This window comes from Scardinius erythrophthalmus, assembly GCF_964197995.2.
Source record: "Scardinius erythrophthalmus genome assembly, chromosome: 14".
NCBI classification, from domain to species: domain Eukaryota; kingdom Metazoa; phylum Chordata; class Actinopteri; order Cypriniformes; family Leuciscidae; genus Scardinius; species Scardinius erythrophthalmus.
The window spans coordinates 15,982,924-16,046,623 of NC_138234.1; the positions used below are offsets into that span (position 1 = coordinate 15,982,924).

General features: G+C 38.2%; 3 protein-coding genes and 1 pseudogene across 5 annotated transcripts in view; all 4 read left to right on the forward strand.

Annotated features, from left to right (window-relative positions):
* LOC308702570 overlaps positions 1-6,638 on the forward strand; it is a 9,161-nt pseudogene extending 2,523 nt beyond the window's left edge. Inside the window, exons 2-5 of the transcript in view lie at positions 1,585-1,911; positions 2,102-2,404; positions 3,619-3,740; positions 4,935-6,638. The product of the transcript in view is annotated as an uncharacterized misc_RNA (transcript). The remainder of the gene's footprint in view (positions 1-1,584; positions 1,912-2,101; positions 2,405-3,618; positions 3,741-4,934) is intronic.
* Positions 6,639-12,243: 5,605 nt separating this feature from the next.
* LOC308702574 (T-lymphocyte surface antigen Ly-9-like) lies at positions 12,244-17,847 on the forward strand. The gene is made up of 9 exons (XM_081385533.1): positions 12,244-12,482; positions 12,601-12,721; positions 13,192-13,768; positions 13,853-14,362; positions 15,154-15,272; positions 15,443-15,496; positions 16,626-16,964; positions 17,051-17,347; positions 17,428-17,847. The coding sequence occupies exons 7-9, from the start codon at positions 16,658-16,660 to the stop codon at positions 17,562-17,564; spliced, it is 741 nt and encodes a 246-aa protein (XP_081241659.1). The 5' UTR covers positions 12,244-12,482; positions 12,601-12,721; positions 13,192-13,768; positions 13,853-14,362; positions 15,154-15,272; positions 15,443-15,496; positions 16,626-16,657; the 3' UTR covers positions 17,565-17,847.
* A 12,736-nt stretch (positions 17,848-30,583) lies between these two features.
* On the forward strand, positions 30,584-40,457 carry LOC308702567 (uncharacterized protein). The gene is made up of 6 exons (XM_081385526.1): positions 30,584-30,724; positions 35,460-35,789; positions 36,099-36,404; positions 37,535-37,657; positions 37,807-37,853; positions 38,269-40,457. The coding sequence occupies exons 1-6, from the start codon at positions 30,652-30,654 to the stop codon at positions 38,290-38,292; spliced, it is 903 nt and encodes a 300-aa protein (XP_081241652.1). The 5' UTR covers positions 30,584-30,651; the 3' UTR covers positions 38,293-40,457.
* A 4,296-nt stretch (positions 40,458-44,753) lies between these two features.
* On the forward strand, positions 44,754-56,316 carry LOC308702541 (uncharacterized protein). 2 transcript variants are annotated; one of them, XM_081385466.1, is made up of 18 exons: positions 44,754-47,926; positions 48,286-48,403; positions 48,675-48,767; positions 48,899-49,109; positions 49,444-49,613; positions 49,709-49,807; positions 50,179-50,411; positions 50,499-50,677; positions 50,765-50,858; positions 51,004-51,348; positions 51,562-51,679; positions 51,755-51,846; positions 51,949-52,066; positions 52,344-52,460; positions 53,073-53,264; positions 53,490-53,642; positions 54,317-54,519; positions 54,668-56,316. In XM_081385466.1, exons 1-17 carry the CDS (start codon positions 47,825-47,827, stop codon positions 54,517-54,519), a joined length of 2,637 nt encoding a protein of 878 aa, XP_081241592.1. In that variant the 5' UTR covers positions 44,754-47,824; the 3' UTR covers positions 54,668-56,316. The 2 variants fall into 2 exon arrangements, with proteins under 2 accessions (XP_081241592.1, XP_081241593.1); XM_081385467.1 differs by having other exon boundaries at positions 44,755-47,926; positions 54,323-54,519.
* The last annotated feature ends 7,384 nt before the right edge of the window (positions 56,317-63,700 follow it).

Here is a 63,700-nt window from a genome sequence, read left to right on the forward strand (position 1 = left end):
AAATCACACTTCGTTACTGAGTACAATTTGAATTGATATTCAAATCTTTGACCGGCATTTCGGTAGCCAATAAAAATATTCGATCGTAAACGGACCAATAAAACCCCTGATATTTGGACTGAATTAAAGCCGCCGCAGTCGCAGCAGGTTTTGAAGAGCTGTTCATAATAGTGACGGAGGCGATCGGGAGCTCAGAGTGATTAATGGCTGGACTGAAAGTTTGGAGAAACAACAATCTACATAGAAGTATTGTCAAAATATCTATACTTTATACATATCAATACTGTAATATCTGTCAATACTCATTTTGGCCTATACACCGATACGATACCAGCTGCTCGTTCTCATTCTCTCATCTCAACTGCAGCGAGTTTGACACACCCGCCTCCTCTCAGCGCGGGATTGCAGGTAGACCTATTACGCATAATTTTATTAATACCTGCAAGTTTCTATGGCATATTGTAATGGCAAATGTCACGAGTGCAATATTATAACGCGAGGGCACATTCATGTAATCGCAGAAAACTGGACGCGAGCTCTCAAATACGAATGAACTGGACTTGGATATTGAGTGTGCGCTCTCGGATTGTGTCATATCATGTGCAATCGCGAATCTCTCCAAGTGGTGCTCACTGCAGACTCAAATGACGTCCAGCTCCAATCTTTCCATGCTCTTGAATTAAACGTTGTCAAAAGTTATGAAAAATCTAGCCTTTTTTGCAAATTAAATTCAGTTTGAAATCAAGCCTCCTTGTGCTGTGTGTGAGCTATTGCAACAGTTAACGTTACCCTTTGTAAAGACAAATACACTGAGTGAGTAAATATTTAAGTTAGATTATCAATGTTTAAATATGTAACAAAAGCCTAAATATATCTATATCTAAAAATATCACCGTATAATGTGTATGTGTCTCTTCAGAAGACTTGAATTAAAATTTTCCATTCAAATAGATTACTGTTACAATGAGTGTTGTTTTCGATGCTTGAAAATAATGATTGCCTTGACAAAATGGATGGACAAAAATGTAGATATTAAAATATTTAGTATGTGGTAGTTTTCCCGATGGTTTTAAAAATTATAGGCTAGGCCTACTGAATTCTGACATATTTCATGGTGTCAAATTCCAGTAACATGACCACTAATTAATGTCCTTCGACAATAAGGTAAAAACGTGTTAAAAGTAGCTATTTTCTAAATGATTTGGTTTGCATTTTATTGGTAATACATTAACTATCACCAGCTAAAAAGTAACTAGTAACTAGTACTCCGAGTAGTTTTTGAGTTTACTTAAGTACTTTTTTGACACCAATACTTTTACTTGTAATTGAGTATTATTTCAGCAATGTAACGGTACTTGTACTTGAGTACAAATTTTCAGTACTCTTTCCACCTCTGGTTATATCTATATCGTTAAACTAACAAAGCTAACAAAAGTGGATTGGGACACGTCATAAGTGCACTTGCGCCCTGCGCTTTAGACCATGCGCTTGAATCGTTAAAAAAGGGCCCAAAAGGTTCCTTCCTACTTTATTTATTTGTTTGTTTGTTTGTTATGACAAAGAATAATAATTTATTTATTTCAGGTGTGTTTAGTGATTCTGATGAAGTGAAGTCAGTGTCAGTGACTGAGGGAGATTCTGTCTCTCTAAACACTGATATTCAAGTACAGAGAGATGATCAGATACTGTGGATGTTTGGACCTCAAGACACTCGAATAGCTGAAATCTTTAAAAGAGACCAAATAAACTCTGTATTTATCAGTAATGATGGAAGATTCAGAGACAAACTCCAGATAGACAGTCAAACTGGATCTCTGACCATCAGAAACATCAGAACTGAACACACTGGACTTTATGAACTGACCGTCAGTAGTAGAAAAACACTGAAGAGATTCAATGTTACTGTGTATGGTGAGTAAACGGTATGAATCACATCACAAATGCAAAAATTGCTGATATGATATATGATAATTAAAATGCCCCAAAATGCATGCATTTCTTTTTTTCAGCCTTTCATTCATATTTTTTGTTTCTTTTCTGTTATCTTGATTTTTAATTATAATACTGAGATAAAACCTACATGTTCTTTCATGTTTTCCAGCTCCTCTACCCATTCTTGTCATTTCCAGTTACTCTTCAAACTGATCATCATCATCATCCTCATCATCAGTGTCCAGATGTTCACTGGTGTGTTCAGTGTTGAATGTGAGTGATGTGACTCTCTCCTGGTACAAAGGAACCAGTGTATTGTCCAGCATCAGTGTGTCTGATCTCAGCATCAGTCTCTCTCTACCTCTGGAGGTGGAATATCAGGATAACAACACTTACAGCTGTGTGATCAACAATCCCATCAGAAACCAGACCACACATCTGGACAACACTCAACTCTGTCAGACATGTGCAGGTGCGGCAGAGCTGAGATTACTGTCTTCCCCTTTCGAAAAGAAAATCAGTCACCTTCATTTATATAGCGCTTTAACAATATAGATTGTTTCAAAGCAGCTTTACAGTGAAAACAGGAAATTAAAGTAACAGAGATTGTTTTGGCTTTACAGCAGCTCTAGGATAAAGTTATTGTCCAGCTAAAGTTAGTTTTGATTGATTCACTTCCGTCGCAACGATCATTAGTTATAAACTTAGAAGCCGCTAACACGACACCTTTCTAACAGAAAAACTTTAAGTTCTCTCTACACAAACTTTAAAACCCCAAACCTGTGAGAACGCTGACGGCGTGCACATGCGTATTACGAGTTCAGTCTATAGGTATGTGCTTTTGAATATATATGCACAGGTGTGTAGTCCTTCGCTACAAACCAACCCTCAACAAACTACTTGTCTGGCCTTAAAATTTATAATACATAATTTGTATCGCTTCCTTTAAATTCCAAAATAATAGAACATCAAACACTAACAGATCTCTCCCTATATTAATATTGAGCAAAACACATTAAATAACATTTAATTTGAACATTTGCTCTCCTTTAACAGTTACAAGCAAAGTATGCTGGGAACTAGAAATATGTTGTAACTCATTCCATGAATGTATGTAGATATGAATGTGGGAACATACATTCACATTTATATGGGAACATGTATGTGCAATATACTTGCACATTAAAGTATAAAACTTTGTAAATATTAAATGTAATGCTATTTTTGTCTTCATTTATAAATATTTGGTTACACTTTATTTTAAGGTTATTACTATGGTAAGTAACATTTGTAACAAGGACACTGTAAAATAAAATGTTACCAAATATTTTATATATATTAATATATAGCCATACAATCGCATTATATTTTTCAGTATATTCCCATATATTTTTGTTCCGTAAGGGTCTGACCTTTATTGATTGGAATATGTTTTAGGTTTATCTTTGTGAGCTATAACCCCAACACAATGTCAGTATATTTGAGTATTTTCCTAAACTTGTTTAAGACTATTAGGGCCAACATTACATTACATTTTTAAGAGTATCTCCAGTTGTAATTTTAACTTTTAAACTGTATTCGATTCGATTCAATTATCTCTGTGATCTGCTGTTTTGTGTCTCAGGTTGAAGTCAGACTTGCAGGACTAATGTAAAATACATACTGTTTTCTGTTTGTTCATTACAGAACAGAGTCACCGTTCATATTATATCCTAGTGCTAGTTTTATCATTATTGCTGGTCATAATTGCAGTTTCTGGAGGGATTTTGTTCTGGCACATCAAGAACCCTAAACAAGCAACATCAAGTGTAAGTATTACTGCAGTTGAAATGAGTCTTTTGTGTTTCACCATTTCAGTTTCATGTACAATTTTTATAGTTAAAATGTGATTATTATCAAAACAGTTGAAACTGAAGAAATACATTATGCTACAACAACATTCTGTGCACGTCATGTACAGAATACAGTAAGATACAGTGTTGCTGTGTGCGTTGTGTCTCGCTGCCTGTAAAGCTCCGCACCAGTGCATTGATGGATCATTCATGATCATTCACACATGAAATCTCAATGCCTGTCTGTGCTTGCTCTCTTATCATAGCCTAAGCAAAGATTCTGCTCTATGTTAAGATGAATTAAAGATGATTTTTGATTTAATGCTAGTGATTCATTTAAAGACGTCGTCTGTATTATAAGCATGTGGAGTCGGACACCCCTTTCTACTTCTGCTCAGCTGTTACAGGTGCGCACATCTTTACAAATCTGACTGGAAAGAAATAGATAAAAATGACAATCTAGTAGCAACGTCAGAAAAGACTGCAGTTTGTCAGCTGACAGTAAAACCTGTTCAGCCTGTGATTTAAAAATCAGTCAAAGAAAGAAAAGACACCATTCAGACACATTATGTTAATTTCATTAGCCTAATTAAAAATGTAACAAGTTGGATCAGGGAACATTTAATTATGTGAAAAGAGCATTATACAACATGGAAACATGTGCGGCACATTGAAATAGACACTGAATTATATTTAATTAATATGTCAAATGTTTGTAAAGTCATTTAGCCTACAGCCATGAACCTTTCATACTTAAAGATTTTCCTGATTGAATTATGGTTTTAATGTTCATTTTTAGTTGCTGACTATCACATTCTTTTTTTTTTTTTTTTTTTTTTTTGTCTGTGGGATACCATGAAAATGAGTATTAGCTCAATAACTTACCTTTCTGTCAGTTTTCACCTGATAATATAACAGTGATTACGAATTCATGGTCTATGACACTATTTTCTTCTAAAAACAAACTTTATTGCATTATTTACTGTAAAGAAACAATCTGTATTGTAAAAAGCACTATACAGTTTATCAACTTGACTTTCAACTTTATAATCATGAGAAACGCCATGGATTTTCTGTAATTTGTTATTCTCTGAAAGATTAACCTCTTTCTCCAGTTCTGCATCTGTTCATCAACACTGTTCCTGATTTTACTTTTGTGTTTTCTTACAGAAACGCAAGGAAGATGATGAAGTACTGTACTCAAGTGTTATGATGAGCCAAGGAGCAAAATTACTTTGAATATTTTGTCAACAATAATATAACAACTGTCTCATTGCAGTATAGAGAAGTGTTTCTCAACTACTGGATTATGACCCAAATATTAATGAACCAATGCTACATGCATTAAAATACTTCTAACCTTTCTGTAATCATAGATACTGTAAGTTAAATAATTTGGGAGAAAACCTACTTAGGACTGGTAGTGGTTAAGATAATGGATGAATTTTAGAAACTAAAAATAATTTCATATTCAGCTAATTTAATGTTAATAAAAACCTGTCTAACAATGAAACATTACTTGAGCTTGTGCTACAGCTGTCTTAAAAACAACTGTCACTGTTTGTGTATTTTCCCATATTTCAGCATTATTTCATGAACGTTGAATGTAATGCAACAGAATTAACAATTTAATTTCACTTCATGAAGCTTTTATTATTAAATCACTTTTCTTATACTATTTTCTCAAACCTAAAACAATCTAGTCCCTGATAGGTTTTAACATAACACACACTAAATTACACAAAAAAATAATGAATTTAGTTATTTCATCCAGTTAACATATTAGTTTTTCTAGATTGCTTTAACACTATAACCAGGCTTTCAAAATTTCAAAACCATAATGCCATTTATCAAAAAGCACACCCATTTCCATAAACTATAAACACTATTCCCTGTTTTGACACATGAGCCAGATTTGTTGAATTTTACTGCAAAACTCTACACACAAAATCGCTTCATTTATCATTGCCTACACCATGTTGTCATTTAGAAAGCACTAGCATTCAATATTGTTCACTCAAGTCAGCACAGCTTCAGCTCAGTTAGCACACAATTACCCAGGTGGAAACACTAAGAGTCAAAATTTAACACACATCAATCAGAACTTCAATAGACAGATAAAGGGCCCAAATCAGTTTATTGAGTTTTGGAACAATGGATCTAGAAAGACATGAAGGAAGAGATCGAGGAGGGATAAGGAGGAGGAGGACGATGAAGGGCAAGGGAAAGAGGCAAGCAGTCTCAGATGAAATTCAAGCCACTCTAGTTGCCCATGTGTTTATCAATGGTATGACTATGAGGGAGGCTGGGCTACGAGTAAGGCCAAATTTGAGTCGCTTTACCGTCGCCTCGAGAACCTTCAGGGAGGTGTGGTGGCAAACAAAATTCTATCACTGACTAAAAGACAAACGTTTCCAATAGTCTTTGATGAGGTTTATTTTCTTGCAAGAAAAGGCCAGCAGTCGTACAGTCACACAGAGAGGCTGCAGAGTGTGACAGTGAAGGGAGGGCATCCTTTCTCCTTTATATTCTTCACTCCCAGAATGTCGTCTTTCTAGGCAAATGATGGTATTTCAGCCACATGTGGAACATTCTTAGACTTGTTCATCATATTGTCTCCTTGAGTGGAGGCCCTCCTGTCACGCCCAACACTCTTTACCATTCCAATACAATTCCATATTAGAATATGGTTTGTGTGTGCTCTTTTACTGTCATATGATGGTCACACACATCTTACTGTAAGTAAATATATAAAAAAAAGAAGTGGAGGAGAGAATACAGTAAAAAAAAAAAAGTAAAACGGGGAAAATAAATTGTTTTGTTGTGTGTGTGTTGTACTGTGTAGTACATGAATGAATAAAAATGTGCCAATGTATCCATTGGTTGTTTCTTTTGTGTTTATCATGTGAAAAGGTTTGTGAGGGGGGGAACCACAAGCAACTTAACTTACTAGTTTTGGAAATGTTGTTTTGAATTTATTGCGCCAGTGTGTTAGACTATGTTGTAGTGTGTGTGATTTTGAGGGCTTGTGTGTCCTGTCTGAGGGCAAAGTTTGGTTTTTCAGCAAGAGTGAATGGTTTTGAGTGTAGAGCTTCATTTTGACCTGAAAATAGGATGTTTGGGGAATTGGGTGAGACGTTATGGATTTGTGTTTACAGTTTTGAGAATATGAGGCATAGTTTCAAGAAATGTGTTTAAGCAATCGAGAAAAACTGTAAAACCAGCTCGCTTTATTCTAACTATCACCTCAGCAGTTACTGAAGATTTCCTGCGTGATAGGACATGTTTCCACAGGTTTGGCTCTTCTCCAAGGCACGCTGGATTGTTTTCCGCCCTCATTATACAGGCATCACTGCTGCACATAGCCATGTGTGGAGCGTAAAGTCCAGCTCCCCCTCTCTGGATGTACCAGAAATATGGGCATAATAGGTGGAGTGACGGTGGAGTGAACTCGGGAGCATAAGCAGCTGCTCATCTTGCTCTGGCATCCGCTGTTTTAGCGTCCCTCCTCCTCCCTCACTGACATAATATAGGCATCTTGCTGCCATACTCCTCATCCCAGCATAAGTAGTCCCATTGAGAGGTTTATCTGAGCTGGAGTTGAAGCTGGTTCCTCGAGCCCCTCCACTGCAGACAGCAAGCCAAATACGCTTAACCCTATAGAATGTTCTTATCACATTATTAATATTTGATATGCATTCTAATGGTGTTGATAGAAACACTCTTAGAACAATGTTCTTGGAACTTCTTAATGACGTTGTTTTTACTTGATGAATGTTTTCATAATGTTGAGAGAACTTGTTCTTAGAACAACATTCTTGGTGTAGGCTACTTGGTGAATGTTATTGTTGACATTCTTGGAATATTACAAATACGGGTAGGAGAATGCTGTACTAACATTGTGTAACATTTTAAATAGCATTCTAATTACAAAAAGAAACCAGAAATCATTGTATAATCCAGCCAAACTCTGCAGCTGCTTCTGATCACAATTTTAATCGTGTTAATCTTCTGTTGCCGGAAATACGCACAAGCAAAAAAAAAAAAAAAAGACGGCAAGTATTACAATAGAAAAAATACATATTTATGTGCAAAAGTACTCAGAAATGCCAACAAATCCTGTAACCATTTGAGTTTTATAAATGCTTTCTTTTTTTCTTTTCTTTTTTAAATATCATTGAACCTCAAAGTTAAAGCACAAATGCACTGATTGTAGTCGTTTACTACAGATTACTGAATTTCAGCATTTCATTTTTAAGCAATTTCTAGAAGAATCTTTTTTTAAGACAGACCACATGTCTGTAGAACACACAACCAGTAAAATTATATGAAACTTTTTTTCAGGGATTTTCAGAGACTCTTATACATGTAAAATGAGATGAAATGTGTTCAGTCCTGTGTGTGTGTTAATGGCTCCCTCTGCTGACTGTTTGAAAGACTTACAGGAATCAAAATGTTGGCCGGTTAGCTTGGTGAAGTTAGCCTCTGCTAGCATAACTACACTGTCTGTGGGACAAAAAGCATCACAGGGCATTTTTAATATATTTCTGCCTGCCAGCAGTATTAGCTACCAGTATTATTATTAAATATCTGTTAAAGAATATCATCTTAGATTTATTAGATGTGGTGTAGCTAAACTGTGTAGGATTTTACACATTAAACAATGTAATGAAATTGGCAAGCAATAAGTTTGAACTAGTGAAGCAGTGAACTCTTCAGTCCAGGTATTGCCAATATGTGATGTGACGCATTTAGTCATATGAAGTTGTTATTTTCCGGAAAAAAGGTGTCGTAATGTAAAACAGTAAATAGTGCACTGTTTAACAAAACGTTTTTGCAACTGCTGTCAATATTATTTATGTCTGTATAATGTGGTCATTTATGGACACCAGATGAATGTGAGTTTTAGCAAGTGTTGTCAGCAGATTTGTTCTTTTGTACTTGATATTTTAGGCTGTGGGTGTGGCAATTGTCTATTTTATGGGGAAAAAAAACATGATTGAATATTGATAATGTTTGTTTCTTTATGCCAAAGTAAGCCTCAGATGTAGATGTTGAGCAGGTGAACACAGTGAAATTAAATACATATAAACTGATTAATATAAACTTGATTGTTTTCGGACATATTGGATTCTGTTGAATATTAATTGACATTGAGGTTTCGCAGGATGTGGACTGTGTGTCAAGGACTTTATGAAGCCTACTACCAATTTTTTCTATATATTGTAATCATTATGGATCACAACTTAATTGCTTCAATGAGCTCAAATTAATACATGATGTTAGCTAAACACATGATCTCCATTGTTTTAGAAGTGTTCATTTCTGATATATGGACATTACTTGGACACAGTCACGTCTGATAACAGATCACTCACTCTATAACAGATCACGAAACATGCACTATATTGTGAAAAGCGCTATACAAATAAATGTGGATTTTTTTTTATTTGTAAGTGAGAAATGGAGAAGAACATTAGAAAAATTCAGATATATACTGCAGTGTTGGAATGGTTGATTTTTCTGGTTATCATGACCAATTAGTCCTGTCATTGATTTAAATTTGCATTCAATACTGAATGCTTCATTCCAAGAAGGATATGTGAATGTGACACATTTATTCATGTTAAGTTATTATTTTTCTGAAGAATTATGTTTATTTTATTGTATGCGAGTATAATGACAATAAAGGCTTTCTATTCTATTCTATTCTATTCTATTCTATTCTATTCTATTCTATTCTATTCTATTCTAACAGGAGTAATCTGTGGGTTGGACATGTCCCCACCACTTTTTGAAACATCTCATGGCATGGATGGTAATTTTTTTTCTCCAATTGTTATTGTACATATCATTGTATTAATTTACAGGGGGGTTACCGTTTATGAATTTTAAGGAACATATACTCTTATTCTAAAATATTCTCTCTGATTATGTCATTATGATTTACCATACCTTATGCAACACTAACAACCAGATGGAGATGATTGCAGGTTGAACATTGTTATGTAATTGGACATAATGTGGTAGGATATAATATTCCACAAACAGGTATAAATAAAAAAAATTCTGACGTTCAAGTTGAAGTTAATAAGCATGTAAACCTATTCATGGAAAGTGGGTAATAGTTGTAAAAACAAAAATCTTGTTAAATCTCATGGATTAGACCGTAATATTGTACTACAATGAATTAGACAAAACAGGAAGAGTAATAATGAGCTGCAAATTAATTAGTGAATATTATTAGCTTCCGTTAAGGCCACTATAGAATTCAATGTTGAAATCTATTGCGAACTTGTCACATCCAATAACTCATTTCCACCAGCAGAGGTCAGAGTCACATCAGTAATGACCATCAGTCTTCAAACGTCTTCGGACGTCCAGACTTGCGGGGCACAACCTAACACTTTTTGACTTTCTCAGTTTGAGTAAATCCACTTAGGTTCATAGTATTTATTTTTTACCACATTAATTTCCCACATGTCTAGTACAATTTTGTTTTTGTTTCATTAATACAGTGTATACTTTTTTCTTGATTCACCCCAAAAGAATGAAAGTGAAATGTGACAACATGCCCAATAGGTGGAGCACATTATCATGACCATATGACAGCTTAAAATTCTGATCTAATAAAAAATATATATAGCCAACAAGACAAACTAAAATATTTTTTCAATAAAATACAATTATTAACATTTTCATATAAAATAATGTCATTTTTTAATAATTAAAAATACTATGTTTTTTGAGTTTGACAATGAACACACTGGAAAACACAGCTATACAACATTCAAAACATAATAATAATTATACATTTCTGAACATTGACTCTCAGTTCAGTCTATATGCACCTTTTCTCATGGTTTCTAAATATAATTCATAAAAGTATAGAATAGAATATCATATTTCTAATAGGGGTTCATTGTAACGCAGTGTGACAACATGCCCCACCTGCACAACTGGGATATAAACCCTGCTAGTGTCTTCTGCTGGTTAGATCAGCATTAAAGAACTGTTAGATAAGATTAAAATTATATCAGATTTGTCTCATTGTATATAAAGACTAAAAACTCAGATGAAAAATGAACTTCAGTAAGAAATTTATTTTTGTTATGGTTAAATGATGAGTGAAGTTATGTAAGTTACCGACTAACATCTTTTGATGTAGGCAAGGTTTTCTTTGCATGGTTTTCTGTTGTGTTTTTATATATTTTAATGACTTCCTCACAATTATTTGGAATATCTCGCTCGATGAAGAGCAGCAGTGGGTCAGAGAGCCTCTCTTCATTAGAGAGGCTTGACACATACCCCCCCCCCCCCACACACACACACACACACACACACCCTGCGCACGCCACTGCTGTAGTGTCTTATTCATCCGCACACCTCAACATCACTGATCTCTGTCACACGTGTCCAGGTATGTCAGCAGCAACATTTTACAACTTTCTTCTTTTTTTCTTTATAAATGTGCAGTTCATACTGTCTATGAAATCTGACTGAAAGTATTGACCATTTCTCTTTATTTATTACAGAAATGTTTGGGGATAGGCATACATTTCCTTTATTCATTATAATAGAAGTTTGTGTGATTCTGCTGTTCATTTCTACATGTGTGTTTTACTGTTGCTGCAAGAAATGCAACCGAGAAAAACCAGAGGGCAAGTATTACTATATTACTATCTGATAAGACAACAACACTCTTTAATGCAAATTAGTTTTACAACTAAGAGCCTAAATTACATTATTAACATTTTTAATAGTTTTAACATGAAAACTTTGTGTATATTGGTAATATAATCTAAAATATATGATATCAGTGTGAAATGTCAGAAAGCAGCACTTGATTTTAAATACACTGAAAATCTCTCTCTCTCTGTGTGTGTGTGTGTGTGTTTTAGATCAGAAAAGCATGTCAGATTACACAGAGATCATCTACCGTCTTTAGATCTGACACCAGTCACTGATCATCACTCCTCATTCAACACACCAAAACCATCAGTTTAACAAGGTCTTTAGGTTGCAAGATTTATGCATTAACATAAAAGTGTAAAATGCATTTGAGTTGATATAATGGAATGTGCTCAACTTGTAATTTAGGAACATTTGATGAATCTGCCTATAAAATATGAATTAAACTGAAACAGACAATTAAATCAATAAACATTTGATCCACTTATTCAAATAGTTTGAAAGACATTCATCATTATATTGTGTAGTATACTCGTATATTTGAAACATTATACATGTTTTAGAGTCAGCTCTTGTGTTATTAGCTCAGTAAATGTGTTGAACTGAAGGCTTGTGGTTTAATGAGCTGGCCGGATGTTCAGTTAATAATGTCTATTTGTGTTCGTGAGAGAGTGAGACGAGCATTATTCTCACAACCACAAACAAACCTTCTGAGAACCTGAAATGAGAGTTTTCAAATAAAGAGAAATCCAGAAAGATATGCTGTGATGAAACATGTTCATGAGACACACATGTGAGGGTTTCTGAAATGTTAAGAAGAAGATAAAGAATACATTGAACTTTATCTGGAGAGCGAGACAGAGAACAGAGACTACTAAAACCAGCTTGCTTTTGATTTAGCAGTTTAGACTTTGAAAATACCTTAGCTTTTTAATCCGGAAGTCATTCTTCTGACTCTTGGCTGGACGTTTGTTTCTGTCATGATGTCTTCTCATCTTTGTGTTCTGATTCTGTTTGTTCTGAGCGGTGAGAAACTCTTAACACTTTTAATCAACAAATGTGGAGTATTTATTCACTACACTAGTCAGTGTCAGTGATGAAGGGAGATTATGTCACTCTAAAACCTGATTTTACTGAAATACAGAGTAAAAAGATCAGATTCTGTGTATGTTTGAACCTCAAGATGACACTGATACAAATGACATCTCTGACCATCATCAGCAACAGAGGAATTTCATACAAGAGATTCAATGTTACTGTCTATGGTGAGTAAAGTGAATAAAATGATACTTTTTCCTCAGTAAAATATAACCAATGATCACTTTTATTTATTGGTTACAGGGAACTGCAAAATGCATGATGTTATTTCATGTCATATTGTAATTTTTCAATGTGGTACTGTTTATAAAGAAAGAAACTCCTTGTGTTACTATTTGATTTATTTATTTTTTTTTTTTTGGTAGTCAGAAACATTCATCAATTGTAAATCAATTAATTATAACTTTTAAAATGCTTCAGATTATCTTCTTTACTAACTTGTTGAAATTATCTGTTCATATTTTTCCATTTGTTGATATAAAAGTCTTCAGATATTTCATGTACTTCAAGTATTTTATTTTAGTTAACTAAACTTAATTTACTCTGTTAATGCAGTTGATTTGCCCAATATATTTGAATTGACAAAAAAAAAAAAAATTGGAAGTAAGTAAAGCTAAAAAGAAAGCATGTTTTCCAGCTCCTCTGCCGGTTCCTGTCACCACCAGAGACTCTTTACAATGTTCATCATCATCAAGATCATCAGACTCCAGATGTTCACTGCTGTGTTCAGTGTTGAATGTGAATGAATCTGATCTCAGCATCAGTCTCTCTCTACCTCTGGAGATTCAGTGTCTGGATGATTCATACAGATGTTTGAATATTTATGATTAGTGAAATTAATATGATTCAATATGTTAAGAAAAATAAATGTTTTAAAATTTAAATGTGTTTGTATTTCAGTTGTTAGAAGTGGTCGAACTGATCTTGATGGAAATCCTTGGTGATAAGTGTTGAGTCAATAGATCAGGGTTCTTTCACGTGTTTATTCTGCTGAGTAAATGAAGAAAGCATAAGAGAGAGGATGTGATAAATGGTTTTGTCGCATCCACAAATGAACGTTATAATGAGAACAGTAGTGTGTGAACGAACAGCAGGAAGCTCAGATGAGTTTGTGATTTTCTGATTAAGTTTCCAGCAGGATGAACTTCTCTCATCTGTGTCTGTTCCTGTGTGTCTTGAGTGAATTGTAAAAAAAAAAAAAAAAAAAAAAAAAGGTATGGTATGGTTTCTTGAGCATTCATGTTAGTGCTTTTTACACAACTAAAAATGAGTTAAAGTTCTTCTGTTTCTTTCCTCAGACTCTGCAGTGTTGTGGTTTCACTGAAGCTGTGATCTGATTGGTGGTTTTTGTTCTGGTGGGCGTGCCTACTCTCGGCTGATGGTTTGACATCATATCTGGAGGAGTTCAGCAGGACATCAACCAGGGGGCGATGTTCTCAAATCCACACATGCATAAAAACAAACATGTGACTGGTTTGATGGAAGGGTGCACAACACATTTCAGTACCAACTTTTTTAGGATAGCCTACATAACAACGTTGAACATAAGTATTGTGAAAAGATTACCTGATTATTGTACAATTTAAAAAATATAAATGGTTCTTTACACGTAGTAAAAGTTCTATTTATACCGTATCGTCCTGAAGAACCCTTTATATGCTGAAATGGTTCTTTGTGTTAGAGTTTAGGGTTCTTTATTCCCGCCTTTTTGTTTTTCAAATCTGTAACTGTCAAAGCCTCATTACTGATTTTCTGGAGCTCGGCTACAACTACAGTTACTACACGGACTGTCAACATACTCTCAACAGGTACATGATTTTTTTCTTAAAATGTCTATAAATTATAACTTTGAAAATTGTAACAATAATTTCCTATCAATCATGTATTTTTCTCTTTTAGTTTAACTGAACATGTAAGTGTGAGAAGCTCTGTTCAGTTAAGGGTACTCCTCTTCTCCACAAAGTAGCCTAAGTAGGCTAACAGACTTTATGCCTAACATACCCAGTCAAAAAAAAAAAAAAAAAATTAAACAAAATTAAAGCTATACCATGACTTTATATAACTTTTTCCTTTTAAATGGTCATTCTGTCCATTTTTGATAATTGTGGCCAATGTAATTTTGGCCAGTGTAACTATAAACTCAATCAGATGCTGTCCCGTATCATAACCTCATCATCTGCAGAGAGAAACTGCTACTCAGAATACACATAATGAAGGACGTAAAGACATTATAGGGGATAGTGAAAATATTTCACTGGAACTTGGTCTTCACATCTGTGTTCAATGTCAGTTGTTATTTATGAATGTATTCAGCTAACAACTGGTATAGCACTGTCATTTTTTGCCACAATCTTCCATGTCAATGAAAAATAAAAGTACACGAACAAGAACATGTTTTTTTTTTCTAAATGTAAAACCCAAATAGAGGCAACAAGATATAAGACCAGGCAGATTATTATTATTATTATTATTATTGTAGAGTTGAATAAGATGTTTTAAATAGGGAAATTATGAATGTACATCACAAATTTAACTGAAAATGTAATTCTACATGAATACATTGGCTTTAAGGGGTTCCTTTTTCTTTTCCTTTTTGCAGAAAGCATCTTCATGCACCTTGACACACTTTCCAGCTGGGTTTCTGAGCCAAAGCGAGATGTGGTCTATGCAGGCTATTGGTTAAAGGCTATTGATTGTATATGTGGAAAGTGTGTGTGGGTAGGTTGGTGGGTTTAGTTGACTGACAGTTTGTCCCTTAACTTCAGAGTAAACAGCCTTAGCAAATGAATGCTTTGAGTAACAATACAGCAATCTTTGCCATCTTGAGCCAAATCCACTTTGAAAGTCCCAATGTAAAGAAGAGTTTCTTGTTTCTCCCTTCTCTGTAGACTAGGAAGTAGGGGCTTACCGTCAACTGCCATCTCTACAAGTGTGAAACAAATGTGAGGAATGCTTATGTTGTTTGTGAAATATAAGTATATGAGCTGAATGATTTCCTGTTGCAGGTCTGATTGTAGTTTCAAATGCAATTGAATTAATTATGAAATATATTTTTAGTAACATACTGACATAATTTCATGTTATAAAAAGGGTTTTTTGTGTTTTTTTTTTTTTTTTGTTTCTTTTGTGTGTACTAACAATGTCCAACAGTGTATATACAGTACATTAACACATCACAGGACAATTCTGCATGTCTTTCTTTTTTTCTCTCCTGTTATTCATGAACATTTTCACCACATAAATATTATGTAAATACATACATGCAATTAAAACAATTTAAAACAATACTTAGGCCAAAATAATCTCAGTATTCTGTTCTATATTCCATAGTGCAATTTCCTTGATTTATTTTGCTCATTGATTGAAGCATGTGGAGCTGCATAGAGCTGCTTTCTATAGGTCAAGTGAACATCACACGCATCTGTGTGTAACGAAACATTGCACCATAGCATAGTATCACCTTGACTGTTGACTGATATCTCGCATAATCTTATAATCTTAGAGAATATGGTTTACACATTCATTTGTTTCTGCTTATGGTTTTTAGCTGGTAAGTTCCACATTTTTTATGTCTTCAGTTCTTTTGCATGTATAGTCAGTAATGATCTGTCATCCTACCGAGTTTACATTGTTATATTTTCTACATTAAAGTGGTAGTTCACTCAAAGATGAAAATTCTGTCATAATTTACTCATGTTGTTCCAGACCTGTATGAGTTTATTTCTTTTGTTGAACACAGATCAAACAGTTGAAGGTATAGCCATTGATATCCATAGTATTTTTTTCTTCCATATCATGAAAATCAATGGCTATACCTTCAACTGTTTGATTACCAACATTCTTCAAAATATCTTTTTTTGTGTGAAACTCATACAGGTTTGGATCATCATGAGAGTGAATAATTGATGACAGAATTTTCATCAACTATCCCTTTAACTATTCAAGTATGTCTTCTTAATAGTTTGGATCTGTTAGATTAAATAGTGTAAAATGGCAACAAAATGGCAATTCGCAACTGTTTTACAATATCTGAGATGGAAAATCTTTGACTTGTTCACTGTTTTATTCCAGGTGTGTCTGGTGTTTATGCAGGTGAAACTGAGATGATATCAGTGATGGAGGGAGATTCTGTCACTTTACACACTGATGTTACTGAAATACAGAGAGATGAACAGATACTGTGGACATTTAGACCTCGAAATTCAGAGACTCGTATCGCTGAAATCTTTAAACAGATCATCTCTATATATGATAGTGGTAAGAAGGAGAGATTCAGAGGCAGATTAAAGATAGATGAGAAGACAGGATCTCTGACCATCACAAACATCAACACATTACACTCTGGACTTTATAAACTACAGGTCATCAATGAAAGGGTCAAACACAAGACTTTCAACATTGCTGTCTATGGTGAGTTAACTAAATAAATCATTATATATATATATATATATATATATATATATATATTTTTTTTTTTTTTCTTTTTTTTTTTTTAGGTCGTCTAACTGTTCCTGTCATCAGTGATTTATTGCAAAAGCCTTCAGTGTCAGAAAGATCATCAAAGCAGAAATGTTCACTGGTGTGTTCAGTGTTGAATGTGAGTGATGTGACTCTCTCCTGGTACAAAGGAATCAGTGTATTGTCCAGCATCAGTGTGTCTGATCTCAGCATCAGTCTCTCTCTACCTCTGGAGATTCAGTGTCTGGATGATTCATACAGCTGTGTCGTGTCTTATTCATTCACCAACCAAACTACACATCTCAACAACACTGATCTCTGTCACACATGTCCAGGCAAGTCAGCATTAATGTTAGTACTCTTAAACATCTGAAAGAGTTAAAGTGCACTATTGTTCTTATGTTTCCTCCCTCAGACTCTGTCCACTGTTGTGGTTTCCCTGAAGCTGTGATCCGATTGGTCATCTCTGCTCTGGTGGGCGTGGCTACTGTTGCAGTGCTGGTTTATGACATCAAATCTGGAAGCATTCAATATGACAGAACCAGGGGGTGATGCTTTTAAATCTTACCACATATTAAGGGGAACTATTATGCTTTTTCTTTTTTTTTCTTTTTTTTTTTTTTAGTGTGTAATAGCTGTTTGTGCATCTAAACAATCTGTTACAAGTTACAAAGCACAAAGTCCATGACAAAGGGATTTAACAAACCTAATATTTCAACAACAGGCTACAGTTTATCTTGTTTTTGCATTTTGTTTTTGTGGTCCATAATTGCTCTTATTTTATATCAGCTTGTGGTAGACTGTCGTATTCGACGTTTCAAATAAATTAAACTTTAAAAAATGTAAAATTAAAAAATAAATTAAGCCTTGCATGGTTATTCATTCCACTCCACTGCACTGCATCTCATGTTAAGAGCAAAAAAGCATTCTGTGTGAACTGCATTTATTCAGATCACTGCGATTCATTATGTGTGAACAACTGACCTATAAACACTAAATGATTAGAATTGACATTACAGAATCTATATGTGACCCTGGACCACAAAAACATGGTCACATGGGTAAAAAAAATTCAATTGAGATTTTGCTGCATTCACTCACAAAAATAAATGTTTTATATATTTACGCTAGGAAATTTACAAAATATCTTCATGGAACATGATCTTTACTTAATATCCTAATGATTTTTGGCATAAAAGAAAAATCTATCATTTTGACCCATTCAATGTTGGTTATTGCCACAAATACAGGGCTTAAAGTATTCCGGCACCGTGCCGGATCTCCGGCGTGCGGCCGTGAGGGAGAAAAAAAATTAAAAAATTTTGAAACTTGCATGCGGTTCAATATTTTCGAGTCAATTGATTTCACCTATCAATCATATGAAAGGAACGCAGCTCTTGCTAACGTTGCAAGCCTATCAGAAGCAGAGCAGGGCGGGGCCTGGCAACACAGTGTGGTTGAGATTTATACGTCACGTTAGCGTTGTCGGGGAAAGGAGCGCTAGTTCATGAAGCTTGGGGATGATGTCCTACCCACGGGCGTAATTTCCTATGGGGACACTTTCCAAAATCCCATTGTCCCCCCCACCCCCACTCAAATTAGTTTGTTATGATGTTTAACCGCACGCCGTCATTGCCACAGAGGAGCAGGACCGAGCCTGTGTAAAATAGCTCACTGAATGTTCTAATGAGCAAGTAGCGGTTGCAGCACAGACAGCGATGAAACGGCAGAAACTACAACAGGTGACTTTAATGTCATCATGGATGAAAAGAAAGAAAGGAGATGTGAGTTGGTTCAGTAAATTAGTTCAGGTCAGGATAATCATATTTTCTGTACACCTGTTGATAACTGAGCTAACGTTAACATACACTGCTGCTTGGTAACTTCAGACTTGGCTAAATTTTTAATTTTAATATTTAATTAAATATTCTGTGTAGCTTACAAAAAAAAAAAAAAAAAACATTCTGTGTAGGCCTACCATGAAAACGATACTTGGTTACTCACGTAACCTCGGTTCTCTCTAGAGAGGGAACGAGTATTGCGTAAGCTCTGCTTACGCAGCGGGAAAAGCCTTCTTTTCTCGAGATACTGAAACCAAAAATTATCCTTAATTTCATATATTGTCAACGCAGTGCGGCTGCAGGCAGCTGAGCTAGAGCGGCATACTGCGCGCTCATTGGCTGCCGCGCGGCAACTGCTTAAGCCTACCAGTGAGCCTGGCGTGACGTCACGCCCAATGAGGGCGCGCGCGACCTTGCGCGTCATAGCCCGCCAGAATGGGCGGCGTCAGAGCGTATATAAGGAAGGCTCGTAGGCTATATTCTCTGTTTTCTGTCGACTGAAGCGACGCGAGCGATAGGCTCAGCACGGTCAGGGAACGCAATACTCGTTCCCTCTCTAGAGAGAACCGAGGTTACGTGAGTAACCAAGTATCGTTCTCTTACGAGAGGTTCTCTCGTATTGCGTAAGCTCTGCTTACGCAGCGGGAACCCTTTGTCCACGCCGTGCGAGCCTAACAATCACATATGACTCATAGAAAAACATAGAGGTGATTAACAGGTGGCCAGCGGTGCGGGCCAACACATGTTCATAAGCACACATAGGGAAAAAACACAGAACGGCACTGCCGGTTCATGTTAACTGATACCCTGAGCGTGCAGCTCAACAGACAAGCTAATCGGAAATACAGCCTGACCCTTGGGCAGGACACGAATCACGACTAGACTGACAGAAGTTTAGCCTGCATAGCGGGAACTTCCAGGTTATAAAACCTAACAAATGTGGAGGGGGACGCCCAGCCCGCCGCCTTACAAATGTCATCAATGGAAATCCCACTGGACCATGCCCACGATGAGGCCATGCCTCTGGTGGAATGAGCCCGTATGCCTAACGGACATTGCAGGTCTTTTGACGCATAAGCTGCTGCAATAGCGTCTACTATCCATCTGGACAGTGTCTGTTTCGAAGCGGCGCGACCCTTGGTGCGCCCGCCAAACGAAACGAAAAGCTGCTCTGAGAACCTGAAGGCTGCAGAGCGCGTCACATAACACCTTAACGCCCTGACCGGGCAAAGGCAGTTGACCCCTTCCTCACTGCTGGAGGACGGCAGAGCCGATAGGGTAACGACCTGAGTCCTGAAGGGAGTGCCTAACACTTTGGGGACATAGCCGTGCTTCGGTTTGAGAATGGCTAACGAGTCGTTAGGTCCAAACTCGAGGCACGACGCGCTGATGGACAGCGCGTGTAAATCTCCCACACGTTTAACTGAAGCCAGAGCTAGCAGAAAAACGGTCTTAAGCGTCAAGTATTTCAACTCCACTGAGTCCAAAGGCTCAAAGGGATGCGCTTTTAAGGACTCCAGGACCAGGGACAGGTCCCAAATAGGAACCGTCGGGGGCCGTGGAGGGTTCATTCTCCTGGCCCCGCGTAGAAAGCGGGTAATGAGTTCATTTCTGCCCAGTGCACGGCCGCGCGCCGACTCAGCGAACGCTGCTATGGCCGCGACATAAACCTTGAGCGTGGAGGGGGACCTGCCCGCGTCCAACATCTCTTGGAGAAATTTCAGTACCTGTGGAACTCCACAGGTTCGAGCATTAGAACCCTTATTCACACACCACTTGTTAAACACTGACCATTTAGACGCATAGAGCCGCCTCGTCGAGGGGGCTCTGGACTGCGTGATCGTGTTAATTACCCCTTCTGGCAAGCCAACGAGTAATCGTTGATTATCCACGCATGCAGAGACCAGTGCTCTGGATGGGGATGCAGAATCGAGCCTCGGGCTTGAGAGAGGAGATCTCTCCTCACCGGAATCGGCCATGGGGCTGTGTCTGCCAGTCTCATTAGCTCGGGGAACCATGGTTGGTTTTCCCAACGCGGGGCTATGAGGAGCACTGCGCAGTTCAAACTCCTGATCCTCGCTAGCACTTGAGTTAGCATCGAGATCGGTGGGAACGCGTACAGCGGGGCGCTGGGCCAGGTCTGGGCCAGCGCGTCTTCCCGTTTCGAGAAGAACCTCTGGCACTGAGCGTTCTCGCTCGTGGCGAAGAGGTCGATCTTCGCTTCGCCGAAACGACGCCAAAGCGTCTGTATCGTCTGGCGGTGTAGAGACCATTCCCCTGGGGGAACGTTGTCCCTGGACAGTCTGTCCGGGCCGTCGTTCAAACGACCGGGTACATGAGCTGCCCTTAGGGAGCGCAACGGGCCCTGAGCCCAGGATAGGAGGCGCTCTGCGAGCGCGCACAGGGTTCTGGATTTGATTCCACCCTGGCGGTTCACGTACGACACCACTGACATGTTGTCCGAGCGAACTAGCACATGGTGTCCCCGTATAAGCGGTAGAAAGTGCTTCAACGCTCTCTCGACCGCCAGCATCTCTAGACAGTTTATGTGAAGGTCTTTCTCCGTATTCGACCACGGGCCGCAAATCGGACTGCCTTCGTGAGTCGCTCCCCAACCCATGTTGGACGCGTCTGTCGAGATCACTTTGCGGTGTGCGATGGTTCCCATCGACACTCCCCGCTGATACCATTCGGCCGTCAGCCAGGGCTGCAGGGCTGTAACACAGCGCTGAGTCACTCTGATTGGAGTACGGCCTGAAATCCATGCTTTGCGGGGCGTTTCCGTTTTTAGCCAGCGTTGAAGCGGACGCATTCGGAGTAAACCCAGCTGCAGGACAGCTGCTGCTGATGCCATGTGGCCCAGCAACCTCTGAAAAGTTTTCAATGGAAAAACTTTTCCCTCCTGAAAGGAGGCGGCGAGGTGTCGAACACAGCGCGCGCGCTGTGCGGACAGTCTGGCTGTCATTGCCGCCGAGTCCAGGTCTATACCCAGAAAAGTGATAGACTGGCTGGGGGCTAAAGAGCTCTTGTCCCAGTTCACGGAAAGACCCAAGCTTTGCAGGTGACCGAGAAGCGCTTCTCTGTCGGGAACTAGTTCCTCCGCCGAGTGCGCTATAATCAGCCAATCGTCCAGATAGTTCAGGATTCGCATTCCCCTCGATCTCAGGGGTGCGAGAGCCGCATCCATGCACTTCGTAAATGTACGGGGTGCCAGGGATAGGCCGAACGGCAGGACAGTGTACTGATATACCTGGCCGTCGAAGGCGAATCTCAAGAATGGCCTGTGACGGGGTATAATCTGAATCTGAAAGTACGCGTCTTTCAGGTCGAGAGATATGAACCAGTCCCCCGGGCGAATCTGCGCGAGGATTTGACTGGTTGTGAGCATTTTGAACGGCCGTTTCATAAGCGTTTTGTTCAAATATCTCAGATCCAATATAGGTCTGAGTGCTCCGCCCTTCTTGGGTACGAGGAAATAGCGGCTGTATACGCCTGCCTCGGAACCCGGAGGGAGAACCCGTTCTATCGCCCCTTTGCGCAGCAAATTCGCTATTTCTGTGTGAAGCAGATGCGCTGCATCCGCTTTCACTGTAGTCTCGGCCCGAGCGCGATAGCGCGGAGGGCGGCGAGCGAATTGAAGCGAATAGCCCTTTATCACTGTGTTCAGTACCCACTTCGACACACCCTGGATAGCTTTCCATGCATTCGCACTCATAGCTAGGGGTCGAATCGCCTCTGACTCTCGCTCGTCGCGCAGCGCGGGACGGGGAATCTGTGGCGGTGTAAGCGCGAATCGCGCAGTGGCAGTGAGGGGGAACGGGGGTTCGCAGATGGCGGCAGCCGGCTGAACAGCGCTGTGAGAGAGCGCTTTGTGAGACGGCTCGCGGCGCAGAAGCGGGGCGGGCTCGTGGATGTTTATCGGAGAGTGTGCGTGCTGTAAAGCGGGCACAGAGCTCTTTATTATTACACAGCCGGTGGCTGACTTGTGCGTGTTTACATGAGGGTGCGCGCGCTGTGTAGCGGGCACAGGGCTCTTTATTAGCACACCGTCGGTGGCTGGCTCGTGCATGTTTAGTTGAGAGTGTGCGTGCTGTGTAGCGGGCACAGGGCTCTTTATTAACACACAGCCGGTGGCTGGCTCGTACATGTTTAGCTGAGAGTGTGCGTGCTGTGTAGCGGGCACAGGGCTCTGTATTAACACGCGGCCAGTGGCAGAATGTTCCGTTACCCAAGCGTGTGGGACAGAGCGAGCACTGTGTAGGTGTGAGCACTGAAGTGTGGGCACGTGACCTACAGTTATCACTCGAGCGGCCGTAGCGCGCCTTATGTGAGTGCACTCTGTGGGGTACACAGGGGAATTTGTGCTTGTGTGTAGTGATGAGCACTGGGAAGTGGGCATGTTTACTACACTCATAACACTGACGGCGTGAGCCGTCTGACCAGACATTACGCTCTTTATTCGATTTATCTGGGTCGCCGTAAAAACGGCGTTTGTGTGCAGGCGAGAGAGTTGCGAAACTGGCTCGTTGGCTGCTGTGGGCACTACTGCAGTAGCCTTTGACAAGGGGACTGGCAGAGGGATACATCTTAGTTTCGACGGTGGTCCGGCCGCGGCGGGAGCCGCCCGTCTTTTCCTCCCGACGGGTGCTAGGAGGACTTAGCAGGCTCGGGCTTCAGCGTTACCTTAGGCCGAGGCCCACGCGGGGGCGGCGGCCTGTGCTGGCTGGTGGAGCGGGACCTGGGGCGGCCGCGCTGGCGCTGCTTAGAGTCTGGGGGTCGAGACGGCCGCTGTGCGGAGCTGCGTGCAGGAGGCTGGCTAGAGCGGCCTGCAGCGGAGCTCGAGCGGCGGGGCAGGAAGAGGTTCATGGCCTGTGACGCTTTCTGTACCTCAGAAAAACGGTCCACGAGGCCGCTCACTGCCGGGCCGAAGAGACCAGTAGGCGAGAGCGGGGCGTTCAGGAAGACGGATCGCTCTTGTTCCCCCATATCGGCGAGAGTTAACCAAAGGTGGCGCTCGATGACGGTCAGCGAAGCCATGGATCGTCCGATCGCTTGGGCTGCTGTCTTGGTCGTGCGAAGAGAAAGGTCCGTCGCACTGCGCAGGTTGGTTAGGGCCGATCTGTCCAGTTCTCCCTCGTCAAGCTGGCGGAGGAGGTCCGCCTGGAGAACTTGAAGGACCGCCATAGTGTGCAGGGCTGAGGCGGCTTGCCCAGCGGCGGAGAAAGCGCGGCTGGCGAACGCCGAAGTAGTCCTGCAGGCTTTGGACGGGAGGGCAACCTTTGAGCGCCATCTCGCGGATGGGGGGCAAAGATGCGCTGCAACCGCCTGTTCGACCGGTGGAATCCGGTCATACCCCTTCTCCGTAGCTCCGTCCACGCGGGAGAGAGTCGATGAGGCCGGAGAGCGGAGTCTGGCCGAAACTGGAGCGTTCCAGGATTTAGAAAGCTCGTCGTGGAGCTCAGGCAGAAACGGCGCCGGTCTAGACGCTGGAGCCTGGCGACCGGTGGTCAGGAAGCATCCATCAAGCCTGTTAGGCGGGGGTACCTCCGGTGCAGACCACTCGAGGCCCAAACGCTCGACCGCCATAGTGAGGAGGTGGAGAAGCTCGGCCTCCACTCCGGCGGGAGCCCTGCTGGAAGCTCTGGTGGAGGAGGTGGATCGGGCGGAGCCGGACCACGCCTCGCTGTCCGACGCTAACAAGGAGCATGTGTCCAGCCGATCGTTGTCGTCCGCTTCATCCGCTGTGTCGACGGCATCGAGGGCGAGAGCCGTCGGCTGCGCGTCGGGGAGCGGGGGCGGAGAGGGAGAGAGCGAGGCTCGCGGGAGAGGCTCCGGCGAGGCCTTGGCTCGTGTCTCAGGCTCCGGTGGGCGTTGTGAGCGGCGTTTTTTCTTACGCGGCCCAGCAACGGCAGGAGCGGCGTCTGAAAAGAGGGCGAGTCGAGCCCGCAGGGTCGACATCTGCAGCTCTTCACAGCATTCGCAGCCGCCCGAGGAAAACGCGACGGCTGCATGATCCCGTCCCAGGCAGAGAGCGCAGAGAAGATGGCGGTCTCCGTCGCTGAGCGGTGAGCGGCATGAGCCGCACGTGGTGCGAGGCATTTGAAACAACGCCTCGTGCTCTTTTAGAGTGCTGCGGAGAAAAGCAATACACACAAAGAGCTTAACACGGAAGGATATGTATCGCCGGATAGCTGAGCTGGCACGGCAGGCTGAAGGCGGCGAAGAGATCGTCCGGCTTCCTCAGGCTGTCCTAAGCTGGCTCGTTAGCTTGATCCAAGAAGGCCACGGCGACGGCTTCCTCTCAGAGACCAGCGATGCGAGTGCTTCGCTGAAAAGACAGAAATCAGAGAATATAGCCTACGAGCCTTCCTTATATACGCTCTGACGCCGCCCATTCTGGCGGGCTATGACGCGCAAGGTCGCGCGCGCCCTCATTGGGCGTGACGTCACGCCAGGCTCACTGGTAGGCTTAAGCAGTTGCCGCGCGGCAGCCAATGAGCGCGCAGTATGCCGCTCTAGCTCAGCTGCCTGCAGCCGCACTGCGTTGACAATATATGAAATTAAGGATAATTTTTGGTTTCAGTATCTCGAGAAAAGAAGGCTTTTCCCGCTGCGTAAGCAGAGCTTACGCAATACGAGAGAACCTCTCGTAAGAGAACGAGTCCACTTTAAACCGCAGCATTTTCTGTCAGCAATGTATGACAAGTAGCCTAGTGCTGTCATAAACGCATGCGATTCATTTGTCCAGCTTTAATGTTAAAATATTTATCGCAGCGTCCGTCTTTCTGTCATCCTTTGGATTATATGATCATGCTCCTTCACGCAAATGTTTTAAACTATCAATGCGCGAGAAGACAAAAGAGAACGCGCTGTCAGTGAATGAATGTCCTCCTGAAACACACACACACACACACACACACACACACAGAGAAAGACGCGCGCCAGTATCGCAGTCGACAGTGCGCCATTGAGTTCTCTTTCGCGCTTGTACGAACCATAACACACATTTATGCCAAAATGACAGTTTTGTCGAGTATCTTCACAAGAACAGTCAAATGATTTAAATACAATCTTAAATAGTTCGTAAAGAGTAGAGAATGAGATGCCTGAGATCCTGCCAGCAGCGGCGGGTATTAAAGTGACAGCAATTCTCTCTGTTAGTAAAGTTGCTATCCAAAGAACAATGGGAAAATTACTAACTGCTCAACGCTTAAGGATTAATCTATTTTTCATTATATATATATATACATATATAATTTATGCAGTGCGGACTGTTTTATAAACGTATTCAATTTCTATATAATTCACATCGGTTAGACAGGTAAGGTACAGGTAAATATGACATTTATTATGGGTTTAAGTGATGATTGTTTTAAGTTTAGGCTACTTAAATTAAAAGTTATTATTTTTTAAGCCTAATTTCAAATTTTGGAAAAATAAATTTTCATCGAGACATAAGTAGCTATATCAGTGATACTGGTCTTCATTCATAAAAATATGCCATTAACATGCTTGAAAATAAATGGTGCTAATGAAGCCCAAGCCACCCCCCCCCCCGGCCCCCGCCCTCCGCCTCCCAAAAAAATGTCAGGCTCAGGATTTTTTTTCACTTTAACCCCTGCAAATACCCGTGCGACTTGTGACTGGTTTTGTGATGCAGGTCACATATAGTACACATGATATGAACGCGTGTCCCTACTATGTCCACCACGTGGAGCTATAAATGGTGCTCCCTTGAAAGTGTGTGTCTGCGTTCGTTGCTGAGTGAACAACATGAGGCTTGTGGAAGTTTGACTGGGGTCAATCTCGCTGCTGCACTGCTGCGACAGTGACTTTCAGAAATGACTCCTGCGGGAGTATCTTGGGACTGGAGGTTGGAGTATGAGGCTGGAGAATGCCCTGCCAGAGCGTCCATGACATGGAGCCCCAGCTGTAAAAAGTCAAGGAACAAGGGGCCCCCAGATGTCACGGACGGGGAAGGAGGTCCTCGTCACTAAAGGCAAACGGGCCACTGATATCCAAAGCGATTCTCCCTAAGGAAAAAGCAGAACTACCGTCCTTCTGACGCGGGGGGCTTAGATCACGTAAAGACATGAGGCCCCGCTGCACCCAAGGGACATACGAAAAGGGAGAGCTCTCACTGCATCCAGATGAATACATGCCCTGCGGGGCTAGGTAAGCGGAAAGATGCAAAATAGTAGGGAGAAGCGGCCCAGACTCAGACGGATGCTAGTGTTTGTTGTGCTTGTCTAATGTTATGCAGATCTGAACGAACATATGTTTCGAAGGCATGGGACGACCATCGACCTAGCATTTTGATTTGGTGATCGGAAAGGCCCCTCTGCGCTGCTGTGGTGGCTGCCCCTATGCAGAAGGAATGGGAAGAGAAATGTTTGGTTGGGATGTTGGAACAGCTGATGCTAGAGAGAGGGAAGCGGCTGCTTATATACTCAGGCTGTTGATTGAAAGATTAGATTGGCTCACTCCTCCCTAACTGACGTAAATGGAACTTCATAAAGATTTTGAGACTATTTTTTGTGTTATTTAATTTGTCATTAAGATGTGACCATTTCTTCCTTTTATGTAAGCCTAATAATGTTCTGCATGATTTAAAGCAGTGGTGGTGGGCTCCCCTGGCCCTCAGCATCCACTGTCCTGCAGATTTAGCTCCAACCTCAAACCCACCTGCCCATGATTGTCTATAAGTAGACTTTGGTTACATTTTCAGATGTGCTCGATTATGGCTGGAGGTAGGCTAAACTCTCCACCTCAAAAGGGCCAGAGTTGCCCGTTCCTGATTTAAATTTAAAAGCAGCAGAAATAAAAGAGTACATGCCTGCACACATACGCATTCAAACGCGCATGACGATGGACTAAACACATAATAATAATAATTTGTTACATTTATATAGCGCTTTTCTGGGTACTCAAAGCCCTTTACATGGAAGGGGGGAATCTCCTCAACCACCACCAATGTGCAGCATCCACCTGGATGATGCGACGGCAGCCATATTGTGCCAGAACGCCCACCACACACACACCAGCTTACTGGTGGAGAGGAGACAGAGGTATGAAGCCAATCAGTATATGAATGATTAGGAGGCCATGATGAACAGAGGCCAAGGGGCAAATTTGGGATTTTTAATGACCACAGAGAGTCAGGACGCAGGTAATACGGAAATGAATCAACCCTGAACTTACTTAAACTGAATAATGACTTTCTTTGCTACTATATATATATATATATATATGAAGAGTTCAGATGCAAAAGCCTCTAAGTGCCATCTGAAATTTTCTTCTAGAATGATCATTTTTATCAAGCTTGTATATTTAAGTTCAGTAATTTCACTTAAATGGCAATGAAAATAATTGTCATTTAAGTGAAATTACTGAACTTAAATATACGAGCTTGATAAAAATGATCATTCTAGAAGAAAATTTCAGATGGCACTTAGAGGCTTTTGCATCATCTGAACTCTTCATATATATATATATATCGTCGCTGCCCGATGAAAATCACGTATGTCCAAAACGGTTACTTTTCAGGAAGTGAAAAAAACACCGTAATTTAAAAGCATATGAACATAGCGTTGTCATACTTGGTATGGCATCTTTAAATGTAGCCATATTCTTGCCAGTGTAATGATATAATCCACATTTGACCAAAATCGAGTTTAAATGGACATACGCGCATATTTTACAGTAACGGTGGTCGATACGCGTTTTTCCGATCATTAATTAGAATGGCCAAGTCGCGTTTCATATTGACAGATGAATATGCTCAGTTTATTAAATAGCCTACGTCTCCGTTTATTAAATACGCTCAGTTTATTAAATGTCTCTTGCAAACTATGAAGGGACAATGAATCAATACACTCATTGCTGACCCCAGGGCCGGCGCGTCCATATAACTAGGCAATTGCCTAGAGCGGCACTTTTGTAAGGGCATACATAATCAGAGAGTTGCCTTTTTCTTTTCGTTTTGAATTATTTCGTTTAAAGACTTTTCAAGCTTTGTGTATTTGATGTCTTTCTCATGTCTGTGTGAGGCATACACTGAGTTTCGTTAATGAGATGCGCTCCAGTTAACGTGCAATGCAAGTGAACGCGATGGCGCCTCCATGATTATATTGTCTGCTATATACCGGTTTTTGCTTATTTATTAAATCCATGGTTGATGAAAAATTGATTAAAATTAAGATACAATTTATACAAAACTAAATTCACTTTAAAGAAAGGTTTTCTACAAAACAAAACTTAATGAAGTGGTCAAAATCATGTCTGACCCGTCTCAAATTGTGCATCCTCGTGCTGTTCACTTTTCATACTTTCAACAGCATAGTAGACCTACAGACTCTATTTGTACAAACTGCACATTCATTTAATTCTGAATTTTGTTGAAAGGCTTCAAATCAAGTTCACGGATAATTGTGCGTGCATTTATTAATCATTATGATACTAAACTCATAACAAAGTAGGCTATGCTATGTACAAAAAAAAATACAGCCATTTCTGTTTTTTTCTTTTAAACAAAAAAAAAGGAAAAAAAGCTACACCTTTTTTTTTACATTTCATCTTTCATTCCGAAATAGAATAATGAATGGACGAAAAAGTATACGGACCCAACATGTAGGCTATTAGCCTTTTTACCCGTTATCAATCTAAATTAATCTCGTTTTTAATTTAACTTAATTTCGTTTTTCTTTATTTAAATTTCGTTGTTCTTTATTTAAATTTCGGTTTTTTCTTTATTTAATTTTCGTTTTTTCTTTATTTAAATGTCATTTTCTTTATTTAAATTTAGTTTTTTCTGTATTTAAATTGAATTTTTCTTTTTTTAAATTTAGTTTTTTTCTTTATTTAAATTTTGTTTTTCTTTATTTAAATCTACCCTTTACTGTGTCAGTAATTTATTAGTCAGAAAAATATTAGACTACCTTAAAAGTATTGCTTAAGTTAACAGGCCCGTGCGTTAACATCTCCACAATAAACAGTGACAATTACTTCGTCTAGACCATTTACTGGTAAATAACAGTTGTGAATATATTGCGAATATATAATAAACTTGAACAGTTGTCAAAAACAAACGTTTGCTGATACTTTACCTCACAGAGTTATTCGGCTATCCAATGCTGAGCTTCCAGAGACGCTTAGACCGCGAGATGCCTCCACAGGGCGGGAGATACGCGGCGTGATTGACAGCTTTGACACCAAATGGATATACGTGAAAATCAGATGACATGATTTCACAACTTTTCATAGGTCATTTAGATATGTGAAGCATACTGTATACGGAAATGAACCTGGACATTCTATCCGTCGAAAAATCTCAAAATCGGCAAAATGGACATACGCGGTTTTCATCGGACAGCGACGATATATATATATATATATATATATATATATATATATATATATATATATATATATATATATATATATATATATATATGTATATATATCTGTTGCATTAATCTCCTGTTATCACTGTAAAGCTGCTTTGAAACCATCTGTATTTTAAAAAGTGCTATATAAATAAAAGTGACTTGACTTGACTAAACTTTGTTTAATTCAAGTAAAAGAATTATAGGCCATGTTTTTTCCTTGTATGTTTTATAAATAAACGCAAGTGATTCTAGTGTCTCTGATCACAGCCCCAACACCTCCCCCTCTCCCAAAAGGGTGTGGTGTTATGTAACCAGAAAATTTATAACAATTTCCCCCTCATACCTCCAGGTTTAACAACCTGCCTGAATTTGTCTGTTGCGAACATGGAAAACACGCTTTAATGAGCAGATATGTTCGGACATATTTTGAAGAATATACTTTCAGACACTGCTTTCATCTGCTTGTGCATTCTGATCACAAATGGTAAGTCAGATTTATTTCATAAAATTCTGTCAAAACAGACCTAACATGCAAGTAATTGTTTAAATATCAAAATTGTTTTCAGTCATACACAGCAACTTTTTTCTTAAAACTCAATATTTATTAGAACACTTCAACACACTAAAAATGTCTGGGTTAATAAACACAAAGTAGGTAAAAGTGACCCTGCAAAGGCATTTATGGTTTGTGTAGAGGTTTTACTGAAACATGGCATAGGAACAATTGAAGCAAAATAAAGAGTTTTATTACAGAACTGCAACCAGCGTCACACTTTTACTCGAAAACCAAGTAGGCTACATCAGCTCTCGCAGCTATATAAATTTTATGTACATAAACCTCACATGATTCATGTCTGTGTTCCCCTGTCTTGCCGTTTAGCAGTTCCCCGTAATGTTTAAAGCCTATTAGTCTCCCAGGTGTCTCTGGTTAACCACACCCCCTTGTTATCTTGTTTAGCTTGTTTGCCTCTGTACTTAAACCCTGTGTCTTGTGTCAGTGTTTGTGGGTTCTTGACTTTGTTATTGTTTGTCCTGGGTCCGTCTAGTTTTGGGTTTATTTAATAAAGTTTGCTGCACGTGGATCCTGCTTCCTCCTATCATTCAACCACATCGTTACAGAAGAACCCACAAACACTGACACAAGACACAGGGTTTTAGTACAGAGGCAAACAAGCTAAACAAGATAACAAGAGGGCGTGGTTAACCAGAGACACCTGGGACACTAGAAGGCTTTAAATATTACGGGGAACTGCTAAACATGGTACAAGACAGGGGAACACAGACATGAATCATGACATAATCACAGGCTTTTCAACATTAACAACCAATTACAGTTTACTGACAGCTAAAACTTGGAAATCCCCTGAAGTTAAAGAGTTAAAAAATGAAAATGAAAATTCTGTAATTAATTAGGCTACTCACCCTCATGTCGTTCCAAACCTGTAAGACCTTCCGTTCATCTTCTGAACACAAATGAAGATATTTCTGATGAAATCTGAGAGCTCTGCAGTGTCGTTGCTTCATGTAGGGTCAGAAACCTCTCGGATTTCATTAAAAAATTATTCATTTGTGTTTTCCGAAAATGAAGTAAGGTCTTACGGGTTTGGACCAACATGAGGGTGAATAATTAATGACAAAATGTCTATTTTTGGGTGAACTAACCTTTTAACATATGCAAAAAGAAAAGAAAAAATAATTCTTGAATAGGCCTACACACCTCAAGTTTGACGGTACGCACGAGTGAGTGAAACAACAATGAAGTGTCTTTAAAATCATTCTTTTGTGCGGAACTAACACTGTTAAAAAAAAAAAAAAAAAAAAACGGCAGCAAAGTTTCCAGACGGATTCCGTTAAATTACAGCAAATAATCATTTCACAAAATTCCATACAAAAAAACGTAAATTACAGAACTGACTTTACAGTCAAAATTAATAAAATGACAGTATATTAATGTTGATAATGGCTTATTAAACTGTAGAAAAACGGATAAATGATGTCAAATTACATTAAAAAAATTCACTTTCAGGTTAAACTGTAAATTTACGGTTTTATAAAGTTATTTATAATAATGCTGTCTATCTACAGTAATTATCTTTTAATATATAGTTTTCCTGTGTAAACTATGAACTATGAAGTTATGTATAAAATGCAATAAGTACATAAATTCAAATACAAAGTTTGTATATTTACAGTTTAAATTTTTACAGATCCAATTTCACAACTTTGGCCAATTTACAGTCACTTTCTGTTAAATTAACTAAATGTATAAGTACAGAATATCTGCAAATTTACAGTATTAGTCATTAAACATAAACACTGAACATCAAGATACGTGAATGATAAGAAATACATGCTTAGTAATTTAGAACATGTAAAATTATCCACATTAAAAGGCTATTTCTGCATACCTTTATACTCTAATACAAATACTCTTATCCAAAGTGACTTAAAAATAGAACAATAGAAGCAACAAGTGCAGTTACAAGTCCCAGTTAGTCTAGCACAGTACAAAAAGCAAGTGTTTTATTTTTTTATTAAAACAAACATTTAGTATTATTGGGTCAAGTGTTTATGAAAAGATGGATCTTTAGCAGTTTCTTGAAAATGTGTTGAGTTGCGCCGGTCATCCCACCAGCAGGGAACAGTCCAGGGAAAGGTCAGTGAAAGTGATTTTGTGTCTCTTTGGGATGATGACACCACAAGGCGCTGTTCACTTGCAGAACACAAGCTTCTGGAGACACATAGATCTGAAGCAGTGAGTTTAGGTCTTTCTGCAGCATCTGGATCAGTTGCAGAGGTTTGACTGATGCTGGAAGAGCTGCCAGGAGAGCATTACAATAGTCCAGTCTGGATAGAACAAGAGCTTAGACAAGGAGTTGTGTGGCTCCGATAGGAAGGGCCAGATCTTTCTGATGTTGTAGAAGGCAAATCAGCAGGATCACACAGCAAGGATGGTTTGGCTGAAACCATAAGCAGTTCTGTCTTGGAAAGGTTGAGTTGAAGGTGAAGGTCATTCATCCAGCAAGAATTTTCCATCAGGTAGGCTGAGATGCTGTAGCAACCGTCAGATCCTCTGGATGGAATGAAAGGTAGAGATATGTGTCATTAAGTGATAGGAAAAGCCATGTTTTAAAATGACAGAGCCTAGTTGCTATACAAAAAAAATAAAAAAAATAGATGGGTGGAATCTAACACAATCATGGTTTTACTGTAGCAAAACCAAACCTTGTGCAGCAACATGCCACAGTGGCCTCACAAGGATCAAACTAATATTCACATGGGAAAATATACAGTATAACCAAATTAAATTTTCTGCCACTTTTAGTGCAATCTTAGGGAATCAGAAGACTCGGCCATTACGATATTTTCCTTGTTTGCCATGATCATCTGCTTTCCACGTGACCTGAAATCACACACCCACACACAAAAAAAAAAAAAAAAAAAAAAAATTTTTAAACTCAGTATTACATTTACACATGTCAGAATATGTTCCACTGGGACAGTGTAAAACCTCAACTGAAAAACCTTAAAATTGGTAATCAATCCGCCAAAAAAATGGTTACTATAATTTTACTATAAAAAAAAAAAACAAGGATGTTTTTTAAGAGAAGAGTTTTCAGCTTTCAGACAGGGTTTCAAAATGTCCCGCAATTCAAGAGATTGATTTACTGACATATACCATTACGTATTAACGAAGATTTTATACACAATTAAACAGACTTTGATATGAATGACAAGTCTACTGAAGCTTGTTTTAGGTCTTTTGAGATGTGGGTTCAACTAATCTTTCTTAAAAACAGATGGAAAATTGAAAGACGCATGATGCTACATTTTCAGTGTTCTTTTGCCCTCCAGCTCTCGCCAGTTATGACTTAATGTCATTTAAGAATGTAACGTTAGCTTGGAAACTGTAAACTTAACACAAATGTAATATAAAATATCGTTCACATGTAGTATAATGAGACTCTTACCTCAGCCGGTGATTGGTTGTCATGATGCCCGCTGTGACGAACCAGGCTCACTGAAAAGGGCGTTATTTCAGAGGAATCCGAACTGACTGACTGACAACAGGGCTCCTGCTCACGGCTGCTCTTGACGAATACGATTGCTTTGAACCACTGTTGATCTCGCAATCCACTTCACGAGAATAGACTGAATTCAAATCTCCCGCTTGCCCTTGATACAGATCCAAAATTACTCGACAAGATCAGCTAACCGCTGTGGGTCGGAACTAAACAACTGAAAAGTAATGGCGGCAAATTTGAATCATCCAGGGGGGTAATCCAGCACTCGGAAAGCGAACCATCCCCGGGGGCCGCCATTGGCTAACAAACCATCACCTGCTGTTAGCAATCCATTGACTCCCATTCATTTTGGCGTCACTTTGACAGCGAATAACTTTACATCTGAGGTGTTTAAAGACTCCATTTGTCCATTATTTATTTCTAAAGAAACATGACAATGTATAAAAGGCTCCATTACCTTGTATCTTACGTTATGGCCCCATAGAGGCAGTTTTTGTAAAAATAGGCTAACGATTGCGTCATAACCACACGACTCTCTGGAAATTACCGTATAGACAGGAGGAGAAACTCGCAGTCAATCGGGGGGACGTGGAGGCATAAAGTCCGATAAAGTCAAGGGAGAAGCCCATAGAGAGTCATAAAGTTGCTCCTGCTCCTAGCTCATGGACAGCTCCTACTCACACTCTCCGTCTCTGCAAGATTCGGAAGGGAATGATTCAGATTTCGCTTGGCACAGCTACTAGAAGACAGACCGGTTGCTCACGTCACATCTACGTCGTCAAGCTCAGTTTGAGTCTGTGCAGTTCGGTCAGCCAATGGAAGTGAGTGCTTCTAATTGATTTCACTTTTCTCCGTTGAAATCTATGGGGTCGCTGTGTCCATTTCTTTTACTGTCTATGGTGTCATTGCGCGGACACACACACACACAAAGCCCTGAATGTGCAGCAACAGAGATTTGGAAAAATATTCATAAAATATACATAAATTATGATTCATAAATTATGCCTAATTTCTACTATCAATGAAAAATGAATTGCAGCAGTGGGTTATGCAACAGTGTGAAAATAACCCAACAAAATCATCCAATAGGCTGAAAATTTTGCCTTCAATAACATTTTGGTTTCTTATATTATGTATTTATTACAAAATGTCTGTGTTCCTCATTATTGGGTACCAATTGTATTAAAATCTCAGTTTCAGGTGTGTTTGGTGCTGATACAGATGGAGTGAATTTAATATCGGTGACTGAGGGAGATTCTGTCACTCTAAACTCTGATACTGGAATACGAAATAATAATATATTATGGATGTTTGGACCTCAAGAGACTCGTATTGCTGAAATCTTTAGATGGACCATTAATATGTTTGACAGTATTGAGACATTTGGAGACAGACTCCAGATGGACAGTCAAACTGGATCTCTGACCATCAGAAACATCAGAACTGAACACTCTGGACTTTATAAAGTAATGATCATCAGCGGCAGAGGGATCTCATACAAGAGATTCAGTGTTACTGTCTATGGTGAGTAAACTGCATGAATCAAGTCACAAATGCTATAATTATTAATTAACTTTTAATTTTAGTCTGAACTCAACAATAAAACAATAAAGTAATAATTCAAATGCACAATTTGCAACTAAAATGACCTACCAAATGCTGAAATTATCAATATGTACCAAAACTGATTAAATAGTTGCTTAAATGCAATTTCATGTTCTCAGAAGGTGAAGCATAAAAATAAATTTCAAAACAAATAGAAAAAACATATATAATACTGATATTATATACTGATATAATACTTACTTTTACTTTTTCTTTAATGTTTTCCAGCTCGTCTGCCTGTTCCTGTCATCACCAGAGACTCTTCAGACTGTTCTTCATCATCATCATCAAGATCAACAGTGTCCAGATGTTCACTGGTGTGTTCAGTGTTGAATGTGAGAGATGTGACTCTCTCCTGGTACAAAGGAATCAGTGTATTGTCCAGCATCAGTGTGTCTGATCTCAGCATCAGTCTCTCTCTACCTCTGGAGGTGGAATATCAGGATAAAAACACTTACAGCTGTGTGATCTACAATCCCATCACACACCAGACCAAACTTTTGGACATCAGTCGACTCTGTCACACGTGTCCAAGTACGTCAGCATTATTAGTCCATTCACTGAACTACAGTACCTGTGTCTTTTAATGAAAACATATGAAACACAAATGCGCTAGCATGTTTGTTATTTTGAGGGGCTGAGTAGTGAAGGGAGGGGTGTGTTTGTTTGTGTAACCAGTAAAACTGACCCGCTCAGCGCCTCTTGAGATCAGGGGAGTAAGGTTTAAACACACAGCTCTTACTGGCTTATGACATTTACACTTACCACCGTAAACCTCACTCCTATCCGGGTCACGGCACCAGGTGTAACTGGTTGTTGTCTGCGTTGTGTGTTTTGTGTAGTTAAACACGGGACATTAAGCGGCAGTTTCGCTGGATCTTTTATTCCTCTCTCTGTTGCAAAAGAACAATTAAGCAACCTCTTAGTGAACCTCTTAGTAACTGAATTGATGTTCTCTCTTCCATTCAGTTACAATGCAAAAGGGGTAAATAAAAAGGTGCATAAAACATAAATCGAGTAAAGAAAATTTACATTAAACAAGAAAAAAGTATAAAAAGAAAAAAACATACCAGATGCAAGAGAACAAATAAGCAGCCACTGGGTGAATTGCCCTTAATGTTCTCAATAAAATAAATATGATACACAACATGTGCTCTCATTTCCACATAATTTAGCAGGAGACAGAAATACAATTAAAAAAGGTCAAATGACAAAAAATAATCACACAAGTAAGTAAAATAACATTATACACATAAATTGAGGTGAAGTATAGACATAAAACCAATAATTACAATAAAGATTAAAAAAAATGATCAGAAACCAAATTAAATTGACCTCTCCCATGCAAAAGGGAAGAGGAGACAGAACAGGAAATGATGTTGGTTCATGACATCACAACAATTAAAGGGGAAAGCATTCAATTTGATCAGGCAGCCAGGTCAGGTATATGTAAATGAACAATTTTGTGTGAAATATGTTTAAAAGTATCATTTTTATACCTGTTACATTTGGGTGTCGATTTCAAATATCAGTGTTTCTCAGAAATCACTTACTGCTAATTTAAATCTTTAAGAACTCCATCAGATCTTGCGTTTATTTCATGTTTGTTGATGTGTGGTGAATCTTGTTTACACTGATTTGTGTTTTTGCTTTGTTTCTTGCAGAACTCCACCAACATGTAATTGGGATACTGGTGATAACAGCTGCATTTCTGCTACTAGCAGTCAAAATTGTACTTGTGCTGAAGTTATGTAGCTGTATATTTAACAAAATAGCAAAACGTAAAGGCAAGTATTTCTGACAGCCGATACATTTATGGGTGGCTCTTAATTTTACAGTCCTGTTCTGATAGTGTTCAAACGTGATAAAGTCTTATAACCTCCATTTCGAATTCATAAAGCCTTGTTAATTTTATAAATTGATTTGTATTCAACAGCCCAGACTGCAGAAAAGAATGATTGTGCAAATGAAACCTTAGATCCGGTAAGACCTGTTATTTCATAATTTCTGACACCTGTAAATGATTTATTTTAACCAGATTGTAGAATGTTTTTCATCTTGTCTAAAGGTGTTCAGATACTCAGTGTGTTGGGTGTAACATCTCTGTTCTTAATGCATGGTTTGTGACTTTTGGCTTCAGTCCAGTTATTCTTCATCTGGTGCATGTATTTACATGATCATGCATCTTTGATTTTAAATAGATGTTGGAACCTATGGTATTGATTTGTTGAATTATCTTAGACATTTTATTCCCCATTTTAACATCCTTTGTGTGAAGGTTTTTTTTTTTTTTTTTTTTTTTTGCTTTTTTTCCTCATCTCTCTGCTTAAATCATGTGTTGTATCAGCACTGGTCTCTCTTGTCTCTCTCTGACTTCCAAATGTTTCTTTACTTACAGGTGACCGATCAGGGCCATGGATAAGAGGAGGGAAACTGTACAGTTTGGTGTGAGAAATACCCATAGGTGAACCCCTTGCAAATACAAAAGCAAAAGCAAACTCTCTCCATCCCCTTAGGGGGAACACCAAAATGCATTCATATTTTTTTATTTCGATCTTGACTGCACCTGTCCAACTTCATACCAACTCCTAAAACAGTATAATCTTGTCTAAACTTGAGTTGAACTGGTTTGTGTGTTTAATATTCTTAGTTATTTACACAGTTATGAACTGTGTATGAATTTATCCATTAAACAATGTAACAATAATAAATAAAGCAAGAACAAGTTTTAGCTAAAAATTATCCAGTGAAAGCTTCAATCCAAGCAGGTACTAAGATTTCATACTGCAGTTAATATGCGTCTTATTTATGCACTTGGAAGAGTGCATCGCAGTTTGTTGTGAATGGGGCTGCGTAGAAGGAGACCGGTTAGAATGTTCATGATAACCCTTGCCCATCGTCGAAAGCGCCTACAAAGGGCATGTGAGTGCAGCTAAGCCGCATCTCTCCAGGTGTCTCATTTATAAAACTGTGTGTAGGATCCTTACTAAAAGTGTGCGTGCGCCTGAAAGGCAAAAATGGCATACGGGAACAAATATTCTGATTTATAATACTGTGTGTACGCCAGAACGTCAGAGGAAGCTTGTTCACATGCGTCTCCACCCCGAAATAACCATATGGAGCTTACAACGCCTAGTTTTATATGCATAACCTCATCTGCATATCATTTGCATACGCATATGCATATTCATCTACGTGATACCATGTTTAATGGTAGGCTACAAAACATTAGGAAAATATGAGATACGCATGTGCCGTCACATTACATTGATAAAAATCATTTAGTAGCCTATCCTTGCCTTGTTTTTGAATAAATAAATCAAATAGTAGGCTATAAAATACATTTCAGAGAAAGATTTTAGATTTTACATACTTTACTTAAATTTACAGTATTAAACCGTATTTAATTATCTGATATAATGTTAATTTACTGACCTATCGAACTTTTGTACCATAGTAACACACTGACAACGACCAATCACAGTGGTGATGATAATCACATGGTGAATTAAAGCTCATCATAAGCAGCTCTTCCACAACAAAGTTAGTAATAATTTATAGAAGCTGCACAGTGCCATTCACACAAACACTAAACACCATCATGGTAACACACATTTTAAAAATGCAATAAATATTAATTGAACAACATTAAATGTAACATAAAACCCTAATGTCATAACTGATTAGAAAAAAAAAAACTAAGAAAACTATGAAGTAACATTATTTCAACAAAAATACATCAAATGTACATCAAAAATACATCAAAAGTGTCACGCAGGGAATTGTGGGAATGTCAATTTACGTTTTTTCACTGTAAATTATACAATGACTTGTTAAAAAAACGGTATTTTACCGTAAAATTATAAATTATAATTATAAATGTACCGTTAGATCTATCACAGTTAACAGTTTTTCACTGTAGCATTTTTACAGTCTTAAAAAAAAAAAAATTAGTCTTTGACCGTTAAAATCATGATCATTTTTTTACAGGCTTCATAACTCAGTCATGCATGTCTAGACTTGAGTATAGAGCTGGTTTGTGTGCTTAGTTGTTAGTATTATTATATACAGCCATCCACGTGATACTCTCCTATTCAGTCAGGAAAAAGCGATAAAGAGAAGTAGTAAGTAATGAGAGCAACAGGCATTTAGTAGCCTGTTGAATATGTGTATTAGCCAATGGCTCCCTCTGCTGACTGTGAGTGAGATTTACAAGAATACCACGCACTGGATTAGGCTGGTTATCATGGATCAAGGTCAAAATAGTCTCTGCTGGTTCTGTACACTGAATCAGCTGTACTGACTGTAAATGCACAGCCTGAGGATCAAATGCTTATTTCACCATTTATCTTATAATGGTAATCTGAGATTTTCTTTATTATTGTCATGTCAGTGTATATGACACACACACTGTGTGTGTATTTACACATTAAACGTTGTAATGTAATCACCAAGCAAGAAGATTTTACAAAGAGACATTCTCTACTAAATGCTTCAATGCCATTAAATAGTGGGCTAATGTAATGTAATGCGAATTTTTCTTTTTTTTTTTTTTTTTACAAAAGTTTTCAGTGTATGTACTTTATAACAGTGTTGTAATCATTATGCTGTGTTTTGCATATTCGCTGTGAAATAAACATTTCTAAACTGTACTGATTGTGTTTGTCTCCACTAAATGTAAACCTAAAGTATGAGGTTGCACACACTGAGATGAGATGAGATGAGGTGAGGTGAGATGAGATGAGATGAGATGAGATGGGTAAAGCAGTGTCCTTCATGTTGTGCATGTAAACTATGGGCATTTTATTTTAAATTTTAATGAATACCAGAATCAGACATTATTTTCGGTTGTGTGATCATGTTACTTTACAGTGGGTTAAGATCGGTTGAATTCACTGGAAGGTTTTTCTTTGTATACAAGAAACACACTTAAGCAGAAACACACTTAAGTGTCACGGGGACACACAGGAAAATAGGTAGATCCAAATGCAGCATGGCAGTAGGTGTTTATTAAAGTGTAATCCATCTCATAGTCATCCAGGCAAGGTTCAAAGTCCATGTTAGCAATCCAAAATACAAAATACAAATAAATAAAACAAGAAACAGGCAAGAACGCAGACCAGAAGTGTAGTGACGGTTAACAATGACTCCGTGACATGAACTGAAACAGACAGGGTATTTATACACAGACACTAACAATGTGATAGGGAACAGCTGAGTGGAATCACGAGTGATGAGAACAGACAAAGGATTGGGGAATGCGGTTTCAGAGTGTATAGTGACAGGAAGGGAAGGAGACCTCTAGTGGACACCCGGGGAAACAGACCAGACACTGTGACATTAAGATCCTTGATCACTTCACTTCATGTATTAAAATTATATTATGTATTATTTTAAACCTGCAGTATCTGTTGTCTTATCCGTTTTTTTTTTTCACATGAAGTTGATGTATTAGACGTTTACAGTTGTTCAGTTTTAGAAAGTGGAGTGTGTAGTTATTATTATTACAGAGAGATGATCTGAAACTGGATGTTTGGACCTCAAAACACTTGAATAGCTGAAATCATTAAAAGGGGCCAAATTAACTATATATCTGTCAGTAATGATGGAAGATTCAGAGACAAACTCCAGATGGACAATCAAACTGGATCTCTGACCATCAGAAACATCAGATCTTTAATTTAGGTTCAATAGTGTCCCCAGAAAAAGGACAATTAGTCCCAATTATGAATGTGGGGACTAGTGATGTTATTTTGTACCCACATATTCGACAAGCGTCTGTACATAGGGCTGAAGTGGTGGTCAGTGGATGGGATCTCGATATTCAGTTTACCCTATACAGGAAGAACAAAATTGTACGTTTTTTATTGTGCAAAGTAATGTGTCACAGTCAGGGGTAACAGCTGCTCAACAAGTTCGGACCCTTCATTTTCCTCTGTTGAATGGCATGGTTTTATTTCAGTTAGCCTAATAGCTGGTTTGATTTGCATTGAGATTTATTTGAGATTTATTTGCAATCTCTAGGTATGGTGAAGGGTGATGTGATGATGTGGGGCTATTTTAATTCCAAAGGCCAAGGGAACTTTATCAGGATGCATAGTATCCTGGATCCATGAAGTAACTGGCCTTTAAAAATAAAAATCTGCCTGCCTCTATGGGAATTTAACATAGGGGTGTACTGACTTATGCACCCTGTATTTTAAGGAAGAACATTTATTTATTTACGATACATTATTCATTCACAAAGAAAATTGGTGTCCTTAAAGGTTCAGCATTGATTATTTAATAAACCATGCACATGTTTTGATAGGGAATGTAGAAACTGAAATTGAATAACTTTATGTAACTTTCATGAAGAGTATTTTAAATGGGCTGCTGTCTTTATACCATTTTTCGTGGTAATGTTTTTTTAGTTTTTTTTTTAGGATTTGGTATTTTAGATTATTAGGTATTAGGTATTTTGGATCTGGGCCGACACTATATTGCTGTCTGGTTGCAGTATAGAGCAGTGTTTCTCAACTGATAGGTCTGGTCATGAACCAAATATTGCTCTGACTCTTCTGAGGGAAACAATGTATGCAAATATTTAAATGCAACTAACCTAAACAATCTAATCATGAGATAGTTGGAAAAAAACTCGTGTTTTGAAAATAGTTTTCCATTTCAGCACATTTTATGTTCATAATTGATGATGCTCATAGTAATATTAATCCATTTCAGCATTTGATTTTGTTTTAGTAGTATTACTTTTACTTTAGAATTGTTAACCATGTAAAATCTGGGTCCTGAAATGAAGCACTGAAGTAGAATGCAAATGTATTATAAGTTATTCTCAGTTAATCTGCAAAAGAGTACTCAATAACAGCTTCTTCATCCCACAAGAACTGCCAAAAAAGCATAAAATCTTGTCTAGACCTGAAATACATTTTCATGCCTGGTGGTTTTCCTGCATGATATGACAAGCTTGCTTGTACTGTGAAGTTTGACTCTTTTCCAACCTGGGAACACCCCATTCTCTGGGAGGCACACATGTACAGCTTGATTCTCCTTCAAGTGGAGCCGTGGACACTCTGCAGACTTATGGTGACCTGATACTGTGGAAATTTGGACCTCAAGATACTGAAATCATTCAAATGAAATCATTAAAATGGACCAAATAAACGTAACTTTTGTCAGCAATGATGGCCGATTTAGAGAAAACTCCAGATAGACAATCAAACTGGATCTCTGACCATCAGAAACATCAGATCTGAACACAATACATAAAAAGGATCACATATGCAAACGAATTGTTTGAATTACAAGATTATTTATTTATGTAGAAAATTATTTATTTAAAAAACATAAGAGCACGTCTAGGGGATAAAAGGAAAATAATGGTTGAAGACTATAATGAAAAGACTATTGGGTGAACTAAATTCCAAAGAGAGAAAGCATTTTTGAGCAGATTACTACAAACTTTTTTAGGAGAGAGCGGGGCACAACCACAAGTTTGTGTAAACCTACTTAGGGTTCAGAGTATTTTTTTTTTCTCCTGCATTAATTTCACACATCTAGTACAATTATGTGGTTTTGTTCAGTGCATACTTTTTTCTTGATTTACCCCGAAAGAATGAAAGTGAAATGTGACAACATGCCCCATACATTGTAACATGATCGTATGACAGCTTAAAATGCTATCTGATCTAATAAAAAATATATATATACAAGACAAACTTAAATAATTTGTCAATAAAATACAGTTATTAACTTTTTCATAGGCCTATAAAATAATGGCATTTTTTTAATAATCAAAAATACACTATTTTTTTTAGTTTGACAACGAACACACACTGTAAAAAATTTCTAACACTCCCAAATCAAAAATTTCAAGTGACCGATAACATCTAAATTTTTCAATTGGCCCAAGTGAAATTCTGTAAATTATAAAATTAAATTTACAGATTTTTACTTGGGCCAATTGAAATTTACAGAATTTCACTTGGGCCAATTGAAAAATTTAGATGTTATCGGTCACTTGAAATTTTTGATTTGGGAGGGTTAGAAATTTTTTACAGTGCACCGGAAAACACAGCTATACATAATAATAATTAATCATTTCTGAACATTGACTCGCAGTCTTTATTCACCTTTTCTGGTTTCTCAATAGAGTTCATAAAAATATATAATAGAATAGCATATTTCTAACAGGGGCTCATTGTAACGCCGTGTGACAACATGCCCCACCTGCACAACTGGGAACCCTGCTAGTGTCAGGTGCTAGTGTCTGCTAGTGTCTTCTGCTGGTTAGATCAGCATTAACTGTTAAAACTGTTAAATAACAGATATAAGATCAAAATAATATCAAAATAATATCAGATTTGTCTCATTTTAAATAAACACACACACACACACACACACACACACACACACACACACACACACACACACACACACACACACACACACACACACACACACACAAAACAGAGATAAAAAATTAACTTCAGTAAGAAATGCACTTTTTCTATGGTTAAATTAATGTTAAGTGATGTATTCCAGAGATTTTTTTATTTTATTTTGGCAAAAAAAAAAAAGAAAAAAAAAAAAGAAAGAAGACACATTCCGATGTCATACTGCCCCCAACAGGTAGAAAGTAGAAGACAGGGCCGTAACACTGGACTTTATAAACAAGCAACCCAGTCTCACGGCAGTTCGTGACATAGTCACGAAATTTAATCTATTGATTCGTGTTCGTGGACACGATTTTCCCTATTTTTTCGTGTCACTCAGCACGACTTTCAATCTAATGTATTTCAATGGGACGTATTTTTCGTGCCTGCACCACGTTTTTCTTTCGAGAGCACAGTATTGTTTTTTCTCAATTGTAATTCATTTTGCTAAGAGCTACATTACTCAATATTTAATCAAGAGATTTTAATCGTCGTTTTTATTGCTTTATATTCGGTTGGCTACTCAACATTAATCTATTTATTCGTGTCCAAGGGCACAAATATCCTTCTTTTTTTCGTGTCACCCAGCACGACATTCAATGTATTTCAATGGGACGTATTTTTCGTGCTTGCACGTCTTTCTTTCGGGAACACACAATTGTTTTTTCTCAAATGTTGGGCTATTCCTTTTGCAAACTTAAAGGGCTACATTACTCAACATTTAATCAGGAGATTTTAATCCTCGTTGTATTGTATTCGGTAGGCTACTCAACACGAATTTATTCGTGTCCATAGGCACGAATTTCCTTCCTTTTTTCGTGTCACTCAGCACGACTTTCAATCTAATGTATTTCAATTGGACGTATTTTTCGTGCTTGCACCACGTTTTTCTTTCGAGAGCACAGTATTGTTTTTTCTCAATTGTTATTATTTTGCAGACTTTAAGGGCTACATTACACAACATTTAATCAGGTGGTTTTAATCATCTCTGTATTGTATTCGGTAGGTTACTCAAAAACAAATTGATTCGTGTCTATGGGCACGAATTTCCTTCTTTTTTTCGTGTCACTCAGCACGACTTTCAATCTAATGTATTTCAATGGGGCGTATGCACCACGTCTTTCTTTCGAGAGCACACTATTGTTTTTTTCTCAAATGTTTGGCTATTCCTTTTGCAAACTTTAAGGGCTACATTACTCAACATTTAATCAGGAGATTTTAATCCTCGTTGTATTGTATTCGGTACGCTACTCAGCACAAATTGATTCGTGTCCATAGGCACGAATTTCCTTCCTTTTTTCGTGTCACTCAGCACGACTTTCAATCTAATGTATTTCAATGGGACATATTTTTCGTGCTTGCACCACGTTTTTCTTTCGAGAGCACAGTAGGCTATAGTTTTTTCTCAATTGTTATTAATTTTGCAGACTTTAAGGGCTACATTACACAACATTTAATCAGGTGATTTTAATTCTCGTTTTTATTACTTTATATTCGGTATAGGCTACTCAACATGAATCTATTGATTCGTGTCCCTAGGCACGAATTTCCTTCTTTTTTTCGTGTCACTCAGCACGACTTTCAATCTAATGTATTTCAAAGGGACGTATTTTTCGTGCCTGCACCACGTCTTTCTTTGCAACATGGTCTCACCCCTATTCGTCACATAGGCTCAGCATAGGCTATGCCGTTTGGTCATTTCCCCCTCACGTCCAAAGCCGACGTTGAGGGTACCCCCTATTCGTCACTTGACAACGGAGAGGGTCGTCCGATAGATTTGAGTGCAAATCACTCATCTTTGAATTTTGAACTTTTATTATTTTCCTAAACCTAACTCTTTTTCCTCTCTTTTTATATAATTTTGGGCTACATTAAAATTACATAATTACAAGACGGTATATTTTCTATTTGCTTAAAACATTCCTTCATTTAGGTGGGATATTTTATAATTTTCGATCACATATTGTGGTAATTTCCCCCTCACGTCCATAAGCCGACGTTGAGGGTAGCTAGCTGAAACCCTTTTCTAAATCGGTAATATCACGATTTTTCCTCTTTTTTATATTATTGTGGACTACATTAAAACGACATAATTGCAGGACTGCATATTTGCTGTAGGCTTAAAACATGCCTTAATTTATTGTGGGATATTTTATAATTGTCGATGTTATTTCAAATTGCAATGGCTTATAGTGAGCCTACTTTTCTTTTTTTTCTGCGCCCCAAAAAAGAAAAAAGAAAAAAAGAATAGCCTACTTTTATAGAACTTTCATCTCAATACTGTTTATGCAGTTGTAATAAATTAATTATATAGCCTACTGCAGAAATGTTTATATTACTTTATATGGACATATCCTTTCGCAAAGAGATGGATGTATTCTGGGAAGTGATATGTGTTTAAATGTAATGGCTACATACTCGTTTTTCCTTCACTTGGACATTTATGCTGACCCCTTTAAAATTGAGCACGGATATAAAATATTAAGACTGTACTTTTAATTATGATTGATATTTTGGCGCAATTTTGTGCAACACGTCACTGTGTGCGACCATCGCAGAAACCATTGCCCAGCGCGATTCCACCACGGTAAGTCGCTTACAACAGTCTAATAAGCAAGATGAATTCATAAGCATTATTTACACGTCCAAAATGAAGAAAATTACGAGTTAAAAAAAAAAAAAACATGTTCTAAGCCTAGATATATAGCTGTAGATGTATATATACAAAATAAAATTATGAGTAACGTTAGCCTATTTCCACATAAAAAAAACATGTTGTGATATATATATCATGTCCACATGATGTAGTCCACATATATTTTGGACGTGTAACTGCTTATTGAGAATTTATTGGGGGAATAGTAATTGGGGACATTTAGATGATGTGATTTTCTCTCGATCATCGTGGTTCACACTCAACGTCACTGTAATGTGTTAGTAATAACAATATTATCACTTGGTCTAACGTTATACTGCACATAACGCTGCCTTTATGGCGAACCCCAGGCACATGTTACGCGCCTTTAAAAAAAAATGTTAACTTACGCGACTTTTAACAGTAGCACAGGAAATAGAAACAACGTGAATCTGTATTTATTTATCCTAAGCATTTACAAGAAAATGGGAATCACTCACTATTAGGGTACACTTTTTAAATCTTATATCAACAACACTACATAATTAACATTTTCTGTTGTTCTCCATGCAGATCCTGTCAAACATATCACCTGTCGAACCTATCCGAACCTGATTTTCAAAACCCAAAGGCACTTTTAAGAGCCAACCTCTATCTCTTCATTATTTTCTATATCTTACATCCTCTCTTTCATCCTCAATCTTTATCTATCTCACAGTCTTTATCTATTGCTCTTTCTTTCCTCCCTGTCTGTCTTTGTCTAGCACTACTTGTCTGTCTTACCCATCTTTGTCAGTCTGTCTGTTTGTATCTGACTGTCTGTCTGTCTGTCTGTATCTGACTGTCTGTCTGTATCTGACTGTCTGTCTGTATCTGACTGCATTGCAATGGCCACCAAGCATAAACTTGATTCAAAGGATCCCCACTACCAAGAGGGGAGACGCATGGCTCTGGAGCTGAAACATGAACACATTCTAGCTGAAGCCAAGGTTAGAGTTTTTGTACACCTCAATCATTTTATAAAAACAAACATAAATTAAAGTAAAACGTGATGAGGAATATGTAAGAATGATGAGTGCAGAAGATTTTATACAGGTATATTGCATGATGCATCCTGCCATGTTCTGTGACGTGTTAATAAGGGAATATAATAATAATAATAGTAGTATATGCAGTTCCATCCCTCTGAGTTACAGAGACTTGGAGAATCTATTCCAAGGCTCATTTAAGCTGTTCAACACCTTACTAACACACTATGTTGTGTTTTCCTTTCACAAGTTACCTGCCTTTTGGTTACCGTACTTTTATCAACATCAGTCTTACAAGAAATATTCACTCCAATACACAGAGAGCAGCTGATGAGAGGAAACGTGTACGAGACCCTCCACACACCTCTAAAAGGGACTCTGTAGGACGTGGTAAGCCGAGGGGGAGGCGAGGAGGGCGACGCCATGCCTCCGCTACAGGTTATATCTGAATTATTTGACATTTGTAGGAGGAATTTACAATGATAATGTTGGACCAACTCAAATTAGAACACTGTAATTGTTTATTGAGAGTTTAAGATATTCAAATAACTAAAAAAACATTAGTGACACTATTGTAGAAGACACTACCAAGTACTTAACAAAAATATGTCTGATTTCATAAATTGTTTAGTATATAGTTTGAAAAGAAGAACAAGAATAGAGTGTGATAGCCTAACTTGTTCTTATTCTTCTATGTGCTGTTTTACAGCCACATACCCCACGGTTGAGGGCTCCCTGTCATCCAGTGTGGAGGTTCCACTTACTGCAATCTCAACAAAACTAAATCCTCAAGGGGAATTTGGTAATTCACAGTGATTAATTTAAGCTTGCACAGTATAAAAAAAGTGTTCATTCTAATACTGATCAGTTGACTTTTAATTGTTCCTTATCTAAATTATCCCTTACCGCTTTATTTTTGGATTTTCTTTACAGAAAAAAATATGGAGAGGCTCTCTGATATTTTGGCGTCATGTCCTTCTGCTGCTCAGCCTCAAAGTAGCTCTGCATCATCATGGTCTTTTCGGCAGCAGAAAGCCTCTGAGCGCTGGAAAGAAGCAAGACCATACCACCTAAAATGCCTTATTTCAATAGAGGCTGTTGGTCATCCCCTGTGTTGCCTTTGCAACGAGCCTGCTGTTATTAGGTTGGTTTTCATTAATATCAAACTTCAATTACCCAGGGTAGGTTTGCAGAGTGCCCTGCTTTATAGGCTAAGATGCATGTCTTTTGGGATGGGAGAAGACTTAGATACCCAGATGAAAAACACATTAATGAGAAAAGTACATCTAGGACCTTCTTGCTGTGAGGTGACAGTGCTAAACACTGAGGCACTATGCAATCCTATACAATAAAATCAAACCTAGTAAAAGGTAAATAGCTTAAATAGAGTGTACAGTACTTTATATGAGTTATTCATATAACATATAATAATGTATTATATTATAATATTAATTTTATATATATAATTTTCTCCTTAGGTGCAGGGAGTGTCTTCCTGAGGAGTGGTTCTGTGGGGACTGTGATGTATTGCATCACAAAAAACATCCACTCCACAACAGGGAATGCATGATTCGTGGTTTTTTTGAAGCCATTCCTCCGACCACATGCATCATTAAAGGGGAGGATGGATATTGCACCCATGAGCAAGGTACGTTCTCACGAAAGCTTTAATTTTGCTGTTCAATGTGTGTCTGCAGACAGTTACAGATAATCTAAATGATTGGTTTTCCTTCTTTTTGCCAGCTTGCATTTTGCCAACTGTGAAGGTGCCAGACTGCTCCTGTGGAGGCACAAACTTCACTGTGTTACCAGGCAAACCAGTGATTTTAATTACCATCAATGGTAAAAAAAATAAAATAAAAATATATATATATATATATATTGTAGATGTGATGTTTTTCACACTATTGTGCTGTGGCATTGTGCTTACAATTGCAGAAGTGACAGAAATATGGAATAGCACATGGTAATGTTATTAACTGAAACAAAGACAGATGTTTTTTTTTTTTTTTTTGTCCTAGCATCTTTCCAGCATGATGTCCAATCAACACAGCAGTGTGGAATTTAGTGAATTTGAAAATATAAATGTGGGATTATAGGAACTTGCGCAATGTCTCTTAACCATTCACAATGTGCATAATGAACTAAGTGTTGTAAAATTAAGTATGTGGTAAATGTGTATTATATTTTTAATTATTTTTTTTTGTTCCAAGGGCGTTTTGACTTGCATCAGCCATTGTATGAATGTCAAACATGCCAGCAGCAGTGGACCCCTGACTTTAAAGACCTCCTAAGAAGTGGATATTGGCCAGCCTCCGTCACCAATTCCACACTTTATACACTGGACCTCTTGAGCTCCTTTCAGGAACTCAAGATCATCTCTCCGGGATTCTCCAGACAAGCCTTCGCAAAGCTGCTGGAACATCGCACTAAGTGTGGAGGAAGAGTAAGTGTAAATGTTATTACCATTTTATAAAAAAAATTCCATAAGCAGACAATATCAAAATACTATTTCATTCTATATATTTTCCAGTCTGGATCTATCAACGGCGATGCACTGCAGCGTAGCTTCTTAGAGCTTTCGTATGCATCATTTGAGGAAGACCAGCTCTGCTGTAGTGCTCCTTTCACCTGCCCAGCCTGCACACCAGAAATGTTGGCTGTTTCAGCAGATGGAAACAGAAAGCTATATCGCTTTCGCCGAAACGGAAGGTGATCTTTCTTCCAGTCTTTTTATTGATTTATTTTCTTACTTCATATATTTCATGAATGGATTTTCTATTTTTCTTTCTTCCTCAGCTCTGATGATCCTGGCTTTTTTGAGGGGCTCTTTGTGGCTGAAGACAGCGCGGTGTCTAGATTTGTCGACACCATACAGAAAGCAGTGAAAAATGCAAGTTGACAAAATAGTTGTTACAATAATAAACGTAACCCCCACTTCAATTACTCCTGCATATCAATTACAAAATCAAAATGCCATATATTGAATGACACCATTGCTTTTATTTGATTTGTCGTGTTTGTTTTGTGTTTCATAGACACAGGGAAGAGGCACATGTGGGGACTCCCAGTGGACAGCAGCGAGGGAAACTTCAAGGAGGGCTTCAAAATTGGATGAAGAGGGGATGGAGGTTGCTGTGTGTCGCCATGGGTTCCTTTTGAAAGCCCTTAATATGTACAGGGGGGAGATATTTGCCTACCCTCTGTACCTTCAGAAGGAGCTCATGCCAGCCAAGGCACAATTCTTCGCAATGGACGTGGCATGCAAATACTGGCCATACCTGGAGAAAGTTGCTAGTGTCCTTCCTGCTCTTCAGGAACTGACCACTATGAAACCCTTTCTCAGTGTAATGCATGCTCGAGCCCATGCTACTAAGTGTGAGGTGTGTATAATATTTTGGCATCTTATGTACATTTGTAATATTTACAAGCACATTAATAATATTAAATATAAGTTAAGCTACACTATGTTATCTTGTGTTTTTGCATAACCATTTCTTGCATGGAATGTAATGCCCTTTGATGCAAATTGTGGTTTGTGATATTGGGCTATATAAATAAAATTAAATTGAATTTCTTCCACCCTTTACTAACAGATTAATTGGAGTGGCAGGAACCAGGAAGGAGCAGGGACTACCGCTGGTGAGGAGGTGGAGCAAGTGAACAGCTACCTCTCACGTTGTGCCCTGACGACCAAATATATGTCCAAAGCAGGTGACCGGAGTTTGCAATATTCTTGTAAAAAATTTTTAGATTGATCATCATAACCTCATTATTTGCTTTCAACAGCACGGGTGGACATGCTTACGTTGCATGCAATGGGGTGGAACGAGAAAAAAAATATCTCTTTACATCAGGCACTTTCCACAAGATATGTGAAGGTAAGTCTCATATTAATTGTTTTGTGTGTCCTTTTGTTGTGTTTACTTGGCCTGTTGTTAATCAAGTTTTAATCCTTATTATTGTATAACACTGTTCATCAGACTTGTCAGAGACTCCATGATGAGACTGCAAGGCTAGCTGACCTAAAAACAGAGCTAGATTGCACAGATGAAGTGGTGTCACAGTGGCTATCTGATGTAAAGGAATGGGCAGCTGGTGGTAAGCATGACCAGATAAAAGAAACAACAAACATCCCTTTCTACAATCTAAATTTTATGTTTGATATTAAAGAGCAGCAAAAAATAGTAGGTTGATCATCATCTAATGTGATGCCACATTTATGATGTCAGGTTTATTAGTATATTCCAGTTTCCTGCAGGAAGTGCACATACAAAGTTTAAATAAGTTTGATTAAAAGGTTTTACATGAAATTCAAGCAGAGAAACGGTTCTGTGTTGTTTTAACAGTGAATTTGCTTTCGTTATATCTTCTACAGAGACACCTGATACATCTCGTGCCAGTCAAGGCACCACACACAGAGGACTTCAGCAGTCAATTGAGGGGCTCTACCTTAGTGTGAGGCACCGGAAGCGAACCCTCTACCGTCAGAATGGTATAACTATATAATATAATATAATAGGTTGATAAGTTCAGGCTACTGTATGCATCCTACTCCACCAACATGGAATTAGCAAATAAGTGTAGTAGCACAGTTCAGCTCAATCGTTGAATTCTGTTCTTTAAATGACCAGTCTGTAGGATTTAGTGGTAGGAATTAGTGGCATCTATCAGTGAGGTTTGACGATTGCAACCAGCTTCCCTCACCTCTATCTTTCCAAGCTACGGTAGCCGACGAGAAAATGTGAGAGGTACTATCTAGTGTTTGTTTGTCCGTTGTGGGCTACTGTAGGAACATGGAGGTGCAACATAGAGGCCTCCGTGGAAGGGGAACGTATTTAGATAAAAAACTGCCAATTCTAAATTAATTAATGCACAATTATTATTTTCAGGCAATCATGAAAATCATGCAAATAGATTCCCCCCTAAATGTTACACCTTGGACAATTTGTTTCCCATGTCAGTCTACATTATAATTTTCACATACTGTATTTCATTATGTTTTCAATAACTGCAGCTTTGCTTTTCAATTTTTTGGTGCTATAATTTTTTTATTGTTGAAGAGTTCTGTCAAAAACCTCTGCCTCTGTACTTCATGTCTTTCTAGACAGCAGCAAGTTTCGCCATCGCCTTCGAAGGAAGCTGGCAGAAGACAAAAAACTCCTTCTTCAGGAGATACAGAAATACAATGATCTTGTACTAGAATCGGCAACAAACATTGACGTAGCTGTGGTGGAGCATTCCCTAACTGGAGAGAGTACTGTGTCTCAAATATGGCCGTGGGAGGTTCATGGCAGTGGTATGTCTGTTTGTAGATGCTTCACAGGAATTTATTTACAGTTCTGCTTTATAGAGTATACTGAACTAAGGCATGCATGTTACATATTGAGTGTTGTAATATTAATTTAGTTTAATGGTGTATTTTCAGTTTTCTTATGTATCGATTTGATTAAAAAAAAGTCAATGTTTGCAGTGATTATGCAAGATTGTCTCATGGATACATGTAACTGTTATTGATTCTTAGCAAATATTTCGATCAAGAAACGAGTGCACGACCAAGTGATGTTAACAAGGCGACTGCATGAGGAAACAAGCGTTTTGGTGTTGGAGATGGCACAACACTGCACGTGGTTGCAGAGCCTGGCAATGGTTCTCAAGAACAAGTTGGCTGAGGAGGGTAAGTTTAATTAAAACCCTGTCCATCTAATGTGTTTAAAAAAAACATACAAAAAAACACATCAGTCACAGAACTTGGATGGAGTAGAACGGTTATGGCTCTCTTTGCCGTGGTCCTTTGGGATATACATAAAATGGGGATTACAATTGTTACTGTAGCTATGGTAACAAGTCAGTAAGGTTGTAAAGATTGATGCTTGAAAGATGTGCAGATATGTTGTATTATGGCTGTTACTTGAAAGCGTAAATGAACAAAAGAATTTTGACCATTGTAATTTGTGTCCTGATATGTTACATGGGGTTAGCATAACATCAAGATTAATCTTATTATTATTTCCTCCAGTCAACATAGAAAACCTTGATGGTCAGGAACTAACACAATGTGTTACTTCAGCATAACTGTAGTGAAGAAGAAAACTGTTAACTTAAAACAGCTATCAGACATGGGCACAAAACGCTTATATGCTGCTTTGGGCCTCCCTCCATAAAGTCATCTCAGTGAGCCGTCATGTTGCCTCAAGTCGTTTTATACAGAAGCTAGCCTGGTCCCATGTCAGCGATACACATAAAAATGGCAACCATCCTGCTATGTAGATTTTAATAGGTTAGTTCTTTGGCCTTATTGAATAATCTTAACATAGTTTGTCTTTAATGTAATCTCTTTTGTATTTTGAGACGTAGACAAGGGAAATGAGGGACTTTGCTGTCTCTTAAGAAGAAGACTGTCAGAGGTGTCAGAAAGGTTCCAAGTGGTCCTCCAACAGTATAAGACTGCCTTAGGTCCTGAGGCCTCTGTCCTTCTACATGTTGAAGAGGAAGATCAAAGTGGCCTCAGTAGTCCAGACACCAGTGAGGATGAAGAGGAAAACACAATTTAGGTCATTTATTTATTTATTAATATGTATGTTTGTTAGTTTTTGGAATAACCCCCTAATACTGTTATTCTTAGTAATTTATTTGTGTATTTTATTTATGCTAAAACAGCTGAAATTCAGCCTCTTATTATTGTTTTCTGTATTTCCCCAGATGGAAGCTGAACGAAGGACTGTGTTGAAGGAAATGGACTTGCCCTATATCTGTGTATTATTAGTATGCTGATTTACCTCATCAAAATCTGTGTGCATTATATCTTGTTGAAAATTCAAACTGTAGGTGCGTCCCAATTCGCATACTATCCATCCTAAATAGCATTCGAAAATAGAATTAGTACGTCCCAAATCGTTGAAATGAGTGTTCCAAATATACCCGGATGGTCTACTATTTCCGGTCAGAATCCGAAGTGCAGATCGATGCACACTATAACGGCTAATATTGCCCACAACCCATCGCGCGTTGGACGAGGATTCGGTTAGAACTACAAACACGAGTGAAAAGTGTTAAAAAACTACAGACATGGAGGACGCGTGAATCCAGCGGTTATGTAGAGAGGTTTAGATAAAGGGGTTAGAGTGATTAATTATCAGTATCTAACCTGACGAAAATGTATTTATTCAGTGTTGTCTACATTATATTGCATCTGCAGATGCATTGTGGACTTTTGTAAAGATACGTTTTAGCCATTAACTTTTACATCATTATATTCAAATTGCAAACACATGAGGAGAGTCTCCGCATGAAAGACCCACGACTGGCAGATCAACGTGCAACTACATTTCTCTCCGAAACGGTAGAAAATAAAATTAGATTGAATGGAGAATTTTAACAAGATGATTGACAGGGCAGTTAACGGTGACATGATGCACGCGACAGATCTGTCCATTAAGATGACAAAGTAGTATGTCCCAAAGCTAGTATGTCCTAAATTTAGTAAGCACATTGCACAGTTCAATGAAGATGCACAAACCTACCAGTATAGGTGCACCAATCTTAGCCAAAAATGTCAACTTAGCATGTATGATATTACCAGATGTAATTACTGGGCTCACATGATATTTGGGTAGTGTATTCATACTCTTTTAAGAGAGACTCCCCTTGATTGTGGTGACCCTGTGACCTTTCCTTTTGCACCAACATCAGGCCAAACTTTTGACTTGCATACAACAAATGTTATGAACCAATTTTTGTATTTTGCTGAGCAATGAATCATGTCATTTTTGTTGACCTCATGACATTCCCTGTAGCACAACCATTAGACCAGAATGTAAAATTTGACATTGTATTTGATATTGTCTAATTGTGCAGATTGCCATGAAATCTTGTAAGCACATGATGACTTTGGTGACCTCATGACCATTCCTTTATCATCACATTTAGGCCATGATGTAAAAACTCATTCTTGATTACTTGCATTTCTCCACATTTACTTATTCTGCGGTGCAGCAGCAGTGTCTGTGTCTGTCTATGTCATTTTTTTTTTCAGAGGCTGCCTATGGATCGCTATTTGATTGAGTGTATTATACTGTAGGATATAACTGTTGTGTAATTTTATATTACTGCACAGATGCATTATAGTATGTAACAGAAAAATACACTGTTTTTTTGTTATGATTATTCTTTATTGTATATTATTACAGATGACTTGATTCTCTTTTCTGCTGGAGCTTTTCAAGTGAACTTAACCTCACAGTCCAGTGTTTTTTAAATACAGCCTTATGGCTTGTTTGACAAATATGCATTTGGTGTATTTTCAGTAGTATTGTTGTAAAAGACAAGAAATAAAGTATTTCCAAAGATGAGCATTTTATGTTTTTTTCTTTTTCATCCATTATTATTGAAAAATAAGATTTTATATTTTTATGGTTGATAAAAGTCAATAGCTGGAGAAAAAAAACATCACGTATTTATATGTGGAATTTTTTTTAATTTAACATCACACTGCATTATTAATTCATTACTTTAATGCATGTCTTTTTACTTATTTTCAAACCAACCTGGCTTGTAATTAAACAAGATCGATCTAGTATAATAAGTAATGTGTATCTAAGGTGTGTTAAGGCATGTTACAGTTTTACTCGATTGCTGAAACACTAACCCTAACCCTAAAATTTCAAAACCATAACACCATTCATCAAAAAGCACACCCTTTTCCCCAAACTATAAACACTATTCCCCAGTTTTGACACATGAGTAAGATTTCTTGAACTTTCACTGCAAAACTTTACACACATATCCCTTCATTTATCATTGCCGTACACAATGTTGTAATTTAGAAAGCACTAGCATTCAGCACAGCTTCAGCTCAATTAGCACACAATCACCCAGGAGGAAACACAAAGAGTCAAAACTGGTCACACAGCAATCGAGAACCTTCAATATATCGATGAAAGGGATAAGATGAGAGGGGGAGGAGAAGGGGGAGGGCAAAAAGACAAGCAGTCTCAGATGAGATTTGTGCCTTTTTAGTTGACCATGTTCTTGTCCATGGTAGGCTATGACTAAGGAGGCTGGGCGACGAGTACAGCCAAACTTGAGAGTCACTTCACCGTCGCTTCCATTACAGTTTTTCTCAATTGTTTACACACAAATACTGGTACTTGAGACACAATGAGCACAACATGTAACGCATTCACGAACCCCCTGAACCAATTCTGCGAAACTACAAGGACAATTCCTGCTTTACACTCAAATTGCAGTTCTAAAACCATTTTCAAAACACTACACACAATTCTCTGCTTATGGCACAATTTTCATGCAGAAAATCTCTTGTTTTCACAAGGAACACACTGCCATTCAAATATGCACACTGACTCTTCATATGGGCAAACACCCGTCACACAGTTTTACAATTAACAATCAGAGCTTTAGCATAAAAGAGCAACAGGTCAGCTCTTCAATGGGGCAATGGATGCCAACATTTTTTACTGTAAATGTACACAGGCAATTCTTCTGTTGTTTTGTATGTAGACAACTCTATGTACAACTTTTTAATTGGTTGGGATGTACACTGTGTACATTGTTTTTGTGGGAACAATAAAATGTATTTGTTACCGTGTATTTGTGTGTTCTGAGTATAAAAACAATATTCTCAGATATTTTACAACATTTATGTATGTACTGTCTGTAGTAAGTGTAACACTGAACAAGAAAATACCTAAGTCATTATGATGGATGGAGAAGAAGTGTTTTCCATTCATCATAGTGTTTTACACTGAACACATCAGTGTTCAACTGGTTCTTATAAATGTCTATTCATATGATGGTTTGTGTGTGTCATTTGAAAACAAAATACCATTTTGAGAAGAAATAACATTGTTTTGAATGTAAAGTTTCATTTTGCAGGAGAATTGAGGGGTTTTGCCCATTGTGTGTGTGTTTTTTGATTTGTGTGTAGAGTTCTGAGAATATGAGGCATGCTTTCAGAAAATGTGTGTAAACAATCAAGAAAAACTGTATCAGAAACTTCAGGGAGGAAAAAAGGTACAGTAGGGGTCAGACTGCTCTCTACTGTAACTTTTGAGTGCTGTACTCTGTGCTGTGACTACACATACTGTACATGTATGGTGGCTGTTGCACTATACTACTTTAATGAAAAGAAATGCATCAAATTGCCTCACATACAGATATATGCTTCCATTTTATAAAAAGGATGCATTATCAGTGCTTCTAATTTTGTAGGACACGATGGATTGGAAGAAGTCTGCCTGCACATTTCATTTCATGCGTCCCAGGGGATTTTACCCCCAATGACTGGTTAGGACCAAAGATGGGATGCTGGAGCAGAATCATCTTTATTGGTGTTATTTGGTGTATTGTTTTGTATTAAGGAATGAAAAAAAAAAAATTTTTGTTGTGTTTGAATTTTTGAATTTTTGAATTTTTGTTGTGTTCATCATGTGAAAACGTTTTTGAAGGAGAGAACCACAACCAACATCGCTTGCGTATTACCGCATTAGTTTTTGTAGTATTGGTTTGCATGTAGCCTATCTCACCAGTGTGTATTGTAGAGTGTGTTTGTTTTTGAGATTCTACATGGCTCCTAAAAAAACTACAGTTTGTGTATATAGTGATAGTAATGATCAAAATAAAAAAAAATCGCTAGGATCTCAGGTCATTAAGTATATTTAACTGATATTGTAGTTGTAGGACAACCATCAGGGCCATCTCCAATGTACGCTATTTATAAACTACAATTCCCACAAGAGACGCGCCATAGAACTTCTTACAAAGTGTACAAATCAGCCACCATACTTGTAGTTCTTCTGGTTTCCCGACCAGGGTTATAAAAATGTGTCTTTACTATTATATATATCAAGAAACATACATTATACAGCCAAAACATACATTATGCTGCATTTAGATGATCAGGGTGAAACAAAATCGCCAGGATTTAACATCTGTGGTTTTAGCTGGTAGGCTATAGGCTGTAGCCTACAGTAGAAATGAATTCGAGTTTGTCGGCGGGAGTTTAGTCCTTCAAAGAGCGACCTTTAATTTTTTATTATTATTATTTAATTATGGCCTCCACGTGTTTGTTTTGCCCCCTGCCCTGATGAATGTAATAAACTGCTGTGTATAAATATGTCAGCATTAGGAGACAAAATGTGCGATATACTGTCCAGATCAAGACCTTCACAATAAATCAATATTTGTCTTTTAACTAGTGACAAAAACTGTTCTATTCTAGAAGCTAAAATCATGGTGATCCATGTATCTTTATAATTAAATCAGTGTGTGTGTGTGTGTGTGAGAGAGAGAGAGAGAGAGAGAGAGAGAGAGAGAGAGAGAGAGAGAGAGAGAGAGAGAGAGAGATCACGTGTGTGAGAGAGATCAAAGTGTGACAGATGGAACTGGTACTTCAGCCAACAAGCGGCTCCGCACAGTTCTATGCTTTATCTTTTGAAATATATAAAACCATTTATTTTATTTGGATTAAATATGCATGTTTTTTTCATCAGATTTACCAATTGTTATAATTTGTTTGTGCTGGTCAATTATGAACAATAGATAAAACTGAACTGCAAGCAAAAACTTGGGGCCGAGGGGTCACTGTTTCAAATATTTGAGGGGCTCCTCCCCAAACAAATGTAACCTCACTCCAATTTTTTTATAAAACTTGAAGGCCCTGATTAAATTATATATAGGCTACATTTTCATTTAAAAAGAATCCACTTGTAAAGTTAAACAAATTCCACATATAAATATACTCAATGAAGGTTGTTTCTTTTGTCTCAACCACATCATCATATTGTTTTGAATTTGATGTATGGAAAAGTAAAAACAAAAATTATCATCTTTTGCAAGTGTTATCATAGTGTATTTGTGGTCTTTCACAAAAATATAAGTGAAAATACACCAAATGCTTATGTATTGCTTTATTACTCACAAGAGGCTTAAAGGGTGATCAAACAAATTTATTGACAAGGTGCATGACAAGTAGAAACTATATAGTCTTTGGCAATTGGAACACATCGAAACATCGTTCTTTTAAAGGTGTACTGTAGAGAAATGCATGATATGAAGAGGGATATCCCCTACATGGAGCCGACACTGGTGGTGGTGAAGGGGTGAGTAGCAATGCTGAGATCTGGATGAATGTGGAGCTCTTCTCCTGATGAGCACAGCGGAGGGACCTATGACACGATTGGCTCAAGAGGGTTGAGAAGAAAATACATTTGGTTTAAGACGTAAAACGCCCAGTCAGCTGATGAGTTTGGAGTAGAAGAGAGTGAGAGAGAATGTAAAAGATATAAAGTAATGAGTGAGTATAAAGAAGGTCAGTCTTATTTGTTGAACTTCATATTTAAGCTTCATGTCAAACAAGCCATAAGGCTGTATTTCTTAACAGTGCACAGTGAGGTTAAGTGAACTTTGAAAAGCACAGACAACAGAACATGAAATCAAGTTACGCGTCAACTGTAATAAAATAAAAGTGCAATGTATAATCATGAAATATGAAAACATGCTTTTGAATAACATCTGAAGAAGAAAATTCAGTTGGATTAAGTACATTTCTAGTACAGCCCTCTCGAGATTAAACTCCAGGTCACATTCTTGGAGATTTTCACCTTTTCATTACTACAGAAAGATGAGATACGACTTCAAATGCAAAACAGAAACAATTGAATAAATACGCTGAAACCAAAATGGAGTTCAAAACATACATTTTATTTATTTTCATTATTTCGGAGAGAATCCTTTGGCTGCCAGGACTGGGCCCACTGCTCACCACTAAAAACAGAAGGGAATTTTTAGGGAATAACAGTTTAATTTTCCATCTATGAAGGACCACCACCTTCATGCATGCATTAATGGTGGTGGTCCTTCATAGATGGAAAATGAAACTGTTATAGTTCTGTAATGATGTGTGCTTTACACTTGTTATAATGCTTGTTTAATCTGAAACAGAACGGATTAATAGAAAAAGTATTGTAGCCAACCCCCCTATCTCTAATTCATAAAGCAGAAGAACAGAGAAATACTTACCATACTGGACAGGGCTCCCAGTCAACCAACATTTCTGCTTTGCCCTATCAAGAAAAATAAATAAATAATTCCATTCTTAGCATAAGGCTATTATGTCTGGTTATAGGCACTGAGTTTCATTGATACAATGGGTCATTATTTTCAGTAGACACTCCTTTCTAAACTGTAATTCAAAAAAGACCAAACACATAAAAAGCATCTACCTAACAATTATGGTATGTATACTGTAATATGTATTTGCCAACTCACAAGGAAGTTTCTAAATCCTATATTGCACTCTGCATACTGCCTACACTCTGCAGTTCCTTTATGACTGTCTAACCTTTCTCACTCTTTCTCTTACTACACTCCTGATGGGGAAAGCCTCTAGGCGAGTGTGGTAGGAGCAATCTGTGAACAAAAACACGTTTCAAATACTTATTAGTTAGTTTAGGAACAAAATAAACACAACTATGAAGACTTACAACTATGAATCACTTTGTGATTTTCTAGGCTGATATGGCTAGGAACTATACTCTCATTCCTGCGTAATAATCAAGAAACTTTGCTGCCGTACCATGAGTCCAGCAGACGTAATGATATGACGCAGCGCCTGAAAATAGTCCCCAGCTCGGTAGACTAGGGTCGACCATTTTCAGGCGCTGCTACATATTACTGTATTTTGACTGTACAACTATGGGGGAGTTGTAAAATGAGCCTATTTCCAAAAAAAGTGGAGTATCCCTTTAAGTAGGGAGCAGACTTGCAAGGATGACAACAAGTGATGTTTATCACTAATCAAAACATGTACCATGGAACCAAATCACTAATTTCCAATGTGGTATGCTTGCTTGAATAACCATACTACTGCTAAGCCACAGCTCACAACTGAGAATACTCCACTGCTGCTGCTTCTACTACTACAATGCATTTTGGTCAAATTAGACTAATTAAGCCTGTTGGATTTTATAGGTTGTCAATTGTACTAATCTCACTATTACTATTATGTACTACTATTATTATTATTATTATTATTATTACTATTCTATATCTATTATGAATAATCATGGTTATGTGTGCTACGCTGGACTAGCTGGACTGGTCAAGACATTTACATATTGTTGCCCTGTTGCGGGTCGCTAAGTCGCTTTGGATAAAAGCTTTTGCTAAATGATTAAATAAATAAATAAAATTTTGACTAATTGTCTGTTTTAAGTAGTTAAAAAAAAGCAATGGAACTATAGCAAATAAACCGGGGTAAAAGTTGCAATGTATAGCAAAGTATCAATCATTGCATTTACATGCAATGCACTTACTCTTTTGTGACCTTTTCCTTTCCGGCATATGCCTTGGTCCCCCTGTGAGAAAAAACAAAAAACAAAAAAACACATTTACATTAATTAGACAAAATGCACTTTGTAATGTCTTTTCAACATAAATATGTGTCCCTGACTCCCTGGTGTGTCTAGAGAGTAGAGACCCCTGAAATATGGAAAAAGACCATCCTCTATTTCAGTTAATGTGTCTGCAAACACGCTGTTTATATTTGGCTCCACATTTTACATGACATGCAGGCTGAGGCTCATTAGAATAGTAATCATAGTAGGCTTATAGAATACTCCATCTAAAACGACTCGTTTCAGACAGGGTCTGCATAAAGGACCAGTTCAAGATAAATAAGGATTTTTTTTTAAGGATAATGCAAAGCTACTCTAGTGGACTATCAGAACAAAAATATAGAACTGGAAATTAGCATAATAGGTCCCCTTTAAATTCTATTTGCGTAATTCATTTATTTACTTAAAGGGTTAGTTCACCCAAATATGAAAATTCTGTCAGTAATTACTCACCCTCATGTTGTTCTTCCAACCCCGTAAGACCTTCGTTCATCTTCGGATCACAAATTAAGATATTTTTGATTAAATCTGAGAGCTGGATCACATTTCCATAGGCTACTAAGGGATTGAAACTTGCTGGCCCAGAAAATGTATTAAAGAGATTGTTAATATAGTCCAAGTGACTCCAGTTGCTCAATCTTAAAGGAGTCATAACCTGTAATTTTCACTTTTCCACGAGAATCAATGTATGTTATGATTGCCTAACGATTATACACTGGCCGGGAAGCCGATATTTAAAAGTGAAGCGTTTGTTTACCCCAGGATTCATCAACCAGCAAGCGTGCACGCGCACTCAAATACGAGATTTTAATTTCAGCCCCGACTTGACGTCATGACGGGGCAGGATATACCATATATGGACACCGCAGACCTATGCCGCGGGAAGCCTGCCCTGCCCCTTACCCCCTCATATTCAATTCAGTCGCGAAAGATGCAGAAACGTAGTGCACACGTGAGTTGCTCTGTTGTTGACTGCCAGAATCAACATGTAAATGTGTTTTCTCTACCAAGAACGGACCTAGCTATCAGGGACCAGTGGATTAAATTCATTTTTAATGACGCGGTTCCTACAACCCTTCCCACTGGCTTAACGTTTGGTGTCTGTGCTAACTAAACATTTTACGCCGGAATCCTTCACAAATTTGGGGCAATATCAGGCGAAGTTGGCATCGAAGCTCGGGAAAAAGGGGCCATTTTCAACAATCAGAGACTTGCCTGCAATTGAAACGGTAAAGGCCCGTTCACACCAAGCACGATAACTATAAAGATAACGATAAAGATAACTATATATGTGTCCACACCAGCGACCGATAACGGACTT

Bases quoted from the DNA above. Each gene is read 5' to 3' on its own strand.
- LOC308702574 (XM_081385533.1), top strand. From the start codon at position 16,658: ATGATATCAGTGATGGAGGGAGATTCTGTCACTTTACACACTGATGTT. The intron at 16,965-17,050 runs GTGAGTTAACTA...TTTTTTTTTTAG, and splicing joins TTTCAACATTGCTGTCTATG to GTCGTCTAACTGTTCCTGTC. The intron at 17,348-17,427 runs GCAAGTCAGCAT...TTCCTCCCTCAG, and splicing joins TCTCTGTCACACATGTCCAG to ACTCTGTCCACTGTTGTGGT.
- LOC308702567 (XM_081385526.1), top strand. From the start codon at position 30,652: ATGTTCGGACATATTTTGAAGAATATACTTTCAGACACTGCTTTCATC. The intron at 36,405-37,534 runs GTACGTCAGCAT...TGTTTCTTGCAG, and splicing joins ACTCTGTCACACGTGTCCAA to AACTCCACCAACATGTAATT. The intron at 37,854-38,268 runs GTAAGACCTGTT...CTTTACTTACAG, and splicing joins CAAATGAAACCTTAGATCCG to GTGACCGATCAGGGCCATGG.
- LOC308702541 (XM_081385466.1), top strand. From the start codon at position 47,825: ATGGCCACCAAGCATAAACTTGATTCAAAGGATCCCCACTACCAAGAG. The intron at 47,927-48,285 runs GTTAGAGTTTTT...TCCAATACACAG, and splicing joins ACATTCTAGCTGAAGCCAAG to AGAGCAGCTGATGAGAGGAA. The intron at 48,768-48,898 runs GTAATTCACAGT...TTTTCTTTACAG, and splicing joins AAATCCTCAAGGGGAATTTG to AAAAAAATATGGAGAGGCTC.